Source organism: Glycine max, chromosome 13, assembly GCF_000004515.6.
Source record: "Glycine max cultivar Williams 82 chromosome 13, Glycine_max_v4.0, whole genome shotgun sequence".
Taxonomy (NCBI): domain Eukaryota; kingdom Viridiplantae; phylum Streptophyta; class Magnoliopsida; order Fabales; family Fabaceae; genus Glycine; species Glycine max.
Genome location: NC_038249.2, coordinates 13,938,675 through 13,996,831, shown reverse-complemented (window position 1 = coordinate 13,996,831; position 58,157 = coordinate 13,938,675). Strand labels below are relative to the sequence as shown.

The following is a 58,157-nucleotide window of genomic DNA, read 5'->3' as shown; positions in this document are numbered from 1 at the left end:
TAAAGAATTCTCCTTCCTATCAAGTTTCTATTCAAAGTCTCCAATATTCCTAAACACTTTTCCTAAACATAAAAGCCTTATTTCCAACATAACCATATCTCCGGCAGAGATGCTTTTCACATGTTCCTCAACATTATTGTCAATATACTCCTTGGAATTATGCTCCAAGTAGGATAAGTGCACAAAAGAGCCAAAAATTGACTCTTGTCCAATCCTGCTAACTTCAGGCCCTAACATTCCTCCAAGCTCGGAGTTGGAAGAAACTGTAGTGTTTCTACACGAACCCTTTATGCAAACAAATGATTGACGGAAAAAGAGAAGGAACAAACATACAAAGAGTTTTTGGAGGATGGAAATGGTGAAAGTGAAAAAATTACAAAGCTAAGGAATCCAAGGAAGGAGGAGGTTCATAAAGGGGAAAATATGAAAAAAAATGAAAATGAAGTGCCTTATTTATAGCCAAAGTTGTAGGCACACTAAGGTGACCCGACATAGGACCGATTAGGTCATTATTTCAAACCCCTTTTAAGGGGTTCAAATTCTTGAATGGGTTGGTTACTAAGAGATGCAACCAAGTGAAGCCAAAACATCTCACAAGAAATGTTCATGTGAAAGTCACATGCATTTATGAGATCAACAGTTTGAAAAGAGATGACACAAATGTGACACTAAAGGTTCCACCTCTTCTATCAATGTGACAATGAATACTCATCAAAGGCATGCGAGGTGACAAGGCTTCCACCATGGCAATGTGACTATTTGTCTCGAGGAAGTCTTCTCTCGTGCTAATTTGTATGGTCAACTAAAGGGAAAGTTTGACAATTTGAGGTATTACAAAACTTCTTCACTCAACCAAGCTTTGCTTGCTTGTGTACTGGTAGAACTCTAGACCAAGTCAAAACCAACATAACTCGATGACTTGAACTAGTTGAACCAGAGGTCATTCCCACTATGGAAATAAAGCACAACAAATGCCAAAGTGTACTAGACCCACCCAAGTACTTGTCTCAACCTTCCATTCAAGTTTGGTTTATTTATATGTAATAATGAAAAGAAGTCATAATGTAGATATTACACCAAGTCAAGATCAACATAACTTTGTCACTTAACAAGAAAGTTAGACCATAAAACTCCTACTATAGAGAGAAAGCACACCAAATGCCAAAGTCTACTTGATCTGCCCAAATACTTGCCTTGACCTTCCATTTAAGTAAGGTTTATTTATATGTAAAAGTCATAATGTAAAGATCATGCCAATCTTTTTTTTTTATAGGCCAGATCACATCAATCATAAGTTGTAACAAATATTGCTAGGATCACTAACGATCATATCTCTAAAAAAAAGAATAATTTAAGATCAATCCATAATCTTATAATTAAGGGACAAAATACAACATATAAAGATATACGTTATTCAAGTCAATCTAATTTCATCCATGAGTTTAAATTCTAAAAATTTCTCCTTACATGATTGTGAAAATTGGTTTTATAGATTATAAAATCATATGTAACAATTTCATAACCTATGAGCAGAAAAAAATGGTGGCAATAATCAATGAGAATAGAAGCGAGAACTAAAGTGTGAGTGACATTCACAAACACAACAAACCAGTTTCTCGTCCGCATGTTAGAACCCTGGGACCCACAACCTCGTACGGCACTGTCACCATCCATGACATCAACGACGTGTCCCTCTCCACCAATCCCTCATCGACAACGCATCGTACCCGGTCTCTCCCACCCAATGCAAACTCGACACCGCATTTTACCAAACACCAAACCTCGTTTCATTGTCATTCTTAGCTTTTATTTCCCTTTATTATTATTATTATTTTTTCTCTTATCTTTTACTTTTCTTCACCGTGGAAACTGGCTTCACTTTAGAAACGTTCTAGCACACCACGAAAATAGAAAGATACCCATCCTATATAATCGAATTCGTCACACACACAATCCCCCAGTTACTCTCCTCGTTTCATTCTTTTTCCTTCTTTTGTCTTCCCTTAGGTACTATACTCTCTCTCTCTCTATGCTCTTCACTAACTCTAGGGTTTCCTTATTTGTGTTTGTGTGTTTCACTTGTTTATCTTATTGTGTCTTTCTTTCTTGATTGGGAAAGTTTGAAGATCATGGGGAGAGGGAGGGTTCAGCTGAAGCAGATCGAGAATAAAATCAGCCGCCAAGTGACGTTTTCCAAAAGGAGAACTGGGCTGCGCAAGAAAGCCAACGAAATCTCTGTGCTCTGTGATGCTCAAGTAGCACTGATTGTGTTCAATGCTAAAGGGAAGCTTTTTGAGTATTCTTCTGAATCCAGGTTTGTTATTTAACCACCTTGCTTCACCTTTTCAGTTCCACCTTATTTGTTTTAATTATTTTCCTTTTTTTTTTATTTTGTACTTGTAAGTGCTTGCTTAGATTCCTTATAGCTCAGATATTTGTTAAACCATGTATGTATATACGTACATAATATTCTAGATTTTGCAAATTTCTTTAAATCATTTCTTTAATTATCTTTTATATTTGCTTAATTTTCTACCTCTTACTTATTCGCTGTCTAGCTTGCTTCAAAGTCAAACTGAAATAGTACTCGGGAAGGTTTTTAAATTGTGCGGCCGTGATTACAATTTCGTTGCAATCTTTGGTATTGTGGAAAATTAAGAAAAATGCAGCTGATGTTGTAACAATTGCGATTATGACGCGGTTGTGATGAGTTGAAAAACTTGATGCTGCCACTCATGGTCACAGACGGTGTTTCCAAACCTTGGTGCAGTAAAAAGAAATGAAATAGTAGTAATATACATTTCCATACAATTTCCTAGCTAATTTGTTATTGTGTTTTCATTACCTTTTTTTATTTATTTTTTCCTATTTTGGGTTTAATGCATTCTACCCTCTGGTGACACATATCCGAGTTATAATTCTATGGAATAAGTTTACATTATATTCATTTTGCTAAATGTTTATAATTACTTTATAAATATCTATAATTAAATATCCTTTCTGGTGAAGACAGTGCATTTGCTGGCTCGAACGTAAATAAAAAAAGTTTGACTAATATTGGAATTGGACTATCTTGCTGAGCTCCAATATGTTGTATTCTTGGTAGATGTGTATATATATTATATTATGCTGTACTATGCAGTTGTTTGTCTTATTAGTGGTTATTTACCTATAAATGCACACAATCCACTACCAAACAAAAAATAGAGCTTTCCATGCCATTTTGGCTGCTGCTAGCTGCTCCCTTAGATTTTGTAACCTGGTAGTGTGGCTGTTTATTTTATACACCAGTAAAGAGAAGAGAAGGGCACTCAAATATTATATGGTGTAATAGTATAGTTTTTGGGAAGAGAAAGTGAAAGAAATTGAAGAGCTTTGAGAATGGAAGGGCACTCAAATATTGTATAGCATACATCACTTTTTTTTATAATATATTCCTTTTATCTATCTCTATCACCAATCTAATATTACACTTCTGTCTTTTCCTTTCCTTCTTATCTCTCTTTGTTATACCAAAGGGGTCTCAAAAAATAATTGAATCTATATTTTTCAAAAGAGTATTGAACACAAATATTTATTTATTTTAAATCTATTATACTACATTTTTTAATTTGTTTTTCTATCACAACATAAATCTATTATACTACATTTTTCTCTTACTTCTTTTTCTCTCTAGATAACATAATGTTATCAAATATTTTCTTTTTCAAAATATAATTTACAGTTGAAAATTGAAAACATGTTTGATTTACAGTTGAAAATTATGTTTGAGGCAAAAATATTTTTACCGACAATCCTTGCTATTTTATTCATTTTGTTTTTATTTGTTGAATTTATGTTATAACGTGTATCACAACACTTTTAACTGCTATGCAAACATGCACTGTTTCTGTTTGGTTCACAAATTATGCATTAAGCCTGCGAATTGAGACACTTTCTTAACAGGATCCATGGAGTGTTTGTTAGACCCTCATAAATTTACTATCATATATTTTATGATATTAATTTTTATAGTTTGACATATTATCATTGTAATAACTAATAGTTGTTGCAACGAAATCCCCATACCCCTTTAATTTATATATACCAAAGCAAGCAAAATAATAGCTTGCCTTTTTTTTTTTTGTTAATTTTTCAAATCCCCAAAAAAACATTGAACTGAATATATGGAGCTTTTTCTGCTTGATATAATTTCATTATGTTACTTGAGGGTATTAGAGCAGTCAAAGATCGTACAATTTTAGCAAGACATATTCGTACAAAATGTGTTTATTATAATTTTAAGATGCAATTCACGTATGTTGAAATCTAGTGTAACCATGTAAGGCTGTATAGGTTATATTAAAAATATATTAATTTCTAAACTTTAACAGTTGATTAGAGTCTCTCTCTCTCTCTCTCTCTCTCTCTCTCTCTCTCTCTATATATATATATATATATATATATATATATATATATATATATATTCAAATAAATGTATAAATTTTTAATGAGTAAACTCTCATTTTAATCCAAAAATTTGTAATTATTAGCATTTATTTAAACCCTTCATTTTGCAAAAAGTCATTTATTTTAATGACTGAACTAATTTCAGTGAAAAAGATTAAAATATTGTTTGGCAATGTCAAACAAAGATGAGTGTTTTGTAAAGTGGGAAATTAAATGGCTAAATACTTAAAACTTTACAAGAGCTCATAACAAATCTTAAAGCACTATTAATTTGATTGGTATGTATTTGCCCCTATTTGTCCCAGGTGGTCGTCAATCGTCAAAGTGCACAATTACAATTTTTTTTATATATTATCTCAAAACATGATTCACGAGTCTCATGAAAGTGTTAAGTGTATTGATTAATTAAATCCAAAGACATTACAAATCACTCATGATCCAAACTTAGTTTAAAAAATATTTTTTCACTCGTCATCTTCTCTAATTCGAATTTGGTGGTAGCTACAAAAGTGAGTGTTCTGTAAAGTGAAGAATTAAATTAATATATACTTAATCAATTGTTAAGTGTGTTATGTCCTTTTACTTCTTTCTTCTTAAAAGTATTGGTGGTAAAGAGTTCTATGAAATAGGGATATCCATCATTGTCATACTGGCCTCTGATCTTCAATTCTGTAATTTCAAATTAAATTTGATTTACTAATGCATTAAATGTCTGTCTGCAATAAGGCATACACGCATCTTTCTATATGGTTACTCTTTATAAAGTTTTTATTTGGGGAGGAAGGACAATGCCTTGTGACAACTCTTCAAGAGAAAAAGAACACTTAGGGGGATCGGGTGTGTACATGTCCTGCAATAAGGCATACATGCATTAGTCAGGAAGTTTAACATACATGTCATAAGATGATAGAAATGGCTGCAAAAGCACAGGTGTTTTATGAGTTCATTATATTATTGGTGTGATATATCAATCGGCTTTCTCATTAACTAATTTCATAAAAAAAAACCTGAGTATTTATTTTTAGTAGGTTTTTTTCTCGGAAACACGAAAATGTTGGTGTTTGGAAAATGGAAGTATTGTCAATATTCTTTTGGTTTTCACTTTTAATAAACTATTTTACTCTAAATTATCTATCACTTTATCCTTTAACTACTCTAGAATACCTATTGCACCTTTTTTTTTAAATAATTTTAAACTCATACTTTATCATCCTACAAATCCTCCTATCATTTTGATGATAAGTTTTAAATTTATTTTATATTTTCTAGACATTAAATACATTTATTTTTCATTCAATATTTACTATAAAATGTATTAAGAAGGTTTGTTAGAGGATATAGCATTGCTTCTTCTTTTTAGTTTCAAAGTCTTATCAAATTAATCATATTCATTTATCAAATTTACCCAATGAGTCTATTGATTCAAACCAAATAAACCAATTAAATTGATTCAACTATTGGTTCTTGTCACTTCAAATCTAAACCAAAGAAATTTATCTTTTTATCGGTAAATATTAACTATTAATTATTAGTTTTCTATTAGGGAAAATTGAAACCATGATTTTTTCCTTCCTCTCTTTTCCTTTTGCCATCAAGTCATGTCTTCTAACTCCAAACCAATTATAATGAATTAAGTTATCATATATATCTTTTTCTTAACCCAAACCAATTTAATTAATTAAGTTTTAACTTTTAGATTAATATATTTTAAACTTAGCGCTTAAATTTTGCATCAACTTTTGTACTTTGCTTTTTTTTTTCTTCAAAATTTGAATTAAACCAATTCAATTAAATATATAATTGGTTTGGGTTGAACCAATCCAACCTGTGAACACTTTTAACCAGAGAAAGCCTATTTTACGGTTCATACTGCTGTGTTTTTCGTGCTGGACTTCTTCTCATATATCCTCGTTAGATACTCAAGGGATTCATTATGAGTGGTGGTGCCCTTGGTATTGGTGGTTTGGGTGTGGAAGTTGTGGGATGAAATGTCTTGTAACTTAAGGTTACACTTTCAAATCATGAGAACTGTCAGTGTACGTCTACATATTCCCAAGACCCTAATAGGTAGGAGTTCATTTCGAGCACCAGGTCTCTTTTGTGAGACATATATTATACATAGCTCGTCTTGTCAGTGCTCCTAGGGTGTTCCTAGCAGGCATATACTCTACGTTTTTTAGTTCCTTTGGAACTAGCTAGCTACCCTTACCCTTACAAGTTAGAGTGAGCCGAGAGAGGGAGTGTTAGGTTTAGTCGAGAGGGTTAGGTTCATCTTTCACAACATGATACATCAACGTAGTGCATGTTTGGGTATTCGTTGAAAATAGATGTTAGTGACAAAATGAAATTTGTAAAAGTATCCCCACCCTTTTTGTGTTCAATTTGCAGTGAACTATTGAATTTAATCTCAAAATTCGTACTCGATAAGTTGAACTGAAAACTCAACGTGCTTGTAATGATTCATGAATGACCATGCAGTGTATGCGACTTGGATCATCTCTTACTAACTGCACCGTTAATAGAGAGAAAAAGAGACATCAAGTTATTTCTTATCTTTTTCTCTGCAGTTGCAGGAAAGTATACCTTGACGAGTGATAAATGCATATTGTAGTGGAAAGTGTGATTGACAATAAAACCTATGTTGAATTACACCATGTGACGATGAAACCTTATTAACTCCCAGGTTGGAGCCTACACTTAGACTCCAATTGATGTGGTCCTCTTGAGGAAGCTGCATATATGCAAAGTATTATCTATCATTGTGGTTTGGATGACAACACATGCATGATAAAACTCATGAAGAAAGACTTAAAATTTAATTTTCGTAAAATACATCTTGAGGAGAGGCGTGCAGTTTTAAGTTCGACTAAATCTGAGATAAAAAAAATTAATCTTATAACCAGTCAAAATTAAAAGATTGAAACTTGTGACACTTTTGAGTCATATCATGGAGTCAAATGTCTCGAGTGATGATATTTGAACACTCTTTTTTAACAAACATGTATGTGAGACTTTTTTTTTAATCTATTTCTTCATATCACATCATATTTACTATAAACCTATTACTTCTCTGTTTTATTTTTTCATCTCTCTGGGTGTTAATGAGCATTCACATGTCAAGGGATCATTATTCATATCTTAATTATAGTGGTTAAAAAATGAAAAATGATATATGAACATCCATATATTACAGACACTTATGTGACTTTCATTCTTTTTCTTTATTTTTTCATTCTCTCAAATCATATATCTCCTATGGTACATGCTTTTCTTTCTCTTTTCCTATCAAGGTATCAAATAGCACGGAATGTCCATTGTCCATGCATCTTTATCCTTAAAAAAATATGCAACTTACATGGTATGACATAATTGACAAACATCTTTACCTCTTAAGCGTATGACCAAGGGTTTGATAGCAAGTTAATGCATATGAAAAAATGAGTAATGATACATAAATATCTCATTATTTTATACACTTTTTCAACACCTCTCATTTTTTTTATTTGTTTTTTCCTATCGTATTCATGTAATATTTTTCAAAAAATATTTATTGGAGGATGCCAACTTCATAAATGCTTGGTTCTCACCAGAGGAATACTATAGATTTATCCAACAAAAAAAAAATGCATGATAGTCTTAGTCTCTATAGGAAGCTTCATAACAACTATTTACGGTCGTGGAGGGCCCTCTCTTTGCTAAGCCATCAGGTCCTGGCATCTGTACGTTAATGTTTTAGACAATACGTTGTTGTGTTGTGAACGACTCTCAGAATATTAGAGTAAATAGTAGAATTCTGCATGCACACCCAGCTTTTTTAAAGTTCGGAGGGCCCTCCCTCTGGTTCTGCTAAGAGGTGTTTAACCTTTGTTGGTGTTTCAGACACTGCATTATAGGCAGGTAGAGGATCTCTGGATGTTGGGAGAGACTTTATTGTTCCAACACTATTCTTCCCTCCACTGATATGGCAGGGGCAGGTTTCCTTGCATGTGAGAGAAGCTGTCATTTAATCTACGTACCATGTCTAGGGATAAGTGAAAATTAAATAAAAAAAGTATTGATATATTGACTTTTTTTCATTGATGATCCATATATAGAGATATATATAAATCAAACACTTTGTTAAAATTCATAATTTTTATTTTAATTTGAACATCAAATTATAGATATTTTGTCAATATTATATTTTCTTTTCATTTCTCTTTTTATCACATTACATCATCAATTATGTCTTTTTTTTATCCCTCCCAAAATGTTTAGTAGTCATTTTCTTTACTATTTTTTATCTCATTTTTTATTACTTCATATTATTTATTGTATTTATATTATAGTTCCATTTCCAGCTTTGAATAAAAATAATATAGAATATATCATACATTCATACTTATACTTTTTTCTCTTCTCTTTCTTACTCTAAGTATTTCTTACTCTCCAAGTATTAAAAAGCATAGGGTGTCCATTAACAATTTTTCTATAAAAGAGAGAAAAGAAATGCTAGATATACAACAATATTTTAGTGGAAGATTTTGTAAGGAACAAAAGAAATAAGATAAAAGAGAAAATTACGTAAACGCTATGTGATATGCAGATGGTAAGAAACAAAATAGTGTTCTAGGTTAATATGCTGAAAAGTAATGAATGAATAGTATAGTAAAAAAGGAATTATACAAGCCTAAATTATAATTTATGATATTTTATTGTATTTTTAAGATTTATTTTAATCTTTTATCTTTTGAAAAATTGATTTTTGTCATCTATTTTTAAATTTAGATCAATTTGTTCACTTAAAATAATTGATCATTTTTTTTTTATTTTGGGACACAATTTTTAATTTTTAATCAATTCAAGACAAAACTTGTTACCTATATGAAAATTATGGAACCCAATTGATATTTGAACCATAAAAGGTCATAAGCATGGTAAAAAATGTGTGAAAGATGAGTTTCATACACAACTAAAAAAAAAAAAATCTAATATTAGATTTTTAAATTGTTTTTGTTGCTCACTAAACTCATTTTTCACGTGATATAATTTTCACTATGTTTATGACTCTTTTTTGTTTGAACATAGTTAGATTTCTTCATATAGATGAATCTAATGAGATAATCTTTACTTCTTAAATCATCAAAAAGAGTTCAAAATCGTAACTTAAAATACAAAGCAATCACTACTCGGAAGGACCAAATTGATCCAAAATTAAAAGATAAAATATCAAATCAAAATAATTTTTTAATAATATTTTATTATTCTTTATCTATCCTATTAATTATTGACTTAAATATGTCAGAAATTCCTAAAATATATTCGAATTTTACAATTGATTCCTGGAAATTTTTTGCTTCTCGTTGTATCCTTGAAACTTCAAAAGTTTTGTGGGAGATCCTTGTCATTAATCTTTGTCCAAAACGTAATAACGTATCCATTAGTTGGATACATCAGTAATACACGTATGAAGTCATATAAGAGGTATCAATGACATGGCATGTCACCTAGATTTTATTTTTATATTTAATTGTATAATAAACTATTTTAGCTTTCTCTTCTCTCTCCCCGATCTTCTTCTATCCCCCCACCACCGCGCACCACCATCTCCACCATCCCTAAATTAGTAGGCACCAAAACAACAGTTTGAATCCCAACAAATTTGGCCAAGAAAGACCTCACATAGTAATCAAAACGAGATTTGAACATATCTAAAATCCACAAATGCTTCCCAGAAGCAAAACACTTACCTAGACCCCCAAGCCCTTGGGGAAAAGAGAAGTACATGGAAGCAAGAAAGAACATTTGCGTATCAATAACATGGTCCAACCCAAAAGCATAAATGTCATCATCAGAACCCCCAAAAGTCATGTGCAGCTTCTTCAACACCCTCTTCCTCTTCCTCTTCACCTTCCTATCAACAATAATTCTCACTTCTCCAACCTCTTCTCCCTTTCTTGGCTCCCTACAACACCCATCTCCTACCCAATAACCCAATCCTCATACTTTGACTATGAAATTTGTCAAAAGATGGCATAGTTCCAACTGAAGTTCGACGGGTTTAGGCGCTCCACGAGATCCGACAACTTCTTCTCCAGATTCTCATCGATCCCAAATGCCATTAACAGATTCTCGTTCGAAACCGAATTCACTACTAAGTAATCGAACGACCCTGGAACTAGAACCTCGACCACCATCGCTTTCTCTTCCTCATTCCACACCCCTCCCAACCCTACCTCAATCTTCATCCCAAAAACCCAACAAAATCTCTACTTTCGCAACACCCAAATCCAGAAAACCTCATATCTTTGTGAATTCCAACCTGGGTCTTCAGAAAATCACCAAAACCTAAAAAGGGACCAAAAGTGTAACAACTGAAGACAAACAAGGAACATTAGAAGCAAACCAAATGTTCAAGTAATGAAAAGGGTGTCTGTGACTTCGAGGAAAAACATGTTTATGTCTCATTTTTAGATTGTTATTTTGGTGCTGACTGATTTGGGGGTGGTGGAGATGGTAGTGAATGGTGGTGGGGGATGGAAGAAGATCGAGGAGAGAAAAGAGAGAGGTAAAATAGTTTATTAATAAAAAAAAAATTATTAAATTAAATTAAATATAAAAAAAATCTAGGTGCTATGCCATGTCATTAATACCTCTGACGTTGCTTCATACGTGTATTGCTGACGTGTTCAACTAACACACACATCATCATGTTTTGCAGAGAGACTAATGCCAGAGATCTTCGACAAAACTTTTGAAGTTTCAGGAATCCACTAGAAGAAAAAAAGAATTCAGGAATCAATTGCAAAATTTGTATATATTTTAGAGATCTCCAACATATTTAAGCCTTAACTAATTCATCTCACACCTATTTATTTATTCTATTTGGTTCTTAATTGTAAAAAAACAACATACGAATTTATTGCATAAATATAACTTCTCAAATGAGTATACCGTTAACAATTAGTTAATAAAATACAGGCTAAAATATATAGACATGATTTAAAATATATAAGATAAGAAGAAAACCACCAAACACATGAATTAACTATCGTGAGGTTTTTAAGATTTAACTAAAGGTCTTGGGTTTAAATTTTAGATATTCATCTGCGTTAAATACTCTAAGGGAGATCTTTGTCATGGTTATCAAACCTTTGACTTAACTTGTAAACTCGGAAGAATTTACGAGTTCAAAAGCACACTCTAAGATAACTCATTAACCAACACTTTTTTTTTTGTAGACTTAGTGGACTGGAAGCAGACTTAGTAGTCTCGTGAGTTTAAATCAGATATTGTTGGATTAAGAAATTTAACTTAAAATGTTCATGTAATGTGTGCATTTTATTGATTTAAGTTATTTTATAGATTATTGAAGTGACATTTGTCTTTTTTTAAAGTTCTTTATGTGTTATCATTTTAAGAAGTTATGCTTTGTTATTGTGTGAAATTATTATTTGTTATATTTTATGCAGTTTGAATTTATCTAGTAGTGATATATTACTAGTTATTTTAGTATTATAAAATTTGTAATTTACTATTTTGTTATATTATGGTATTGAAATGGTTAATTAATATGTTATTTATAGATACTTTATCATTTTTTATATAAAGTAGACTCTTACGAGTCTTTGAGTCGAGTTTATAGAGCTTTCACGAATTTATATAGATTTTCGAGTTCAAGAATCTTGATCTTTATTATCCATAATAGTTTTACCTGACTCAAATATAATTATTTCCAATAAAAGATACATGTCATCTAGACAAAAAAATAAAGCATTGGCAGCAAAATGAATAGGAATGGCTCTAGGTTTTATATGCTGAACTTAATTTGTTTAGAACGTCATGTTTTAAGAATTGGTCTTACCTTTTTTGAAATACTAGCCTAACCAAAAATCTTATTTAAAAACTCACTTTATTGTTAAATATATTAAATAAAGTTACAAATATACATCTCAAAAGGTAAATGGGATTTGACTAGTATGTAGGAAGTATGTTTTTGCTGAACCTCCTTATCTTAGTGGAAGAAATTATAGTCATCATCTATTTGGTGAAAGGATTTATGTTATGGTCAATGGCAAAAATAGTGCTTCATATTGGTTTTGCTGAGTTGAAGAGAAAGATAAAGTGTGGGAACAGTGCTAAATTTCGGTGGATGTGTGATCAGGAAGATTAAGTTTAATGAAGTGTTTTCCGAGATTATTCATAATTTTCAAGGATAAAAATACTCTGATTACAGATTTGGGCAACTGGTAAGATAATATGCTTGGATTTTGTCGTTGAATAGGAGAAGATAACTTTTTACCTGGGAGAAAACACTACTACAAAAACAATATTTGATATCTTTGGATCTACATTGTAATATAAAATACGGTGATATTTTTTTTATTTATGTGATTAATTACACCGATTATATTTTTAACCGATATAAACAATTTTTTTTTTTGTATTCGGCACTCATAGACATTGCCATCAACTTATTTGATTTCTCTCGACACTCACATTATATATGATTTTTTAATTTTTAATAAATTTTAACCAATAATAAAATACATTACTAACATATCTCTTTGCTAGAGTTATTGCTATCATTTACTTTTTTTTTCTTTCATCTCACTTCTATTTATTTGTCATTACATTATTTATCATATTCATTTATTCCTCTCAACCTTTATTTATTTATTTTCTATTAGTCTTTCTTCCAGTCGTATATATACCCGAAAATGAACTGTAGTCGCTCATATTTCCATTTTTCCGTGCCATCATGTGATCTAATAGGCATCTAATACCTTGTCCATGTGTTGTTTTGTACGAAATATAGTCAGCTACGGAGCTACTTGCTATATTGAGTGAAATATATTTGGTAGAAGCACCAAGGTACAATTGGTCAAAAGTTGTAGTTGCAGCATGTTGGGAATGGCCATTTTTTTTTAATATTGAGTGAAACATATTTAGTAGCAAAAAAATATTTGGTAGAAGCAACAAGCTAGGTATAATTGATCAAAGTTTCAAAATCTTGGGAATATCCCTTAATTTTATAGGCTGAACTGGCAGGTTAAGTGGAGGGTACAGTGCCCCTAGCTTAGAAGGCCACGTAATGGGATTTTCTAATTAAGCTAAGCTGAAGGCACAAAAGACATAATTAATATATCTTGTGTGTATTTGTTTTAATGTTTAAGGTCTCTTAAAAGTAACAAATTGTTAATTCTTACACAATGGCACTTCAAAATTCGTGCCAACTAAAGGTAAGAGAAATACAATCATGTCTTATATGACCATGGAATGATTTGGAAGGACAAAACATATATCTTCAAAATAAAACAAATTATGTGGTCAAATTTCCTCTCATATACCTTCAATTCCTTTAGGCTACTTAGCATATACATACAACATCTTATAAAGCTGCATATCTTTTTTTTTTTTTTTGTAATTATATAGTGAATAGAATAATAAACTTTAGTAATTTTTCTTGTGTAATAGCATGGAAAACGTGCTGGAACGATATGAGAGACATGCCCATATAGGACAACTTGTTGGAGACGGAGATGATTCACAGGTACCTCTTCGGACCATAGCTTTTATTATTATCTATGCTAACGTAATAATGCATCACCCAAGACTATGAATGCCCCTCCTGTGCTTTCCGTCATATTTATATGATGCACATGGAGAGGATGCAAGATTTCTCTTTAGATATATGCATAATATGGAAGAACAAGAGCACAGGAAATAAAAAAGATTTTGTTTGAGATAAATTAGGTATCATTCTTTTTTGTTATAAAAAAAACATAAATTGGGCCTTATTCCGATATTAGCTAGAGCGGTGAGGTAAATAGAAAAGAATACAATAGCATAAAACTTGCAAGTATATTTGGTAGCTAAATTAAGTCTTTAAGATTTGAGTATGATGATGATACTAAAATCTCGTTCACTACTAGGGCATCAATTTCCCTCTAACCTCCAATCAATGTACTAAAAAAGTGAGGGCCAACAATTGAATGAAAAACAAAGAAAAAAGACTTGATTCCTATTACAATGCATAGTTGAATGTGGAATTCTAAGTCAAAAATTTTATAGGTATATCCACTTCACAGGACCTTTATAAAGAGATATTTTTTTTTTTCACACAGAGAAGGAGTAGAAAGAATATCATCTAAAAAACCATTCGTCCTATATACTTCGGGTGATATTAAAAGCAACGTGTTAAAAAAATTGACAAAAACGATATAAATAACACTTACAGAATATTTGGCTTTACGTCATTTTTTGATGGACGTGCATTTTTGACTCAGAAGCTACATTTTGTAGGCTGGATCACGTCAGAATGTAATGAATGAGTTTTCAAACAAGTACCAAGAGTATGAAAAAAAAAGTACTCAAAATTACACAAAACAGTTTTCAATATATTGTTTTGTAAACTCAATATAAAAAGATTTACCAAATTTTCTGATTATTTGGTTTTGAAAAATAGGCTCAATGTGTGTCTATATATATATATATATATATTCTCATATCAGAAGCAATTAAAGATCATTTTATTGTAGGGAAACTGGTCCTTACAATGCTTCAAGCTCACCGGCAAAGTTGAAGTCTTAGAGAGGAACTTGAGGTATACTTGATACTTCAATATAAACTTAACAATTACTTTAATTTGAGCTATGTTGGTTGCACAACAGGAAATTAATTATAGCTTTCACCCGTTTTAGGTGGTTTTGTTAATTTTCTTTGGCATAAAAAGGTGTTTGAGTGTGTGTTTTAATTGGGCACAAGAGCACCACGTACACATGCCCAGGTTTAGGAGAAATTGTTACATGATTTGAGATCGTTATTTGTGCATAACCAGTTTTCTGGTGATATAGCTAAATTTTTCAATTTACAACTGTTAGTAAAATTTTCATGTGTAATTTCTTAAAATTCAATATATAAGAAATTTAAATACAAGATCTTGGATAATATATTTCTCATTATTATTATACTCTAAATTTCATAAGAGAATTCAGAAGACTTACCCAAATTTATCATGTAAAACTCTTGATGTTTCTCTCTTCTTTGATTTCCTTTAATTCATTCCTAAGATGATGTAGAGATCCTTGGTTTTGGCCTTTTCTTCTCTGATTTTACATAGTGTTTTTTCTCCCACATTTCATTTACCCGAGACAAAGTGAAAATGAAAAACTTTTTAGAGGGAAGAGAAGTTATTCCATCTGTAAAACAAATTTTCTGATAATTTTCTCTGTAACTTTCTTTTCAAATTCCTTTTTCTTTAATGCTAATATTACCCTTAATGAAATGAGAAGAGAGATTTATTTTAATAACTTAAAAATAATTGCCAATGATTTTAATATACTTTTAAGTCTAACAATCATCATATTAGACAATCTTTTCATTAAAATCATTCCATAATTACATGAATCAATATTAGATTAAAATCATTCCATATATTTTTGGCAGTGGTATTTAATGATTTCTCTAGTTTTAGATGCTTCAAAACCATTTACTTTTATAAAAAATATTAATTATAAATAGCTTACAATTAACATGTTCAATGTAGGAACTTTGTGGGACAAGATCTGGATCCCTTGAACTTGAGAGAGCTTCAGAGTTTAGAGCATCAGCTTGACACAGCTATAAAGCGGATCCGAACTAGACAGGTGAAAGATTAATTTTTTATCATTTGGGACAATACATTTTGTTCCATCTAACTATTCCAATATCTCATTTTTCTTTCTCTTTCTAATTTTTCTATTACATCACCTAACATTTTTGTCAATTTCTTTCTTTACTTTTTTTCTTTTTCTATATATGTCTCTCATATTTCTACCTCAATTCACCCCAAAATAGATTGGATGAATATCACTACTCTAGTATTCATAGGTGATATAAGATGGATTAAATGGTTAAAGAAAAAAAAAATAAAAAAAATCTTAAATTCGATCTCCTCTACTAACAATAGCATTAACCGATAAAAAAAACTACTCTACCATCTGCAAGAAAGAAGAAAATAAAAAAACAAATGGAGAAAATGCAATCGGAAACCTAAATTAACATTAGCATATATAACATTTTTTGCCAGCTAAACTTCAATTGACCGATCATTATGATTCTTGCAGAACCAAGTTATGAATGAATCCATCTCAGATCTGCAGAAAAAGGTAACGGGTTGGGGACGGGGATTTACTACTGGATATTGGCGTGTGCATTAGATTGTAATATAGGATATATAGGCACATTAACATTAAACAGCATTGGAATCATAAATAACAATATGCATGCGGATGATTAAATATTGTTCATGCATTTCTCGTATTCATGGTTTGTGTATTTGTAGATTTTAAGTATTAATAAAAACTTGTATGCATACTTGGGCTATCACTTAGTAAATTAATTATAATAATTTTTTGCCTCATAATAATTTATATTATCCTTGTATATTTTTGGTACTGTTCTCTAATCATAATTCAAATTTTACTTCAGTAATCTGCTATATTAAAGTTTGCATTAAAGATTAGCATAAATTGTTGAGTCCAAATCCCAAATTTTTGGAGAACAATATCAAAAATATATAAGAAACTGCATTTAAATTTTATATTAAAATATTTGCTCTTGTATTTGTGTGGTCAATAAGTCCATTGAATATTTTATGGTTAAGTTCATTATAAGAGTAGTCTAGAAGTATCATGTGTTTCAATAACAGTCTTACATTTAAGTTCAATCAAGAAGTTTCATTTGAGTTCAATTTGTATTTCGTGGTAGTCTAGAAAGTTCAATCAAGAAGTTTCATTTCGTGGTGAATAATAAGTTTCATTTACTATACAAACAGTATCAAAAGCCAGGAATTTTTGAAGATGACTAATAAGATTCCCAAACTCAATAGATATAGCTAAGATAATATTGGTGTGTATATTGGCTCACAATATAAATTGATATTCAGAGATGTTGGGAAAGGAAATGCTGAACTAAGAGAGTAAGTGCGTTAACGACGACGCTACAAGTTTGGTAAACATCAAGTCTAACTAAGAAGCAAGAGAAAATGTTTTTACTTTTTCTTTACCAAAATCTTAATAGCTACGAATTTCCTTATGGCAGTGCAATTCTAGGGTCTAAATGTACAGGAGAAAAGGGTTGATCATATAAATTTATTCTATTTCTTGGCTAATTCTGCACAACTTTTTCTTGAAGTACATATATATTTCCTTAAGTCGGTTGGAGGCTACAAAAGATTTCGTTAATTTGACTTAATTTCTTTTTGACATAAATGTAATCTTACACCTATTTTACCTATTTTAGAGTGTTTTGAAGTAGAAAGAAGAAAGACAAATACAGAGAGAAAAATGCAGATATAATTAGGATAAAGAGAAAAACATAGGAAGAAAATGAAGTAAAAATTTGAAGAGAAAGCGGTACGTCAAATATCGAGTTTCATAGGGTTGTTTTAGTTTTAATTATATCCTATATGCAACCTGTGTAGGTACGAATGTACGATATACAATCTGACATTGAGTTTCATGTGAACTGACGTTAAGGTCACATCTTCAAAGACATATGTACTAGTTTGATTTGAACTGGCATAATTTCCTAAAGTTTGTTTTCTACTCTGATTATTTGACTTTATTTTTTATACTAAAGTTTGTATCGAAGTGCATTTAGTTTCCTTTGATTGCAAGATCTATGAAAAAAACAATTAGGAATAAAGATATTTCTACCAAAAAAAGAATAAAAATATAAATTTCTTCTGTTCTAAAAAAGTTTAAATTAAAAATTAATTTGCTCACTCAACTAATTAAAACTATTTTTTCATTTTAGTTCAAACAAATTTTAATCATTACATAAAAAAATATTAGCAAATACATGTCACTCTCACTACTACAAAAGTGACTTAACAACATGAAATCTAAGATAATTTTTCTAAAATTGTTATCGTCCAAAATTCGGTGACATTTTTTAATGACAATTTTATACAATCCGTTTTAAAAATCAAGTGTTCTCCAATGGTTTTTTAAAACCCATCTTTGAAATTAACAAAAAAAAACATTAATTTCTCTTCTCCAATTCGTCTTTCCCTCTTCTTCAACCCTAACTCCTCTTTCCCAGTAGTACCACCCACCTTTATCTTTGTTGTGTTATTTATTTATTCTATGATGTTTATTTTGTAACTCATGAGATGTTTTTTGTAATTGTTACGAAATCTAAACTATACTATAAACAATCATATTTTTCACATTATAGAATGAATCTAGTTATTCTATCTATCTATCCATCCTTCTATATAAAATCTGATTTTGAAAAATAACACTTTTCAAGATGATTCATTAAAAAAATTATTTTAGAAAGTAAACTTTTTAAGATAATTTTTTAAGAAAAAATCATCTTAAAAATGTTAATTTTTTTTAATATTAAAAAAAACACATTTTAAGACAGTTTTAAAGAAAATTAATGTAAAAATCAAGATTTTAAGAATGTTTAAAAATTATCATGAAAAATGTTAATTTTTCATGACCACAAATTCAAAGATAGTTAAAATCATCATAAAAACCATCTTTAAAAGTGATTTTTATAGTAGTATCTCTTATCAAAGTTATAACATATTGTATATTCAATTTTCATATTTGGTACCATTTTTCGATTGTCCATACATAAAATTTATATTTCATTTTAGACCATATATAGGTAAAATATTCTACATTTTGATTTCTAGTTTCATATACTTGATAAAAAAAAAATTTCTTTGATAAAAAAAAATCTAACACTGATATGACTTTAATAAGTGGCAGGGATTAATTTGTAAACAATTATTCAAGTGGAGACCAAAATGTAAAGTTTATTTATGTAGGGAATAAAATGAAAAACAATGTTGGTTGTTGGATGGTGACTAAATTCGTACTTTAAAGTTTAATCTATAAAATAACTATATCTATATATATAAATCTTCGGTCTTCACGTGACAGGCAAGGCAATTGCAAGAGCAAAATGGCACCCTTACAAAGAAGGTAGAAGCCACATGTGCCTCTCTAATCTATCAGACTTCTAGACAACAAAGGATAAAAAAAAATAACTTTAATTTTGTTACATCTGTGTATAGATTAAGGAGAAAGGGAAGCCAGTGGTTGAACCTCCACACTGCGGGCCAGAAACCTTAGGTCTAACATTCCCTCCAGAGCTACAACCACAACAAAGACTAGTTCCTTCTTTAACACTCTGGTATTTATCTCATCTCATTTCTCTTCCATTATTATCCTTATGATTTATATTTCAAACAGGGTTCAACCACACAAGTTTAGGAATAGGTATAGTTGATTTTGAATCATTGAATATGATTAAAATTTACTATATATCCAATTTGATCTGAATCACATACTTGTATTGAAATGTGTTTTCATTTGAAAGTGCGCAAATTGATTTTGTAGCACATAAGTTTTTGAAATATTGGGAGGAATATTTTAGTAGTCAAACTCTAGGAGGCTGAAGATTTTAATGTAAAAATTGCTGCCGATAGAGATACTGAAATGTAAACCTAACCAACAAATATATATACCTTTTTAAAAAATGTTTTAGGGTAACTCCTAACCGTGAGGTGCATTTGAAAATGAGACGTGAGATTATGACTATTAGTATATTTTAAGAGTTTAATGTTACTCATACATAATAGTTTGTGCATCACAGTGTAAAATATCTAATACATACACTATTTACTCATATTTTAATAACCATAGTTTTTTATGCAAATAAATGTATTGTGTGTTTTTTGTCAGAAAAAAAAATATTATATTAACAGTGGGTGCAAGGGATATATACCACATCGATCTCATTAGTTGACATAATAACCTGCCAAAATTCGTCACCCTTTCATCTACCAGTATACTTATATCAATGCTATTTTATACCCAACTATAAGTTCACTGCATGGACTTTGTTAAATATCTAATCATTATGTAAATTTGTATATCTAATATTTAGGGATTATGTGTGTGGTACCATGTATATCTAATATCTACTGATACATGATTATAAATAAACCAGCACGCGTGTGGTACCATGCATACACAGTTTCTGTAATTTCTACATGTATCAGTAGTTTAGGTTTCAAACCTCTTTTCTTTTTTTTCCTCTGCGTCCTTTACTCATTCGTGTGAACAGTAACACAACTGCTGCAAGGGCTTAAACACAGAAAGTTAGTCCAACCACGGCCGGCTTAAGGCTCAAGCAAGGACTTTAGATCAAAAGAAAAAAAAGCCCTAAAATTATTTTTTAGTACTAATATATCTCAAAAAAAATTATTGTAAAATTATATTTGAAAATAAATTTTAATTAAAATATTATAAATAACTATTAATCTTTTTATTGGTACCGTAAGTAACAATTAATGAGAAACAATTTTTCACCAATATTATAACTTTGATTAGAAAAAAGAGATTTAATAGTTAATTGTTAAAGAAACTCAAAAACTTTTCTTTTATTTATATTCTCTTCCTATTCAATTTTAATTTTGTCTTTTTTTCTTACCCTCTCTCATATTTTTCTGTCTTCTCATCCGCTTCTTCAATTTACTTGATTATTGTTTCATTTTGACACATTAGTCAATAACCTCTTAATACTTATTTGTTTATTCTCATTTCTTATGTGCATGTGTCTCTATTTGAAAGATAAAGAGAATAATTAACATTTTTTCTTTTTGCATTACAAAAAGTCCAAAAAATTAATTTTAAACAAAACAATAATAATTTTAATAAACTATTTTATAAATAAATAAAATATATCATTCTTAAATTTACTTTAAACTTAACAAATTCTTGAGTCATCCGAGTTCAACAAACAACTGCAACAGCTATTCATACTTGTACTCCTAGTATTATATGTAACAGTAAATCCATATCTCATAATGGTGTTGGTGTCCTATAATCCTTTTAGACATTCCAAAGGAAGTATAGTCCAATCATAAAAAAGAGAAAGTGAAATTCTTCATCCTGCATGATAACCATGTCTAGGACTTGATCCATGACACTTTCACTATTCAGAAATTCATTTCTAAAAATAATATTAATCGTTCCTATGAATCCAAAAGTGACCATATAACCGCAAACCACACAACCCTCCACGCCAAACAATTTCTTTTCTCCCAAACCCATGAATGTTGCATAAAGTGGCGTTTAGGATCCACGTGCTATTCCTAGCCACTCACATCACAGCAATGGTTCCGATAAAAAAGAAAGTCTGCATGTAAACATACTATGTTGTGTACATGAGTAGCCTTGTTCTTCCACCCAAATGTTTCGCTTTCTCAAATTGTCTTTTGTTTGTATTTTGTTGATCACCCTATTCTCCAAGCAACAGCTGAAAAGTTACTTGGTGCCAGAGTTTGTCAAAGACACATGTATCAGCATTCAGCACAAACATTACTTTGTTGCAGCAAACACACTATGCTGAGTTGACAGAATATTCCCCTACAGAGTTCCCTTTCCAAATTCATTTATCCATACAATGTTGTCTCATCTGAACACTAGTTACATCCTCTATCAATTTTTCCAGCATAGATTTTTTTTCCATTCGAATCATTCCCTCTTGCACCTAAAATCCAACTTCCCCTCTCATTTCCCATCTAACTAATACCCTACCTCCTCTACATGACGTCTTTTTTTTGGTATCCACAATAGTTAGAGCCTCGGCTTCCCAGTGGATCGATCTTGAGGTATTCAAACAAGCTTCAGCCAAGGGCTGGGTTATGAGACTAATACTTAGTCTGAGTGTCAGTCACACTTAAAACTCTTCATCTCTTTTTAAGGATCTATTTTGTGAGTTGTTAATTGAGTTACAGAGGGTTCTCCACGTGACATGTTTGTTGCTCCGAATTTAGAAAACCCATACCCTTTTGTGTATGTTAGACAAACTATTCTCACTATCCACTTATGATGCGAAAACCCATTTGTACCTGAATGTATTGTTTAGTAATTTAAACTGATGATTTTTCAAATAATGGTTGTGACTCTTCATGTCACCCTTTTGTAGTGGAGCCTTTATATAAGAGCAAAATTTTACGTGTATCATTACTACTACGAGTATGCATGCGAGTCTTTTAATTTAAATGACAATAGCAATCAAAAACCAGTGCCGTGGTGTTATGGTCCAAATGTAATTTACAGAACCTATAGATATGCAGAAGTTCATAATTTTGACTATTTTAATGATGTACTGCCACATAATTTAGAGTAAATTTTTTACAGGAATGAAATAAAGACATAGTAACTTTACACATAATTAGATTCTTAATTTCTAGTACCAAGTCTATTTTGGTTCCACCCACATTGCAGTCAACATCGACTTAAGATCCCTTACAGATCCCATTTCTCTTTTGCTAGACACAATATGTTAATTATTGAGTTTGATTTTTATATATTAGCCTAATACACCAGCAGCCAATTAGAAATCATGATAAGTAACATAAATATGACAAAAGTCAACAAATGATAATTTGTTATTAAATAATAATATAAACATTTTAGGAAGCTTAGTAACTGTTAAAAATTGTTATTTCTCTTTTGCTAGAACAATATGTTAAACTGTTGATGAGTTTAATTTTTATAAATTAGTGTAAATATTTTCATATTATTAATTAATTAAAAATTGAAAAATATAATTTTTAAGATAAATATTATAAAAATTAACAAACTTATCTTAAAAAGAAAATTTATGATTAAATAATATATATAAGCCGGTAATTGTAAAACATTATTATAAAGGGAATTGAATGACATTACCATAGTAGCTATATATGAAAAGTTTTCACACATGCACCTACACACATACATTACTATGCTAGAGTGCGCACCATAATGAGAAGCAGCAGCCTATACTAGCTAGGACAATTATATCTTAGTATAGGTACATATAACAGTATTGTATAAGATTATAAAAAAGTGTCAAAATGATGCAGTGAGACCTTGCAAGCAGCGCCTCTGGAGGAAGTTGTTGAAGCACGAACAGTTCCTACTGCCACTACTCACATCCCACCATGGATGCTGCATCCATTTACAAGATAAATTAATCGGCATGACACCGTTATGTTTGTGACATGTGATTAATGTTAAAAGCATAAGCTATATATATCTATATGTCAAAAACATAATGTTATAGCTAATTGTTAAGTTTGATAATTAACTGCTCGTCCTTGTAAGTACAGGATGTGCCCTCCAAATTTGATCGTTTGCCAAAAAAAACATTCATAGACGAAGGCTACTACATGGTGCAAGAGTGCAAGTGATTTGTATAAGAAACAGTTAAAATGGCTTTATTATTTTTAGTTTTCATTTTGTTTAATATTTTGTTATATAAACTTTTCACAATGAAAATTAAAATGAATAAAAAAATACTTTCTTTTTCTAGAAAGCTCAATTTCATTGAAATGGAATTGTACATCAATTTTTTTGTTTTTCTTTCTGGATAGATTAAATTAGAAAAGAACATAGCTTCCATCCACACCAATTATCCCTTCCCAACCACCCTTTTCAAATCCTAGGTCCTCTGTTGCTGGTGAAGATTGGAAGGAGAAAGGTGATAACAAAACGCAAACCCAATAAAATGGTCAATTATCTCGATTGGAACAACACCATGCGATCGAAAAGGGAGGCTTAAAAGGAAATAAAGCTACTATTTGACCCAAGTAGTAGGACAGGTCAGTAGTTTAAAAAAGTGATACTGTTTTTTTTTTTCCTTCCCAATTTTTATTTTTAATCCTAAGAAAACAGTTTAACCATTTTTAATCACTAAAAAAATGGTCAAACTTTCTGAGATTTCTAATAGAAATTGGAATATATTTTTTGGCAATTTTAAAAAAATTAATTTTTAAAAAAATAACACGACTATCACATCAGCAACAATTATTCATGTGACATATCTATATGAATGTTAGATCATCACTTAATAATATAAGTTAAATGCATGGACTAAAAATGAAATGGACAAGCTTATGAGAATCAAAATTGATCAAAATATTTTTGGAGGATTAAAAGTAAAAATTCATATAGAATGAGAGATTTAAAAATTAATTAATCCATCAATTTATTACTTTATATATGTGACTTTGGACTTTTCTATTAGATATCAATATTTATTTATTATACTTGCAAAAAGAAGTTGTTAACATACATATTTACATATTTAGGAAGAAACTCAATGATGCAATCCTACCCCCCTCCCCAAGGACATTGGATAGAAGACTCCAAAAAGATTGAATCAAAGATGCAAGAGAAGGTCCTAGGATTCTCATGAGCCTTAGGGTAGATTTTTGGCTCATGGGCTAAGTATGAACCCATTTATCTTTGTATATATTAGATTAGGATTTTATTATTTTTGGATCTTATATTTTGGGTTCCATGATGTAAGTAGGGTACCCTAGAAATATAGGATTTTTCAGCCCTTGTATTTTAGGGCACCTAGACTAGTTTTTGTATCAGTGATATATTTGTAATTTTACATGCATTAAGTGAATATTTTATGTGTGTTGGGAAATAAATTTAATTGAATTAAGAGAAGCCCGATCCAATTAAATTTTAGAAGGGGAGATGAGCATTTGCTTGCTACACCTCATTGCCACATCATATAGTCACACTTTGTGCATGTCCTTCATGCTTTACATGCCTCATGACACCTAAGCACACTTAGTGGAGAATCTTGGACTTGATCTTGGATTAGTGGGTTGAACCATAACTAAAATTCACTAATCTTAATTAGTAAAATTTTGGCTCCAAAATTTGACTCCACAAATTCAGTTTCAAATTCAAGTGAAATTTGAATAGAAATTTAAATTTCTCTCCAATTTTGTGTGACACTTAGGCTATAAATAGAGGCCATGTGTGTGCATTTTTTCAACTTTTATCATTTGAGAATTACACTTTAAAGTTCAGACCTCAATTGAAGCATAAAATTTCGTGCTCCTTCTCTTTCTCTCCCTCCACTCATCTTCTTCCTTCAAGCTTTTATCCATGACTTCCTATGGTGGTAAGCTTCTTCTTGACTCATCTTCTCCTTGAAGTGGCGTCTCCAATCATCCTTCTTCCTTCTCCATTCCGTTACCATGATCTTCAAGAAGCAAAGGACTCCATTGATGAAGAAGATCCATGGCCTACAAGTTCCACATAGAAGTGAGGGACAAGGTTGAGCTCCTTCCATATAAGGACCTAGATGACCTAGTCCAACTTTGCATAAGGGTAGAACAAGAACTTAAAAGAAAGCCATAAGATTTTGAAGAATACTTTCTTTTAAGTTGTTGTTCTACCCTTATGTAAAGTTGGACTAGGTCATCTAGGTCCCTATATGGAAGGAGCTCAATCTTGTCCCTCATTTCCATATTAAGCTCACTAAGGAACCTAGCAATACTTGCTCTTTCCTCATCCCTAAGCCCAGCTCTCAAAAGGAGTAGTTCCATTTGTTTCCTATACTCTTCAACACTCATACTCCCTTGTCTAAGCCTTTGGAGCTTGTCCATAAGCTCCCTTTCATAGTAGGAGGGGATGTGTCTCTTCCTAAGGGCACTTTTCAAGTCATTCCAATACTCTACTGGAGGATTCCCAAGAATCATTCTTTTCCTAACAAGGGAAGTCCACCAATAGAGTGCATACCCTTGGAAGCTAAGGGTAGCCAAAGGAACCTTCCTTTCCTCACTTGTATGATGGTAAGCAAAGAGTTGTTCAACCTTCATTTTCCAATCTAAATAAGCCTCTACATTGTTCTTCCCATGAAAGTATGGGAGGTTAATGTTAGCCTCTTGAGACTTTCTTTCCTTTTCTTTCCTATGGGAGTGAGGTCTAGGATGTGACCTATGTCTTCCTCTATAATAGTCACTAAGTTCTTCACTTAGGCTCTTGCAAAAGCATGAAGGACATGCACAAAGTGTGACTATATGATGTGGCAATGGGGTGTAGCAAGTAAATTCGCACCTCCCCCTCTAAAATTTAATTGGATTGGGTTTCTCCCAATTCAATTAAATTTATTTCCCAACACACACATCAAATATTCACTTAATGCATGTGAAATTACAAAATTATCCCTAATACAAAAACTAGTCTAGGTGCCCTAAAATACAAGGGCTGAAAAATCTTACATTTCTAGGGTACCCTACCTACATCATGGAGCCCAAAATACAAGGCCCAAAAATAATGAAATCTTAGTCTAATATATACAAAGATAAGTGGGCTCATACTTATCCTATAAGCCCAAAATCTACCCTAAGGCTCACGAGAACCCTAAGACCTTCTCTTGTATCTTTGGCTCAATCTTCTTGGAGTCTTCTATCCAATGCCCTTGGGGGGAGGATTGCATCACCCAACACCCAAGCCTTCAATATATTGTGTTAATTCAACTTACCTTCAAGAGAGGCTGGGTAAGCATGGAAATTTCTATTATTTGCTTTTGTTTTCACTATATCTTTTTTTTTCTTTAAGTAAGTTATTTATTTCACAGAATGTGTTATTCCATATGACAAAGGTCTTATGTTTTTTTTTTTTGAATTATAAGGCACTAACATGGGTACGTTGAATCAATAATAACAGGAATATGGTTATATATGGCTGCTGGATGGGACTTTTCCCAAATGTGTGGACTTTGCATTACACTTATTGTATTTGTTATCGGAGTGTTACTATTAGTTCCTAAGAAAATATCATTGGTCCCTACTATCATTTAAAATTACCTTTCAACCACCAATTTCAAAATTCCCCACCCCTCTTCCCCCCTCTCCAAAACACATGAGACCATCCTTCCTTATTTTCCTTCCATTCAAAATCTTTTTTCTTCCCTAAAACACACGAGATCCTTCCCTTCCCTTCTCTTATTCCTTACTTCTTCCCTTTTAGCGCCCCTCTCTGGAGCAGTATTTTCCCTCGCACAAATTTATGTTCAACAGAATCCTGATTTCATTATAGATAATGCTATAATGGAATCATGATTTCTTACCTTTTTTTTTGGGGGGGGGGGGGGGGGGATTTGTATACCACAACGGAATTACCTTTCTACCCCCACAATTACATACAACGGAATCACGATTCTATTGTGGTTTAATTTTTTTAATCAAAATTTTTGTTCATATTTATAATTTGTTTAGACAATGTAATGTTTTTTATTTTATTTTATTAGTTAAATGTAATTATTTATTAAGAAGGATTACTGACTCATTTTTCATTTTATTTCAGATTTTTGATGGCTCACACAAAGGAGACATCATATGTTGTTAGATGCAACCCCCTTCCCATGAAGGCCCCTCACATGAAGGGGAAGATGCAGATGAGAGACGTCATAGAGTGATTGTGTCAGCGCATGTGCGTCGCGAGGACGAGCAATGACAACATTAGAGGTAGAGCCAGAGATAGGCGCAAGGCTTGCTACTGATAGGATCATTAGACCTCTATTTGGAGGAGGTCTAGTTGATTTGTCCATTATTAGATCTTACGGGTATGTTGGTGCTAGCGTACCTTGCTCATCCGCAAGTTAAGGCTTATATGGGCCGATCTAGGTTATCAACTCTTGTTATGACACAGTATCCTACCACAAAAAAAGGGTTTGGTGAATGCATTTTTTTAGAGATGACACTAGGAGACGTCTTCCTTCCACCTACCTGTCGTAGAGATGACCATCACCTTGGATGATGTATCTTGTCTGTTTCACTTGCCTGTAACAGGAAGGACCATTAATCATGTCCCCTCCACCTTTGACAAAGAAGTAGTGAAGGTCCTACTGATGACTTCTCTTGGCATTTCGATAGAAATAGAGGTTGCAACGATGACAAATACAAGTGCTAGGGTGAGGTTGACGTTACTGGCAGACCTGTATTAGAGATATATTAAGTCATACTCCTATGTTTGGGTTGCCATGACTTATTTGTTGCACTTGATTAACAGTACTATATTTTTCGACAAAAGCTTGACTCACGTCCATGTTGCCTACCTCCAGTACCTAAGCAACTTGGATGCTTGCCACAAGTACGCATGAGGAGTAGCTGCACTAGTGTACCACTACAACAATCTCTCGTAAGCAAGTCAGCATAACAACAAGCAGTGTGGAGGTTATATGAGGTTACTCATAGTAATGAAATTATTTTAGTGGTGTAATTATTTTCATTGTTATTTTTTACTACTGTAGTTAATTTTTTTTACAAGCATGGGTGTTTCCACATTTGCCCAGTGTTGGCTACAGTGAGGCGAAGGCTTACAATGCTAATGACCCACTAGCCACCAGATGGAAGGCATTAAGAGGTTTCGGGCTTGCCCTTTTGGTCAAGGAGAGACTGGTTGACCTACAAATGGATGTTGTCATCTAGTATCCATATAAGGAGCACAAGGATGTGATACGTTTCGCACAACATACCATTTTCTTTGGTTTCATTAGATGTGGGCTTGATGCAAGGCCTTATCATTCAGAGGGGGTGCTAAGGTAGTTTGGTCATGTACAAGCGATTCCATGCCAACCACCTCCCGATCTTATGTATCAACTTTGTGATAAGGTGTGGGCAGAACGGTAGCAACATGTCATTTCTCTAGGCAATGTTGTGTTAGCTATGGGTTCTTGGGCTTGCACCTCTAACTATCTTCCTTTGTTTTACAAGGTTATCCACCCCTACATGATTCTATCGGAGGAGGAACAACTACCACGTGGTCTTGTACGTTTACCGCCCATCATAGTACAACCACAACTTGTGCAACCATTGGTAAACTATGTACAAGGTGGAGACTCACTTGGAAGGTAATACAAATTGGATCTTGTTGATTTTTTCCATCTAAATTGTCATTACAAAAAGTTACTAATTGTAAATATTATATTGTAGGATTGATTCTGGATGGCATTATGAGCTATGTAGACCTTGCTAGACCTCAAAGTTGTGTCAGATGGCACGAGTCGTCATCAAGTCATACAACAAGCTTTGCAATTATTTCAGGAGGGCTTAGCAGTTGGTGTAACTCGGATACACAGAGATAGTGGAAAAGGCCTACATAGGATGGTGGCATGGGTGGTAGAGGCTGTTGATTATTGTATTGAATATATCTTTTTATGGTTTCATGTAACATGTACAATTTTTCTTATGTTGTTTTGAATTTTTTTTCAATTTATGTTGTGGTTGAATTACTTCTTTCTGTTCATCAACTATTTAAACAACACACACCTAGTAATTTAATAATAACGATTTCTTCAATTGATTCATAAAATAAACATATGATATTTATAAAGTAAAAGCATGACTATACATATCTATCACGCATTGGAGCAAAGATCTCATCAACAGATCTTGGTTTCCTTGGTTTGTGCAGCGGGACAAAGATTTCATTTGTAAATCGACCAAAAGTTGCATTGAACTTAATCGTACCTTTGTTACAAAATTCTAAAAAGATGAAAAATATTTTTCTCACATCATCGTCGTGTTTAAGCTCCATACACTCGTATTCAATACAACCACCACCTATGTAAAAAGATGAAGTAAAATTTTGGAACCTCCGATGACATCCATAATCATTTTTTCATGTATCAAGTAACATGTCCTCACTTATTTGATGACTTTAGGACCACTAAGACATTCAAAAAATATTCCTTCAAATAAAGAAAGTATGTCACCATCCCAACACACAATAGTAGATACACTCTTCATGTTTTAAGCAATATGGTTAATATCAAGAAGCAAAGGTGTTGAGTTGCATCAAACTCCTACTGCTATTTATATTAGATGATCTATTGTTCTCTCCTGAGCCATACTAACGGTTGAGATCGCACTGACAATAAAAATGATTTAGATTGCATCTATATTTAATACAATTGGTTTGTGTATTAGAAAAAAATAACATTCGGTCAATAAATGCACTGTTGTAGTGTTCAATCAATAGATTTCATTGTTTACTTTTATTCATCTCAATGGAATTATGATTTCATTGTCTTATGAAAAAAATAACAATAGAATTACGATTTCGTTATATTAAGAAAGGTGTTAAAAAAATAACAACAAATCACGATTTTTTTGTACATATTATCTAATGGAATCATGATTTTGTGGGAAGAACAATTTGAAAATAAAAAAAATGGGTCAATCCCATGGTAGGACTAATAACAAATTGAAATGGAGCCAATAGCAATTCCCTTGTTATCTAAGGTTTGGTCATATTTTTCACTTAAGAAATATGTTTTCTTAGCTATCATAACTGTAGACAAAAATAACCTTAATCATTAGTTGAACATTTTAAATTACCAAAAAGGTCTAATTAACAATATATTTGGTAAATTTCAGACTATGATAGTTGTTCTTTGTCTATATGCCGGATGAGGGGATGGAAAGAAATTTTGGAAGCTAGTCTTTACATTGATTGAACAAGTTTTTATTTTATTTTTTAATCAATAAATATTAGTTATTAGATGTTAGTTTGTTAAATTTTGTTAGCGGAAGAAATTCAAACCCATGATCTCTTCCTTTAACCACCAAGCTAACTTTATAACTCTATTTGTTGGACGAGTGTAAACTTCACCAATTAGTTATGATACTCAAAATACACTGAGCGTGTTAAGATTATACTTTGATCAATATATACAAGACTTAATGTTATTTTTGATTCATTATGTTTCCTAGTTATTTCATTTTAGTACATTAAGTTTTAAAAGTTTTATTTTGGTTTCTTATGTTTTCAAAATGTATCATTTTGGTCATTTTTTCATTTGAAACGTTAGTGTTTTGTTAACTTTTAAATTTTAAAATGGTTTAATGTTACTTTTGGTCCATTATTTATAGTAGTTGTTTCGTTTTTGTATATTATGTTTTAAAAGTTTCATTTTGATCCTTTATGATTTTGAAATGCATTATTTTGGTCATTTTTTCAATTTTTTGTTAGCTAGTGCCCGTCAGTATTTTAAATTTTAGAATAGTTAAGTTAACATATTGATAACCAAAAATCGTCACTATCATTTTTATTTAAAAAAATTAAAAATCACTAAGTAAATGAAGAAAAGACAAATCTGAAGTCATGAACAACATTAACCTTCACTCTTACATTATTATTAGTGTCATTCTCTTCATTCAATTTAATCATTTAATAACGATAATAATTTTATTTACCAATTAATTTCAATTACAATAGGTAACGGCCCCTTCTCCTTTCACCTTTCGTAGTTGATCTGAAAAGATTGTTGTCCTGCCCCCACTTCTCTCTTCGCCACAACCTCCTTAAATGGTCAAAATTTTCAGTGGCTCCAGCAAGATTATATGTTGACACTATTCTATTTTGTGTGATGTTGCATTTTTTATGTTTAGAAAAAGTTGGGAATGACAATTTCTATCTACCACTATGTAAAGTTAATTATTTTAAAAGGTTTGATGTCATTTTTGGTTCATTATGTTTCACAATTGTTTCGCTTTAGTACATTAAATTTTAAAAATTTTATTATGATCTTTACATTTTTGAAACATGTCATTTTGATCCTTTTTAAAATTTAAAAGTTAAAAGAACACTATATCTCTAACGGAATATTAAAAAAAAACGATCAAAATGATATATTTTAGAATCATAAAGAAGTATATAAAACTTTTAAAACTTAATATCCTAAGATAAAACAATTACAAAACATAATAAACTAAAAGTGACATTAAACCTATATACAATGTTGTATTATTATGCTTCTTGTCTTATCTTGAGAATATGATGAGCTAAACGTTATGTAATGAACCAGAATTCTCCAATAGAATTTTCATAGCTACTAAACTACTAATAAGTTGTTCATATGTACGTAAAATAGAAGGAAAATAAAATAAAAGAATAAAATTTTTCAAATGTCAATGCATTTTACCATTGAGAACAAACCATACAATTACAGATAGTCAAAATTAAAAATTAATTAATATTAGTTTAAAATAAATATTCAAATGGGTTTTAATAAGCATGACCATTTAAAATAGTCATGTATTTATTTTTTTTATCATTCAAATGGGGTTTAATGATCAATATTCACTGTCCTCATTTAACGGGTAAGACCAAGGGCACATTTAGCTAAATAGGTAAATTAGCTTTTATTAAATGAGAAAACATAGCTATAAAGTTTACTAAAATAAGTTGAAAATTTTCTTCGACAGGGCTCTCTTTACAATTTATAGAAATAAAGTAGAGAGAGAGCTAAACAAATTGTCATAAATCACTTTCATAAGTTCAAATAAATTATTTCCTACACCCCCCCTAATTCTTGTTACATCTCATGTTCTCACATAGTACGTTCCTTTGCGTCTTCTATTTTCCGTTATTTAAAAACTCGTGGACTTAGTATCATCAAAACGAACAATAAAGAAAGAAATAATAACAGGTTAATATGTTAAAGCCATCATCACAAAGTTTCCATCTAAAATTAGATATTCTTTCTTTCTTCACGGTTTTGGACATGCGGAAATTTTTAAACACAAAAACAAGTGGGATTAGAATGAACTCACAACAATGGTTAAGGAAACTTTTCATACTTACTATACATGACAGACACTTAATATGTAGTATTCACAATGTCTATAAGCTTATATTCTTCCATGCCTCAGTTGCTGACTTCATCCACAACACAGACCTTGTAATCAAGTGAAAGTCGTTTCATCGAATACCATCACCTAGATCAGAACAAATAGCCAAAATATATAACAATTCTATCATGATTAATTAAAGTTTAAATTATAGTAGTGTTTAGCTAAAAAAAACACTTTGCAAAACAAAAAGGATGACCCAATGCACAAGGCTCCCACTTAGACTTGAGAAAGGTAAATATGCAAGTTTTACCCCCACAAACAAACAGGATTTTCACCTGTTACCTCAAATCACGCTTATGTTTATAATCACCATAAAATTCATAATTAATTTGTTTTAGTCCTTACATTTTTAAACTTTTCAAACCAATCACTTAAAACTTTTTTCCTTTCTCATCCTTCATTATACATTTCATAAACCCAACGTTATCTGCATACATGGACACACTAATGCTTAGATGGCAAAACATTAAAAGAGAAATTGTATTTGTACAATACTTGTACAAAACAAAGAGAAATATAAGAGAGAGAAGTGTAAAAGAAGATGATTAATGTGGAGATAGAGAGAAAAAGTAGTATTGTAAAAAGTGTTATGAAAAATATTTCTATGAATAATATAACTATTAAATTCTTGTGAGGGTGAGCCCTAACAATGCGATGAAGTTGTGCCTTTGCGACCACTTGGTCATAGAGACACTTAAACAGTCTCCTTGCATATGCAAGGGTAAAGGTTGCTAACAATGACCCTCCCCCATACCTTTGCATAGTGAGGAGCTTTTGGGAATCGGTTAGGGGTGGCATATTACAAGGTCATGAATTTTCATTTCATTCAATATATGTTTCCGTAGGGTACATTGACAGTTCAATTGCCATATAATATGACAACTGAAATTTCTATTCTCCATGCAGGCACACTAGACATTGTGCAAGTCAGCTTCAGTGTGTCCCAGTATGCAGGACAACATAGAAGGGGGGTGGGGTGGGGCCTTGGGGGGGCGGAATTCAAAGAGACTTATATGAAAATTTTAAAATGTAAAGACTAAGAGATACAAATTTTAGGGGGATTAAAAACATGTTTAATCCTTTATTTATTTAACGCAGTGCATCATATTGGGTTGATCAATATAAAAAATAATGATAAAAAAAGCTTAATATATACATTTTAATACATACATAAACATAGATTCATGCACAAATGTATGCACCCATGGCTATGTGTAATTTTTCACACATATTCAAGGTCTAAAGGCAAGCAGGGTGAAAGTAGATGTCAGCTCAAATAATGAGAAACATGCTCAAACAGCTATAACTTGGGCATATTTGCTACAATCAGTTCAACCATCCAATCAAATAAATCCTTTTTTCTTATTTTATCAGTTAGTATTATAGGCTATTAAGCTTATGGCATTCATTATGTTTAACTATATGTAGCACACTAGCAAACTTTACACACCTGTCAACAAACCAATAGTTATTAAACATGATACAAAAGACATACACTCCTACCAAGCTTCAGAAGAACAAATTCCCATATGCAGCTGTTTACTTCAGTAAATAAAAATAAAATCTAGTTAAATAACCCTTGGCCACCCCAGAATACCGATACTTAGAAGACTAACAAAATATTCATGTTATTTTATCAAACTAAGGTTCAAGTCAGGAAGTCCATAGATTTTTTCCTAATCTGTATATTATATTAAATGTGAAGTTTGTTATTTTATTACAGTGTTGCAATTGAATCATCTTCAAATATTTTAAATAAATAAACTAAAAAAAACGTTTTCCTAAGTATTTAGAAAATACTATGTAGTACCTTTCCACAGACAGGACAGTTGTCACTTCTCTCCATCCACTCATAAATGCAACCAAGGTGAAAATGATGAGAGCATTTTGTCATTATCTTTGGATTCTCTTTAGTGTATTCTGCAAGCAAAAACAGTTGAAGAAAAGTAAGAATAATCTCCAAAGATCCTGCTCTTCTAATAGTGTGTTTTCCACTACCAACAACAAGTTAATAGCAGCAACATCCAAGATTCTCCACTATACCCTTTATCTATTTTAAATTATTTTACATGCTTATCAAGAAAGAGAGAAACAATGGTGTATTAAATGAGAAAATTAAATGCGCGAAAAATAATTGATAACAGTGTTATCAATGGTGGATGGCAGAACATTGCACCTTATGGCACCACCATGGCAGGCCTCCCTTCACAAATTGCCTATGTCGGTTGGAAAAAAAATATACCATGCCATTCTACCATGGCGGTGCCATGATTGCTATTTAACAACAATGATTGGTAAGAGATAACAAATTTAAGGGATTAAGGGCATATTAGAAAATTATAAATAGTTTTAATATAAAAGAAGATATTAATTAAATTTCTTACTTTGTGTACCATTGATATTAGTTACATTTCTTAGTCTGTGTACTATTACATTAAATGATAGATAAAAAGGAACAAAGGGAACGTTGTTATCTAACTTCAAGATCAACCAATTAAATCATTGTGAGAAGCACATTTTTCTTACCCCCAATTAATTGAAATATCCAGCTTTTAGTTTTGCTTCTTCACCATTTAAGAGATGGGAGCCTAAAGTTTTTAAGTAAAAGGAAAATGATACACCAGAGTCACCCAACAACATCTATGTTCTACAATAAGTATATCAAATTAAAATAAAACATCCAAATTTCTTGATACAAGTCAAGATGTGCCATTAAGCATATTACAGTAACAGATCAATACTTCCTGAAAATGTAACTCCTGGTATCAATGGGTCTTCTGTAGAAAATATAAGATTATTAAGATAAAAAAAATATATATATATCTACCTTCAAGACAAGTTGGACAGACATCCTCCTCCTCTGATGATGCATAGACAAGACCAACTCCAGTTGAATATTTTGTTGATTGAAGTCTTAGTGAGGACTTAGAACGGTATTCCTTTGATCCAGCTTCACAGGCACTTTCCTTCCATTTGTCTCCTGAATTTAAGGATTCTGGATCCACATCTGCATTACTTCTTAGAGGTTCTGTTTCCTCATTTGAATGACTTGAACCCTTCTCACGCCTTGAAACTAGTCCATCACGTTGCGAGCGGAAATATCTGGGTTCTGCATCATATGGTAATGGCCTTGGAGGAGAGCGATACATGTCAGATAGAGAATTATCGAGTGATGCTGCTGAAGTTATAGATGCTGCCCCTTGAATAGATGAAGGAATTGAATGTGCATCCCCTCTACGGAATATTGAAGAATACTGAAATATGAGATAGACTGGAAAATGGTTATATTTGTTATTATAAAGTATAGCCCTCATCAATGCCAAGATACATCATCCAGAAAAATGGCTTAAGGACCAAAATATTCTTCAAGTTGCAGTCTACCAAATATTGATGTTTATGGCAATCAATACAGTGGATTTACCTCCAAAATATTTAAATAGTTAGATTAACAGATGCAGAAAAAATTACCTAAACCAAGTAGCAGGTAATTAAAAAATTGCTCTGATTTGATTTTATTTGTGGCTCATTTGGGAGAAACAAGCAACCACTAGAAGAAGTTCACATGGTATACTTATCACACACAAAACTGCCTTAGAGGTAACTAAGTTTGAAAGTCACTTATAAAATGATAACAGTTGCAAAATTTCTTTATGAATGTATCTACGTAGCACATCACCATTTCTAAACTTAGAGGTAACTTATGATCTAATTGCAGGGTATAGGACTTGAGTCCCATGCGGGAATTATGGGATTCCAGTGTGGGATTTGTAAGGCCTTGGTCTCTCTAACTACAAAGGCTAGTTTATGTGATGTGATTCTCCCAAGGTTCTTATTAATTGGTATCAAAGCTTTCCTACATGTTTCTCCACTACAAATGAGTGGTGCAGGTGGTGACGCTAAGATTACAATATTCACCTGAGAGTCAAAGACTAATCAAAGGACTAGTGCACAGCCAACCCATGTGCACATTGGAGCTGTTGAGCGTAGGGGGATGTTAGGATTCAATTGTAAGGTATGTAACTCGAGTCTCACATGGAAATATGTGATTCTAGCATGGGGTTTATACAGCCTTTGGCTCTCCAACTACAATGGCTAGCTTCTGTGACATAGTTTTCCTAAGGTTCTTACCAGACACATTTCAAGACTAATGGTATGAGACACTGGAACACTAAAGAGAGGCTAATGCCAGCATCCCCCACATATAATTTCTCATGTTTATATATCCAAAATAATGGAAAATGCAAGAGCACACCAATGCTAACAAAAACCAGATGTATTTTACTCCAAACGCAACAAGTTGGCCACCTCAAGTATGTTATTCAGGGAAAAAACAATGCAATAAGTCATGGGGAGAGCTACAAAATTCAAGTTTTGGGCAGCAACACATAACACAAGACACAACATTACCTTTCCATGAACCAAAAAAGAGGAAATAAAACAAAAAGAGGAAGCCACAAGGAGACAGGAAACAGGAGGAACATACCACAATCAAAAGGTTCTGTATCAAGCAACTGAGACACACACAGTTCCTATATACAGGACTATTTGGATTTACATAATCTTCAAAATCATCAAAACTCAAACAACAACAAACAGAACCCATTGTTCCAGCTTCCCAAATTGCCTTTAGCTTAAGATTTTTTCCACACTTCAACTGATCACCAAAATGTAGATAGTGTTACATGCAAGCTTTGAGAAAAGGATCCTCCAAAAGCACCACACTATCTGTTTTCACAAAAAACTAGGAGAGAGGATTCTAGGCTTGCAGAAGTGTCACTGCCTCCGCAAACCAGTACCCTCCCTCTTCAGTTCACACAACCCTGTAATAAAGATGAGTATTGTTTCTCTTGCTTACCTGCAAATTACATCAAAACAGCATTAAAGAAGAACAATAATAACAACACTGAAAAACATGTGAAGTTCGCTGAAGTTATCATTCATGTCATGCCATTATTTGAGCAATTAAAACAAATAAGCTTTAATCAGCTAGACAAGAAATTATGTGCGTGTGTGTGTATTATTTAGACCAATTCCTATTATCCTATAGTATTAACTATTAAATGACAACAAAAATTTTGGAGCCACATAAATATTTTATATTTTAAAATAATGATTGATCATTTGTCTTGACTTAGTGCACATGAATATCTGGTCAATGCAGCTAATGCTCATGCTCCAAAGTCCAATGCAACATGTACACATTTCAGAACAGCAAAATCAGAACCATAACGTAAGATCAACACAAAGTTCACGAGTGTAACATAAAATAACTAATATAAAATTCAAATAAGAATATGCCAAAATTTGATTATTCAAATGGCAAAACTTTTCAGTTTTTAGTCTTTTGCCACTCGCCGACAACTTCCCTTGCACCATCTCAACTTCAAATTTAGGACCAAAAAAGAAAAAAAATTATTTTCTTTACTATCAAGCTATGCAAATGACTCAACCAACAACATGAACATCATTACTATAAGATGAAAAATCGTGATCATAATTTTAGAACATAAAAAAGACATAAATCACACCCAAAGTGTGTGTGTGCAAACAACAGAATTTCAATAAAAAAAACAGAGAATCGACCCAAAATTGGAGAAAAGGAAGAGACCCACTTTCGATTATCAAAGTAAGAAGTAATCAGAAGGATCAAAACGATAATTGGAAGCTAAAAATTGAAGTGGGTAAGAGGGGAACGGAGAAAGAATGAATTTTTTTAAAAAAAAAAGTAACATGAAGATAGAGAGAGGAACCTGGAACTGAGAAAGTGGGTAGAGAGTAGATAAATGTTTGAGATGTCATAAACAAAGAGAGATGTGAGTGGAAATTTTGGATTTTTTGTCGATAATTGCTATGAAACTGTGAAATTAAAGACACCCTCTTTCCCTTTTGCTTTGGTTTGGTGGTGAAGTGTAGTATTATTATTTTTATAAAAAATTTAGTATTATTTTATTGTTTTTGCTGTAAGGAACTAAGGATGATTGAGGAGAGTCGGTAATGGAAGAATCTGATCCAATTTTATTATATTGAAAAATAAGTTTTGGACAAAGAGAAAGAGCCACTTTGCTGAATTTCTGTCACACAGCGCACGCATGTAGTAGAAAATAACTGCCGAATTAATAAAAATTAAAATAACGAGAAATGTCTCGATTTTTTTTTCATTTTTCCTTTATCAAAATTAAATTTTGATTTCTATACTTTAAAAGTAATAAAGCAAATTATACTGTTTGAGGTTTCGTATAATTATATAAATATATTTTTGTTTTTTTTAACAATTATTTTCTTCTCTCTTGTAGGTTGAATAATATAATGAAATCATATTTTCGTTAGACAATTTTTTTGTTTCACAAAACACATAATAAAAATATGATTTTATTATGTTTTGAGTTAAGAAATACAATAGAATCATGATTTTATCGTATGTTTTGTGAAACAAAAAATAACAACGAAAATATCATTTCGTTGTGTTGTTAAACCCTTAACACAATGAAACTAAAAAGAATACATATCATGACAAGCCTTGAAGGAGAGAAGAGCGAAATGCTAAAATGGTGAAGCAAATGGAAGCAAGAGACACACGAGGAGGAGGAAACACAAGAAGGGTAGGGTGTGACTTTCATGTTATTAATACAACGTTCTAATCAATTGAGCTAATGAGTCAATTACATTATAAAATAAATAATGTTGTTATACATAACACTAAAATTTTTAATGTATATTTAATGTACATGCAAATTTAAATAATAAATTTTATGGTAATTAATTTTGATATAAATCATACGAATTATTTAATTTGTATATTTTTTTATAAATAAAAAATATTTACTATTAAAAAATTTAATATATATTAAATTTTGTAATAGTAAAAAAAATTTAATGCACAAATGAGTAATTTAACATATTAATAATTAAAAAAATAAAACTTTAAGGAATTAAAGAAAAACCAAAAAACCAATACGGATGAACTTCATCCGTATGGTTTATACGGATGAAGTTTATCTGTATGTTTTATACGGATGAACTTCATATTTACGAATCAATTTCATTCGTATAATTCATACGGATCAAGTTGATCCGTATGTGAAAAATCTGCTTACGAATCATCACTCAGCCAGAAAAAGCAACTTAAAAAGTAATAATGAGTCAGGAGCATTTTGAACATTAATAAAAAATGTTGGGTGCACCAGCAATATTACTAGGTGTGATGGATGTACCTAGCAACACCCAATTATTCTGACCTGAAGTAATGTAAACCCAAACCAATGTAAGGGTTGCTATTATCACCCTCTTTTTCACAAGGAAAACACAACACATTTCCATTATGTTAGGAGGTGAATCCTCCACACATAAAAAGCATATTTTTGTTATGTATTATGCACAATAATAACACATTTCTATTATATATATTGTACAACAAAATACAATTTTAGCAGGGATATTTTTGAAAATAAAATAGCTAACATAATACAAAGCAAAAAAAAAGCCAAATTTTATAGGGATATTCTTCCTGCACCAATGCAATCTCAAGTACACCCAACAAAACATGTGAAAAACCAAATTTGTGCTTTACTTAAAATCTCATATACACCCATTTCTCCCCTCACCTTCTTAACATCCCACTTATCTTCCCAATTTTCACAGGCAGTTCCCAACTATCCCCAAAGTTGATTCAGACACTTGCCTAAACGTTATATTTTGATTACTATAAAAGTGACCTTCAAGACAACCAAAAATAATAATTGATAAGCATTTCTATATGATTCATATGTAAAAGGCAAGGAAGGGGATGCAAAAGAAATAATAAAATAAGCAATATAATTACTACCTCCGCATATGTCTTTGGATGAAGACCACTTAATTGTTCAATAGATGTAGGTGGGGATGAAGATCTCACCGCGCATGATATTCTAACTGTAGATAACAAATCAAAAAATAAAACTAATTTAATTGAGAATTAATTACCAACATGATAACCTAAACGCAAGTCGTAGGGACTTTTCCATTCACAATCAGTTGCTGCATATATTTTTTAAAAATTACAACGGACAAAAGTTAAATTTTATTTTATACAACTTAAATAAGGATCAACATTCAGTTGTGCCAAAATTTCATTAAAAATACTGAGACAATCCCCATTTACTTTTAAAGAACCAACTAAACCTCTAATCTAACATCTAAACATTAGTAGTCAAAAACTAGTGACTGCTATTAACAATTGCCTTGAATCGATCCTACCCCCGTCCGTTAGATTTCCATCTTCCATATTATGCTATCAATACTGCAATTATGTGATTTCTCCAACGCAAGAACTTTGGCCCGATGTACTGCTAGTGAGTTCTTTGCTCTTTCATCCTTAGGAAGTTTGCAAGTTTCATTAACAGAAGTTGTTCTCAAACCAGTAGTGGGAATGAAGCAATCTATTGAAAGGCCTCGAACATTGAATGCAACCTCATCAATTGTCCAGGCCTCTTCCATTCTTGTTTAAGTATGGTTCATGGCCATCTGCCCAAACTTGAAAAAGGGTAATGCTGGAATTATAGAAAATTTGTCGGGTATATTTGAGATTGGGCTGGTGTAGGAAGAACATCAAAATTTTATATAAGAATAGCAAAACGCCAGAACCCGTCCATGCGTATGGTTATGAAGCCATTAAAGCTCATTAATGAATCAACAGAAGCCCAAACCCATGTACTTGCTAAACAGACTTACATGGTCTGTTTTATTAAACTTGTTAGAAACTATCTGTTTGTAATGTCAAACTCATCATTCTAACTACAATAAATTAACTAATTAAATAATTAATAATAATAATAATAATAATTTCACTTTAATATCTTTCTCGGGGAACAATGCACTGAATCTCTCTAGAATATAAACTATTTGCATAATTAGTGAAATTTTAACTCCAAAATTTGACTCCATAAATTCAGTTTCAAATTCAAGTGAGTTTCCCTCCAATTTTGTGTGACACTTAGGTTATAAATAGAGATCATGTATGTATTTTTTCAATTTTTATCATTTGAGAATTACACTTCAAAGTTCAGACCTCATTTGAGGCATAAAATTTTGTGCTCCTTCTCTCCCTCTCTCTCCACTTATCTTCTCCTACCTTCAAGCTCTTATCAATGGTTTCCTATGGTGGTGAGCTTCTTCTTGACTCATCTTCTCCTTGAAGCGGAGTCTCCAATCACCTTTCCTCCTTCTCTATTTTACTATCATTGATCTTCAAGAAGCAAATGACTCCATTGAAAAGGAAGATCCAAGACCTACAAGCTCCACATGAAATAACATCAGCATTGATCATCCACCACTAGATCCTTTTTACACTCACTCATGACCAGCTATACATGTTGAATGACTTTTTAATTATTAACTCTTAATTATTTTAATGTAATGGATGCTGACTATTTTGTTTCAAGGAGTTTGACTTAGGTGTTACTTCCACCAATGGACCTAAAGTTAATGGTGGTCAATTAGCTGGTGGTGGTCAACCACCAACCACCATGCCAATGATTGAAGGCAGCCAATCATATGTGGCCCCAACACCTGATGACCCACAACCTGCAAAGGAGCCTTCAAGTGTAGATTCCCACAATGAAGTTGATAGGAGACTTGTTATATTTGTGGAAGAAGTTGACGACCCATAAGTAAAACTAAGCTCAACAAGTGAATCAATTTAATGGCATTAATTCATGATTCCTAACATGAGCATTTGAACTTGAAAAACAAGGTTTGTTCCAAAATCTGTGACTCGAGAGATTATGTTCGAGATACTACTGATAAGGATGTCTAATCCAACTGAAAATTGGAAAAATTATTTTGATGATATGAAAGCAATCTTATTCAATGATTTTAAGGTAAGAATTTATCATTGTTCATATATATATATATATATATATATATATATCAACAAATTTATTTAATTTATATTGGTGTAGAAAAAGTACCGCTTTGCATCAAATTATGATCAAAGTATGGCATATAAGGTTTGGAATATGACATGTACGGACTAGTATTCTGACTCTCTATCTAAGGCAAGATAAAAGACAAATTCATATAATATTGAAGATTTGAGGTTCACGGACCAAGAGTAATAGGGGTCAAGATGTGGGATGACTTAGTTGACATCTGGATGACACAACAATGGAAAAAAATGTCTACCACAGGTAAATTCAATAAGGCTGCTAAGCTTGATGCTATGGTGCATACTGGAGGGCCAAGATGCTTTAAACAACACTTGAAAAAATAGTACTCATATTGAATACTTTTGCCACTAACATTCATTTTGGTTATGTGATTTTTAGTTTTATTACTTATTCCCACCCACTTTGTTGTGAATGTTACTATTTCTATAAATTTGTAGTTTAGTCTTTTTAATTTCTGGTTACCATGTATAGTGGAGTGGACATGGTAAATTAGCCTCTTCAATTTCTGGTTTAGTATTGTAAATTTGTTGAGAATTGTACTGAAGCACTTGCGTGCAAGGATATGAGTTTGATGCTTGTTGTTGACAACAATGAATATGAACCATTTAGTCTCAAGGTTTAGGTTTTCTTGTATGATTTTGCTGCATGGATTACATTGAAACACTTGACACTGTTGGGATTATTGCACTCAATGGTGAGTGGATGTATTAAATTAGCCTAGGTTTACTTGTGTAACTTTGTGAATAAATTTAATGAAACACTTGTACCATGTACAGTGGAGTGGACATAGTGGATTAGCCTCTTTAATTTTTGGTTTTAGTATTGTAAATTTGTTGAGAATTTGACTGAAGCACTTGTGTGCAAGGATATGATTTTGATGCTTGCTTTTGACAACAATGAATATGAGCCCTTTAGTCTCAAGGTTTAGGTTTTCTTGTATGATTTTGTTGCATGGATTGCATTGAAACACTTGACACTACTAGGATTATCTGCATGCAGTGGTGAGTGGACATATTAAATTAGCCTCAACTTTCAGGTTTACTTGTGTACTTTGTCAATAATTTTAATGAAATACTCAATGTACCATGGATCTACTGGATTGTGGTATTGCGGATTGCCTTGTAGGTTGGTAATTATGTACCAGTTTCGTTATTTGAACATTGATAAATTGACATTGAGTGTGACATCATTAGGTTCAATATTGGTTTGTATTGAAATCTATTGGTTTGCTTGCTTTAAAAAATTGCTGCCATGTTCCTGCCACGATATATTAGTTGTATTGAAATATGTTGGTTTGCTTGCTTTAAAAATTGCATTTTTTTATAGGAGGTAGAACGCAAGGGTCCTGTTTCTTATGGAGAATTGTATAACAAAGTTCATAAAAGAAAAGATGGTCAATAGGTCTCTAATAAAGCAAAAGATTTCATTGTAAGATATATATATATATATATATATATATATATATATATATATATATATATATTAAGTGTAAGATTAAACTTTGTTAATCTATTGCTATCTTAATAAATTATTAATTTGTTGTAGGAATCATATGAAAATGCCATGGTAGAAAAATATGGGGAAGACATACAAACCATCCTAAAGTTGACTGATGTCTAATTAAAGGCAAGCGATGCAAATAAGAAAGGTAGAATCCATGGCCTGGGTCATAGCTTTGATCTTGCCATTACTTCACATGGTTCATCTTTAATAGTTGTGGGTTCCCCTTCAAATCAAAATTTGACTACACCTCTAGCAGAAAACATCATTGAAATAGCTACACAGATGACTCAAATGCAAGAGCAGATGCATGCATAGTTGAATCTACAGACATAGTCCCAAATGGAGTTGCAAACACAACTGCAAGTACAACTGGAGGCACAAGCACAACAAATGCAGGCACAGTTGAAGGCTTAGGCAGACATGCAAGAACAAATGCAGGCATAGATGCATGCACAAATGAAGGCACAAGCAGAAATGCAACAACTTTTGCAGCAGCAAATGCAGATAAATATGCAATTTTTGAGGATAAAAATATTGACTGGGATAAAGGTACCATCACCACCATCAATCCAAAAACTTTGGAAGAATCTAGAATAAAGATGATGTTACAGCTGCACCTAGTTTCATTAAACCATGATTCTTATTTTAATTGTGTTGAAGACTTAGAGTATTTTTATTATGTTGTTGACTTTGAGTATTTTTAAGTGTTTTAACTAATTGTTTGGTATGATTTTTTTGAAGTTATATTTCTTTGATGCAAAATATTTTGATGATACAAAATATATTTATGCATTTGAAATGAAAATTACACTTTTTAATATAAAACCCTAATCATAAAAAATTCATTGCGACAAAATAGTGAGGAATCAACGAAGCATCATAACGAGGAATTTGCTAGGGAATAGTGAAGGAATTTTGCGAAGAGTTAACTACCGATTAGCAACAGACGTTTGTGATAAAATTGTGAGACATAGAAGCACTCCAAGCAACGGAACTGTGAAGGAATGATAAGGGAATGTATGCTCATAGCAATGAAGGAATAGCGACTGATTGACGAAGGAAGGTTGGCGAGGAAATGACTATCGAATAGCTAGGGATCAATAGCAAGGGAATAGAGATCAAATTGCTTGGGATACATTTGAAAGGGAATAACGAGATAATATTAGTTGGGGATTGGCGAGGAAGATGTGACACATCGTTGTGGCTATTTAGCAAGGAAATCTTTTAACTTCCTTCATGTGATTAGCTAGGGATGTCATAAGGGATTTGATAAAAAAAAGTGTGACAGAATAGCGAGCAGTGACATCCTTCGCTAATTAGCTACCTAAATTACACGAGAAAAATTTCCCTCGCTAAATGATTTAATTTGCAAGGGAATAGCAAGGGACTAGCAGGAAAAGTTCCCTTGCTAATATGCATTTTTTTTGTAGTGAGAAATATTGTAGCATTTTTAATCTTTGAGAGCTTGGTGAACTAACATGTTTGTGCAGTTGTGTGTTGTTAGTAGATTGTTTTAAAAAAAAAATTATTGTATAAATAAAAAAAACCCTATGATGTTAAAGTGACTCTCTCTCTCAACCAATAATTAGACAATGCATGGACCCCATAAGTAATCATGCACAAGTAAACTCGTCTATGAGCGCATGCTATGATTGGAATTAAACACCCGTGAAGATAACGACTTGCTAAAATTTGACAACTAGTTGGACTTATAATGTGCATTTTAGAAGTTAACTATCCCCTTTCCCACATAGCTCCACTCCTATATATCTTTCATTAAAATAAAAGGCAATTTTCGCGTCTTTGATATAAACTTTCTGCAAGAAAAAAAAAATTGATGTACACACAAAACAATCATGAAACTATATCAAAACTACAAAATGAAAGAAAAAGAAAAAAACGAAAAGTAATTATATTCAACGAGTAATGTCATACGATATATAACACAATACAACAGTATTTAGTATAAATTTAAATTTGAGTTTTATGAGAAATATTTTGAAGCATGCTTAATGTTGAGAATCAAGACTAAGCTTTTAAATAATACATAGTATCAATGTTCCTAATAATAAAAATGGTAATTGATAAACCAAGTGAATACTTGGTTTGAGGCACAGACCACAAATTTTTAATTTGTGTCTTCTAGATGTAAAGGATACTTTGGAAGCTTATGTTTTGACAACCGTAGCCACCCATTTTTGTGTTGAAGTGTTGAACAATTTTCTTGTTTTTATCGCCCCTTATATTTTATTTACTGTATTTAAGAAATATTGAATAAATATTTAACGAATCTCTGTCTTATTATGCTTTGTGCTAAATAAAATGATATTTTGGGGTTAATCACAGACTCGTGCTATAGTCTTTGCCTCTATGGTCAGTTAACAAATATAGGTTGTGGGATTCTTTTGAAAACCTTTCAAATTAACAACACGATTTGTCAGAATTTGCAGTTCTGACTTTAGAGTCATTATTAAATATTATTGGGGCAATCTGTTTGGAAATTAATTTTTAGAGTTTATTAATGTACATATACTTGTTTTTGTATGAATATGGATTAATAAATTATAACCATATACTATATATCTTAAAATATAAATATAACTACACACTCTTACTAAAATAAGCATGTGTATTTTAATAAATGCTTGCAATATTTGTTAACATACACATTTAGTTTTTTAGTATGAGCGTTTTAATAAATTATAATTAGACATCATCTTAAAATACATGAATAATATAACTTGTAACCACATATTGTTTATATCTATATATATACATATAGATAGTGTAGATTTCAAGTATTTCTTTTGGTTATTATCAAAATCTTAAAATGAGTATTTCATTTTTATTACGGTGTCGATCGATCTCTATATATAATATGCTATATCATTTCTAGGTATATAAAACTTATCCTCAATATTCTTGCTTAGAACTTGTCCTCCATACTGTAAGAACTAAGAATGTTTAGTTTCGTGATAAAAAAATGAAGGTAATTCTATACAATGAAACAAATTAATAGCAGTAAATTATTCGCTGAAAAAAAAAATACAAATTTATCAGTATACTTCAGTGCTGAAGAGTATGAAGTTACATAGAGTTAGAAATTAAAATTAAATATAATTATATAAAAAGTCTGAGGATTCGTATATATAATGGAAGAAATATAAACAGCATCTAATAACATTCTCGAATCCACTTTGATAATTCCTCCAAAACAGATAACATCATATTAACTTAATAGGTTTGTGATTTATTTTAATGAACTTGTGACTTTTTATTTATATATAAATTTATAAACTCGTCTCCTTCCAAACAAAAAACTATAAACTTATGAAAAAAAAACCACGAATATACGACAAAAATCATAAATTTATGAACAAAACTTATATGTTGATAGAAAATTAAAATTTCCTAAAATATTATAAAATTTTACTTTTTTAAAGATAATGTCAAAATAAAACTACTAAAATTACATATGAGAAAATATATAAACATGTCAGCTTTTTACATCTTTTAGACGCAGCACCTAGACATCAATTTTGAAGCATAAAATAATAATAATAATAATATCGATCACTTAATAAAAGAACCATGTAATATTAATTTGTCTATAATATAACGGATTCAATTTTTTATTTATAAAAATTAAACTCGTATATAAATAAAATTACAAAATTTACACACTACTTAAGTTAAAACACGTTTAAAAATCATATAAAAATGACTTTTGAAATAAAAATACTTTTATAAAAGGATCAAAACTTTTATTTTATTTTTATTCGTTAAATTTATATTAAAACGCGCCTTAAAATATTTTCAACTAAACATCCCCTTATACATATATAGACTCAGTAATGCATATATATATCTTTATTTTCTTCTCACTCTAATTGCCTGTTTGAAAAGTGATTTTTTTGTTTTAAATTCTCCCTTAATAAAAACAAACAATTTATTCAAAATCAATTCAATCAAACCCAATTATTGCACAAATTTTTTAACTTCAAGTCAGAAAATCCGTCATAAGCTCCTTAAAACTATTATAATTATATGTTAGTAATATATATTGTCACATGCAGCATCACATAACAATGCATCTCACAGGTCATCGTAACACAGTTCATTAGTTTGTCTAAACTATATAATAGCCTCTGACATCTAGAACTTCACAGGTGTCATGTTAAGCATTGTCAAGGTTCTCAGTGTGACTCCAGCAAAGACATAATTTCCTACGTGTTTGTCATCAGTGATGTCAAATGTCCTTCTCGCAGATTATGTGGTTAGTTTCTTAGTCTCGTGAATCAACAGGATCCAACTTTTTCCTTTGGCATTTTACACACCAACAAAGAAACAAAAATCCAAGCAAATTTTCTTGTTTTATTAAACTATTCAATGTGTATTATAAAATTAGTTTTATGCACCATTATTATCTTCTAAACATATATATATATATATATATATATATATATCTTGGAAATCAAGCAAAAACCAATAGCTTATCTTTATATATCCGACTTGTGACCCCCACCAAAGTTGTGTTCTGTGGTGTTAAACCAAACCCAAAATCAACTCTCTTCACAGTTAATGGTGGTTTTTTTCATGATTGCATGAATAGCCTTTTATTGGGTCTGGCTATTGTTTTCAATTGTCTTTGTCATAGAGAGCAAGAGAGTACAAAGGACAGTTAAAGAGGAATAAGAGCATACTTGAATAGCGTGAGCCTCATTATTTATACAATCACCAATTGGCCTTCACTCATAGAGACAATTTCTGAAACCTTAAACCTTAGAATAATGTCTTGGCTCCTTATAATTCTGTTTCTCAGCCTCACACATGGTAGTTTTTCAGAGACTAGCCACGACAAGAAGCTTCCTTATGCTGTTGTGGTTGGCACTGTCTACTGTGACACATGTTCTCAACAGGAATTCTCCATTGGAAGTCATTTCATTTCAGGTCCATTTTGCTTCCCTTATTGATGGCATGGTTTAGTTTCACATCATATTATATATCATATCCTTTCAGGTATTATTTGAACTTTGTGGCTTATGTTTGAGACTTTGTTCTGTCCTGTGCAGGTGCCTCAGTAGTTGCAGAATGCAAAGATGGAAATTCAATACAAAGTTTCAAGAAAGAAGTGAAGACAAATGAACATGGGGAATTCAAAGTGCAGCTACCATTCAGAGTGAGGAAACATGTTAGGAGAATCAAGGGATGCACTTTCAAGTTGTTAAGTAGCAGTGAACCTCATTGTTCTGTGGCCTCAGTTTCCACTTCTTCAGTGAGTCTCAAAACAAGAAAGCAAGGAGAACACACATTCTCAGCAGGGTTGTTCTCATTCAAACCATTACAAAAGCCCAACGTTTGTAACCAAAATCAAAATGAATTTTCTCCAAATACATACCCATCGAAACCTACCCCAGATAAGACTACAGTGTTCAAAACCAATCCAACAACCAAAAGTTCAGACAAATCTAAATCAGCTAACAAAAATTTAGCTGAAGATTTCTTTTTTCCACCAAACCCATTTTTCCCACCACCATTGGTCCCCAACCCATTTCAGCCTCCTCCCCTAATTCCAAATCCCTTTCAGCCACCTCCTCTGATTCCAAATCCACTGCAACCACCAAGCCCACCACTCATTCCAAACCCATTCCAACCACCAAGCCCACCACCACTCATCCCTAACCCATTCCAGCCCCCTCCAAGCCCACCAACTCTCTTTCCTAATCCTTTCCAGCCCCCTCCAAGCCCACCACCACTTATCCCTAACCCATTCCAGCCTCCTCCAAGCCCACCACCATCTTTGTTTCCCCCTTTCCCACCAATAGTAATACCAGGTTTGACCCCATCACCACCACCACCTCCACCACCAAAACCAATTTTCCCTCCTTTGCCTCCTCTATTCCCACCTCTGTTCCCTCCACCTCACACCCCTGGCACACCCCCTGCTTCTGCTTCTAAGAACCACCCTTATCCTTGATTAGTTAGAATACCAACTAGTTAGTATAATTTTCTCAATAAATATTTACAGAAAAAGAAAATAAAAAGAATCAAAGAGGTGATTTTACCTTATGAATTCATTATTATTTTCTTCTTTCTAAAAATATTTATTAAGAAAATGATCCTGATTAGTTTTGTATCGTGTACAACTTATTTACTTTCATTATAAGTCTTGATATATACGGTATGATATAAATAGCTAAACATGAGGATGGATATGTCGCTAATACATTATTGCAGTATTAGTAATTAGTAATAAATATGAGGATATGGACATCTTAGAGTTTCAATCTTGTAAATTTCTGTTACTTGTGCAGTTGGTATCTTTGAATTGTTCTGGAAATGCACACTTATAAATTGTGATTTGATTATATTTCCGTTGAGTATGACATTATATAACGAATAACGTTTGATCATTTAAATTGAGGTCATTCTAACTGAAGTTTACCTCTCATAGAAAGAGTTATAACTGCACGTGTGACAAAATATTTTCCTAGTTGAGCTGAATATGAGTTTCATTTAAACAGAGGTTGAGTTCAAAGTTATTCCTATTCCTCTTTTACTTTTCCGTTGAGCATAAAAAATTTCAACATAAATTAGAACATCCTAAAATTTTAATATAATAATTGTTATTAATTTTAATTTAAAAATTATTAGTATAAGAATTTATATGAATTAAAAGGATTATGATAATATATATATATATATATATATATATATATATATATATATATATATATTGGAATTATTGTATTATGATATATTAATTTTCATTGAAATAATTAAATTAAAAAAATATATGATTGTTTTAATTACTGAATTAAATAATTATTTTATCAATAAAAATTTGATGTTTGACATAAGAATTTTTTATATTATTTAATAATTATAAAAATAAGTGTAACAGTTTCATATAATAATTAAAAGGATTAAAATATTATTATTGTGAAGATAATTATTATAGTCATAATATACTATTATATATCTAGTTTGGATAAGATATTTGTTATATTTGAATTTGTGATAAGGATTAAAATATTATTATCGTGAAGATAATTATTATAGTCATAATATACTATTATATATCTAGTTTGGATAAGATATTTGTTATATTTGAATTTGTGATCATTGAGGACGATTTAAATCTTATCAAGTTTTTCTTAAAATATCTTGAAAGAAAATAAAATATTAAATAATGTTAATAATTAGATAATCTAGATAATAGAGTAGGAAAAGATAAAGAAATATTTGATTAGCCAAATCTATTGAGAATATATCCATGTGACCCAACCTTAAATAATATAATCTTGTACTTATATAAAGATAGACAATTCTCTTCTCTTTTTGAATTTTATAGTTGGTCTCTCTCATAAATCATAAACTTAGTATAACATGTAAGATTATGAAGAACGAAGAAACAAAGAATTTTATTGACACAGTAAATAGAGAAAAGAAAAAAAAATAAGTGAAGAACCTGAATTACTATGCTTCAAGAGGTGAGTAAAATAACATTTTTCTAAACGTTCATGGTATAGATTTTTAGAAACGCGTCTTCTTGAGCTCACGAGTCATAAATTGATACATTAATCCTTGCGTCAATTAATCCTTGTGATGATTGTAAAGTTTTGGTTTTGTGGTATTATTGTGTGCAATTATTTAAGTGCATGATATAATCGTACAAAAATGTAGCTTTTACTATGCATGGAGTTTAATTTAATTTTATAAAAAAGAGTCTTGCAATTAACATATCTTCACTAGTTGCATATTAAATCATGGAATTTATTTGAAAATTCATGAATGAGCATATTTTGGTTTTGTGTTTATTCTGATCGAACAAGTATTTGAGACTCTTGTGATCACTGAAAACTTCAAAACGAGTACCGTACAAATAATGCCTCCAAATCTTTAAGGCAAAGACCACCGCTGCTAGTTCCAAGTCATGGGTCGGGTAGTTAACTTCATGAGGACGTAATTGACGTGAAGCATAAGCCACCACTCTTCCCTCTTGCATCAACACACACCCCAGGCCTTGCCCACTTGCATCGCAATACACTTCAAATGGTCTCTTAGGGTCGGGTAAAATTAACACCGGAGCTGTCGTCAACCGCCTCTTCAACTCTTGGAAACTTTGATCACACTTCTCATTCCAGACAAACTTCTCGTTCTTACGAGTCAACTTAGTTAGGGGCAATGCCAATTTGGAAAATCCCTCAATGAATTTCCTATAATAGCCAGCCAACCCCAAGAAGCTTCGAACCTCCGTTGGAGTTGTCGGTTGTTGCCACTCCATAACCGACTCCACCTTGTTCGGATCCACCGCAACCCCGTCCTTAGAAATCACGTGCCCCAAGAACTGCACTTTCTCCAACCAAAATTCACATTTCGACAATTTGGCGAACAACTTCCTATCCCTCAGGATATGCAACACAATCCTCAAGTGCTTCTCATGCTCTTCCTTATTCCTCGAATACACTAGGATATCATCAATAAACACAACCACGAACTGATCCAAGTAATCATGGAATATACGGTTCATATAGTCCATGAAGATGGCAGGAGCATTAGTCACCCCAAATGGCATGACTAAATATTCGTAGTGCCCATACCGAGTCCGAAATGCAGTCTTTGGGATATCTTCCTTCTTAACTCGGATTTGATGATACCCCGATCGCAAATCTATCTTCGAAAATACCGTCGCTCCCCTCAATTGGTCAATCAAATCATATATCCTTGGTAGAGGATATTTGTTCTTGATAGTGACCTTGTTTAACTGCCGGTAGTCTACACACATCCTCATACTTCCATCCTTCTTTTTAACCAACAAGACCAGCGCTCCCCACGGTGATGCGCTTGGACGAACAAATTGTTTGCTCAAAAGATCCTGCACTTGTGCCTTCACCTCTGCTAGTTCTACCGGAGACATTCTATAAGGCGTGATCAACACTGGATTCGCCCCAGGCACCAAGTCAATAATGAATTCCACTTCTCTCTCAGGTGGCAATTCACAAATGTCGTCAGGAAAAACTTCTGGAAATTCTGACACCACCGGTATACAACTAACTTCAGCGTCCTCTTCCACATACATAGAGAACAACACCATGTAAGTTCGAACATCCCCCGTTCCTTCGTTGGCCGCATCCCCTTTCAAAGATTTACTTGAAACTACATCTCCACCAAACACTAGCATCTTCTCCTTGCAGTCTAGAAAGATATGGTTAGTAGATAACCAATCCATCCCCAAGATCACATCTAGATGAGCTAAAGGTAGGCAAATCAAGTCCGCCATAAAAGATCGATCCTCAACAATTATAGGACACTTCAAACACACCCGAGAGGTGGTTACAGGCTCGCTCGTCGGAGTAGACACCACCATATCATATGGTAACTCCGTCGCACATAACCCCAACCTCTCTACACATGCATGAGATATGAAAGAATGCGTGGCACCTGAATCATAAAGTACATCTAGTAGTTTATCAGCAATCAAACACTTACCCCGTATCAAATCGTCGGAGGCAGCTGCTTCTGAACCACTCATAGCAAATACCTGGGAGGGTACTTTTGGTCTTCCACCACTAGTGTTGTTGTTGCTAACATTACCGCTCCTTGTGGAATTAGTGGGTCCACGATTGACGGTGTTGGAATTGGCCGTCACCATCGGTCTCCCGGTCACCCTACATTCTCGAGCATAATGGCCCACCTTGCCACACACATAACAACGGTTCTCCTGTGTCTGTTGGAGCTGTGGGCAATTCCTCTTAAGATGCGGTCCCCCACACTGAAAGCACTGTACCCCAGTCCCCCTTGACTGGCTCATGTTGGAGGTAGCCATAGGTTGCTTCCCCTTGTTGCTAGCATATGGCTTCATCCTTTTGTTACTATTCCCCCTAAAAGGATGGTTCCTCTGGGGTCCTCCTACGCCCCTAGCTTGCCTCTCCTTCATCTTATCTTCAAAAATCCTGCACTTTGTCACCAGCTGGTTAAAGTCCGTGATCTGCATATAACTAACTGCTTGTTGGATCTCCAACCGAAGTCCATTCTCAAACTGAGCACATAGATCTTCCTCATTCCGAGCATCTTGGTATTGAGGCCAATACTGCAGAAGCTCATTAAACTTAGCTGTGTACTCCCCAACGGACATGTTTCCTTGCTTCAAATCCAGAAACTCCCTCGCCTTCCGCTTCCTGAGATCTCGCGGGAAGTAATTCTCCAGGAATTTGTCCTTGAAGGCATTCCAAGGAATCACGCCTCCAGGTGTGACAAATGAAGGCTTCACGAACTTCCACCAATTCTCGGCCTCTCCTTGGAGCATAAATGTCGCATAGAGGACCTTATGCTTCTCAAGGCAACCCATCGCCTCGAAAATCTTTTCCGTGTCAGTTAACCACAACCTAGCACCTTCCGGATCATAGTCTCCACTGAACTTTGGCGGGTGGTTCTTACGGAAAGCCATGAGTCCCCGATACTCCGCCGACTCCACATCACGTTCCTGCACTAGAGTTTCCAGCACAGCGATGATGCGGTCAAGGACATCACGGTTCTGATCCCTACCACGTCTTGCCATACTTAACCTGTAGGGAAACTATTAGTACCCAAGAAATCCTAATGAGAGAGTGTACCACACAGGCTATGACAGTTATAACAACATCCCTCTCTTTATACATACTTATACACACAACAATCCTATGAATCAGTCACACATTCATGCTCAAGACAAGAAGGCAGAAATACACACAATGTGTGACTTAACGTCACTCCCCAAAACCTACTTCCAAGTTTCAGAGATACACAACATTCACACAGCAAGACCATAACAGGTTCACTAGGATCCAACTTTTGCTCTGATACCACCAATTGTGGCGTCCCCAAAATAATGACTAGTTTAATAGTAATGATTTAAATAACAAAAACCATGGTAAAAAAATTTTTTCTTCTTTTTCTTTTTCATTTCTTTCTCTTTTCACCATAACTAGGTTTAGAAGGAAAATCCTCACTATAGAGTCCTGAATGGCCGGTTCACAACTCTATTCGGAGTCATTTCTTTCTTACCGCTCATAATCTCTAAACTATTTTGCTGTTTCAAAAGGAAGAATGTACCAGCCATTACTTTAGGTCGTCACGTGAAAATAAAAGAATAAAATACGGTCGATAGACTCTTTTACAAATAAAGTTGCTAATGCATTCTTCTCAAATAACAAGATTGATCATAAATACATTCATCATTTAAAGCTGTCCAAAATATGGGAGTTTTACAAAATACATAGTGTCATCCAGAGCAAAGGTGTCCACAGTGGTGGCTTCAGCCACATGTATACAATCATCAAATTCCTATACAACAGGTCTACCCAGACAAAAACAAAAGAGTAAACCTAACAGTCAGTCCTAGATACACCCACCCTCAAAAAGTATATAAAACTAGTCCATGGAACTGTCCACTATGATGAAGAGCCTCCACTGGTTGCCATCTCTCTCGGGCCACTATCCTCCGTAGAGTCTGCCTCAGATGCCGACGTGACTTCCTCGGGAGAATCCACCTCAGGGAGTGGGTCCTCATCGCCCTCTAGAAAGTCAAGAGCATCCCCAGCAGGCTCGGGAGGTAGCTCCTCGAGATCCTCCTCTGGGTCTTCCTCGGATGACGTTACCTCGATCACTTGGACTGGCTCCACTAGACGATATGGTGTAGGCGTGGGTAGTATCCACTCCACAGTACGCTGAAGCGTGCGCACGGGTTCATCTGGATGCACCAATGAAGTAGCCGTAAATCGAATCGTGCCCCGAAATCGGCACCTCGTGTTGCCTTCGAGGGTCTCCCAAGCTCCCTCTAGGCACTCCATCTCCACTCGATCATGGATTAGCTGCGCCGCCATCACAATGTACAAGAAAGAAAAGAAAGGGGTACACTCTTTCACAAGAATCTAACTATGCCGCCACACAATGCGTCTCATAACCACTACATGCAAGTAAAAGGGGTATCTTAAGGCTTTTCATCTCTGGTAATCGATTACACAGTCTTGGTAATCGATTACCTAAGGCCAAACTCGAATTACATAGCTTCAGGACAGGAAAATCTGGAAAAGGCACTGTGTAATCGATTACACATACCTGGTAATCGATTACCAGTGACCCATTCCTCTGTGTAATCGATTACACAGACTGGTAATCAATTACCAGAGGCCTCCACAGTCTTCCAGTTCCCCTTTGAAGCCTGGTAATCGATTACACCCCTTGGTAATCAATTACCAGAAGCTCTCCTAGCTTCCTGACCTCATTTTCAAGCCTGGTAATCGATTACATCCCTTGGTAATCGATTACCAGAGACCATCTTAGTCTCCTGTCTTCATTTTTAAGCCTTGTAATCGATTACCCACCCTTGGTAATCGATTACCAGAGGCCATAACCCATATATCACACAAGATTCAAAGCTGGCCAGCCACCACACCAGCCTCCTTGCTTTGTGGTCTTTGTTCCTTTTATCTGTTGACTGCCAGGAGCTCGCCTGTTTAGGTACATCACAGGTTCTCACTGACTGACTATGCCCGGGTTGGGTCGGGATTGGTCAAGCTTGGTTTTGGGCAATAGCACCCCACTTGACATCCCCAAGGTCTCTTGACCCCCGCGACATATCTCTAGGTACCACTCTGTGGTCAACGAATAAAAGTAGGAAGTTTCACCCTTCTACACTTCCTCATCTCAAGCTTGTAGGATTATGGGTTACCCATCACATGTGGTACTAGGTGGCGGTCGGGCGATGGTGCACAACAAGTTTTTCCACATCCACAAATCACGCATAAACCCACCATCCCCTGTTGCCCACCTCCAACTGAGCTCACGTACTCCCACGTAGCCCATATCCTCGTTTCTCTCAACACCGGGTCCCCATCAATCCTCCCAAGCTTCCCCAACATCCAGGTAATACAACATTCAAACAGCACAAACTATCACAGCCAAGAAAACAGTGCAAAGGCAGAAAACTCTGCCCAAAACACCAACCAAAATCACAGCTTTTTCTCACTTAAAGACCCCAGTAACATTTCCTTCGTTCCAATTCGTTAACCGTTGGATCGACTCGAAAATTTTACTGGAAGTCTCTAGTACATAAATATACATTTTGACCGTTGGGATCTACTAGCAAACATCAGAAACTCATTCTGAATTACTCTTTCCACAACCAGCAAATACATAGCATGTTTCTGCACAAAGCCAAAATTCTGCATAAGTGCAGATTTCGAAAATCACACTTTCCCTCATTCAATCTTGCCCAAATAAAATCCTACAAGTCCCAAATCATGTATCAATCATGTCTAAACCAAAGTCAAGCTTCAAAACACAGCAACACAAATCTAGGTGTCCAATACCCCTCAATTTAATGGATTTTCTAGGTTTGAGAAGTGAAATTGAGAATGGAACAAATTTGAAGCAAACTCTCACCTCACACAAGTCTATAACATCAATTTAAACTTGTTCAAACTGGATTTACACCTAAAATTTCACCGAATCAAAATTTGACTCCTGAACACCCAAATTTACCCTAGAAATGGCTCTTTGTTCACTTTGGTCATTTGTTTTTCTCTCTAGCACAGCCCAACCTTTCTCATAAGTCCTAAATGGCATTTCAAGCTAGGATCAACTCACTTTAACCTCTAAATACTACTAAATCCAGAATTGGCCTTCCAACTCTCAAAAACTCACTCTTTTTCCACTCACAACACCATACTCTCACCTTCCAACCCTAGGTTAACTCTACCCTTCATCTCTAACAGTTATCCATAAGCAATTTCAGCACATACACATCACAAGCA

At 32.8% G+C, this 58,157-nt stretch overlaps 3 protein-coding genes across 10 annotated transcripts; 2 read left to right on the top strand and 1 right to left on the bottom strand.

Annotated features, from left to right (window-relative positions):
* Nucleotides 1-1,823: 1,823 nt before the first annotated feature.
* Nucleotides 1,824-23,705, top strand: LOC100787971 (truncated transcription factor CAULIFLOWER A). Its single transcript, XM_006593641.3, has 9 exons — nt 1,824-2,007; nt 2,120-2,314; nt 13,906-13,981; nt 14,970-15,034; nt 15,977-16,076; nt 16,536-16,577; nt 19,371-19,412; nt 19,505-19,623; nt 23,351-23,705. The coding sequence occupies exons 2-9, from the start codon at nt 2,130-2,132 to the stop codon at nt 23,454-23,456; spliced, it is 735 nt and encodes a 244-aa protein (XP_006593704.1). The 5' UTR covers nt 1,824-2,007; nt 2,120-2,129; the 3' UTR covers nt 23,457-23,705.
* A 9,031-nt stretch (nt 23,706-32,736) lies between these two features.
* On the bottom strand, nt 32,737-38,890 carry LOC100790104 (RING finger/U-box-containing protein). 8 transcript variants are annotated; one of them, NM_001253179.3, is made up of 5 exons: nt 38,686-38,833; nt 37,419-37,790; nt 35,763-36,189; nt 34,746-34,855; nt 32,737-33,019 (listed from the first exon to the last, which is right to left on the bottom strand). In NM_001253179.3, the coding sequence occupies exons 2-5, from the start codon at nt 37,536-37,538 to the stop codon at nt 32,987-32,989; spliced, it is 690 nt and encodes a 229-aa protein (NP_001240108.1). In that variant the 5' UTR covers nt 37,539-37,790; nt 38,686-38,833; the 3' UTR covers nt 32,737-32,986. The 8 variants fall into 8 exon arrangements, with proteins under 8 accessions (NP_001240108.1, NP_001354554.1, NP_001354555.1 ...); NM_001367625.1 differs by having other exon boundaries at nt 37,419-37,589; XM_006593367.4 differs by having other exon boundaries at nt 32,760-33,019; nt 38,548-38,688.
* A 9,940-nt stretch (nt 38,891-48,830) lies between these two features.
* Nucleotides 48,831-50,729, top strand: LOC100792744 (vegetative cell wall protein gp1). Its single transcript, XM_006593642.4, has 2 exons — nt 48,831-49,311; nt 49,434-50,729. Exons 1-2 carry the CDS (start codon nt 49,152-49,154, stop codon nt 50,336-50,338), a joined length of 1,065 nt encoding a protein of 354 aa, XP_006593705.1. The 5' UTR covers nt 48,831-49,151; the 3' UTR covers nt 50,339-50,729.
* Nucleotides 50,730-58,157: the final 7,428 nt, after the last annotated feature.

What these genes read in the sequence shown, in the direction of transcription:
- LOC100787971 (XM_006593641.3), top strand. Translation starts at nt 2,130, where the DNA reads ATGGGGAGAGGGAGGGTTCAGCTGAAGCAGATCGAGAATAAAATCAGC. An exon ending in GAGTATTCTTCTGAATCCAG is followed by an intron (nt 2,315 to 13,905) that starts GTTTGTTATTTA and finishes CTTGTGTAATAG; the next exon opens with CATGGAAAACGTGCTGGAAC. An exon ending in AGCGGATCCGAACTAGACAG is followed by an intron (nt 16,077 to 16,535) that starts GTGAAAGATTAA and finishes TGATTCTTGCAG; the next exon opens with AACCAAGTTATGAATGAATC.
- LOC100792744 (XM_006593642.4), top strand. Translation starts at nt 49,152, where the DNA reads ATGTCTTGGCTCCTTATAATTCTGTTTCTCAGCCTCACACATGGTAGT. An exon ending in TGGAAGTCATTTCATTTCAG is followed by an intron (nt 49,312 to 49,433) that starts GTCCATTTTGCT and finishes TGTCCTGTGCAG; the next exon opens with GTGCCTCAGTAGTTGCAGAA.
- LOC100790104 (NM_001253179.3), bottom strand. Translation starts at nt 37,538, where the DNA reads ATGGGTTCTGTTTGTTGTTGTTTGAGTTTTGATGATTTTGAAGATTAT. An exon ending in CTGTCCAACTTGTCTTGAAG is followed by an intron (nt 34,856 to 35,762) that starts GTAGATATATAT and finishes TTTTGCTTGCAG; the next exon opens with AATACACTAAAGAGAATCCA. An exon ending in ACTGTCCTGTCTGTGGAAAG is followed by an intron (nt 33,020 to 34,745) that starts GTACTACATAGT and finishes GTTCTGATCTAG; the next exon opens with GTGATGGTATTCGATGAAAC.